This window comes from Callithrix jacchus, chromosome 11 (genome assembly GCF_049354715.1).
Source record: "Callithrix jacchus isolate 240 chromosome 11, calJac240_pri, whole genome shotgun sequence".
Lineage (NCBI taxonomy): Eukaryota > Metazoa > Chordata > Mammalia > Primates > Cebidae > Callithrix > Callithrix jacchus.
In genome coordinates this window covers 85,959,477-86,031,565 of record NC_133512.1, presented here as the reverse complement: position 1 = coordinate 86,031,565, position 72,089 = coordinate 85,959,477, and positions in this window count along the sequence as shown.

Sequence of the window (72,089 nt, the reverse complement as noted above, 5' to 3'; positions counted from 1 at the left end):
TTTTTTTTCTGAGGTTGGCATTATTATTTATATTCCTTTTGCTTAGGCTAATAATAGCTGTGGTAATGGCACTTCAGGTCCTATGTGGCTGTGCACTGAGGTCCTTTTGGAAAATAAAAACTATGATAAAAAATTGCTTAATATACCAACAAAGCAAGTTTTTTAACATTGAAAGGAAGAATAAATTAAAACTATTTTCTTGGAATTTTAGTAGTAAGACTATTCTAATAACACTAAACAGGTAAATTGTAGCTTTCCATTCTGAAAATAATCAATTTAAGCAGATTTCTGTAGTAAATTTAAATCTAATCTGCATTATTAAATAAAAAGTGATAGTGCTCTACTTTGTTTTACCTGCATTTGAGAACAAGTCCCTTTTATCTAATGGAAGAGAACAAAAAGAACAGACATAGTATTTTAAAAACAGCACCCTAAGGATTTTTAAAAACCAGAAAATTGAAATAACTTTGTGAAGATGGCATAATATCACTTTTGGAATTTTTAAAAAGCTTCTTTCATTAAAAATCACCCCAAACTACATTCTTTATAAAAGAATCACTTTACTCATTTTTATTAGTTTAGCTTTAATGTCAGTACTCAGGTTTATAAGTGCAGTATTAGAAAAACAATGAATTAATAATAGATGTCATATGATGCTTTTATATCTCATATTATGTTTGATTCCTCATTGCTTTTCTCAGTTGCTTTAATTCCTAATCACTCTCCCCCAAACAGAGAGCATCTGCCAATTTCATTATATGGGAACTTAATAATACTTAATTAAAATACAAAGCTCTAGTTGCTATCTACTATTTAATTGAATGTGATTTAAATAAAACAATAATGGAAAGTATCAGATAGTTCATATATATTTATGTCTGAAAAAGGATAATATCTTGACTATTTTTTTCAGAGAAGGTATAGGTTTTATAATTTTATCTATATTACAAAAAGAAACTTTATACAATATTACTCAATTTTCTTTCCTTCTAGCACTTAAAACTACATCTTATTGCAGCCTTTTAAATATCAACTTTTCTTTTGGACATTCGAAGCAATGCATTACATTTTTCTATATAATAAATTTACTATGTTTGTAATGATTTTAAAATATTCCTCTGTAGTGCCTAATAAGAGTAAACATACTTTTACTAGTGATTTTTAGATCACTTTATTATGATATGATTAACATACAGAAACCTGTACATATTTAATGTATACAACTTGATGAGTTTGGAGATGAGTATACATCTGTGAAACCATCACCACAATCTATTCCATAAATATAAGCACCACCTCTAAAAGTTTTCTCCTGCCATCTTTATGTATTACTACTGTTAAGTTTCAGGGCAACAGGAACATGTAACATAAGATCTACTCTGAGCAAATTTTTAGATAGACAATACAGTATTTTTAAACTATAGGTACTATGCTAATATATCTCTAGCACTTGTTTATCCAACATAAGTGAAAGTTTGTAACCTTTGACTAATACCTCCCCATCTTTGCCCCAGCCCCTGACAACCACCGTTCTACTCACTGCTTCTATGAGTTTGACTATTTTAATTCCTCAGTTAAGCTGTATCATGGAGTGTTTATCCTTCCGTGTCTGACATATTTCATTTAGCATAATGTCCTCCAGGTTTATCCATGTTTTTAGTGGCAGGATTTCCTTTTTTTTTTAAATGCTGAATAACATATATATTCCACGTTTTCTTCATTGATATATATGTTGAATGAATATGGAGGTGAATTTAATGTCTTGGCTGTGATAAATATTGTTTCAATGAAATAAAGATGCAGTTATCTTTCTAAGATTCAAATTTCAATTACTTTGGATATATACTCAGAAGTAGGATTGACAAATCATATGGTAGTTCTATTTTTAATTTTTAAAGTTACTTTCATACTGGCTACATTAGCTGAAATTCCCAACAGTGTACAGAGCTTCCAGTTTCCCTTACTCTACATCCTTGCCAACACATCTATCTATCTATCTATCTATCTATCTATCTATCTATCTATCTATCTATCTAATAGCCAACCAATAAGTGTGAGGTGGTATCTTACTGTGTTACCCTAAGGACTTTTTGCTTGAAAATTTTGTTGAAAAGTGTAAGTGTACGATAAACTGTTAATATTGTTAGAATTCATGATTATGAAATAGCTACTAGTTACTCTACAAATGTGAAGAAAAATAACAATAATCATGACAGGAGAATTCGGATGCTATGAATTGTTTCATTTCTCTTTTTCTTTAAATCTAATAATAATTTTTGTGAAAAGAATAAGAAATATGGATCATGGTGGAAAAAAAAAACCTTGAAACAGTGCACTGTACTCAAAAGTAAAAACGTATATTGTAAGAAAACAAGTTGGAAAGCAATCTTCAGTGTATATATTTTCATTTGTTCAAATATTTGCTTCAAATCATTTAAAAAATAATGTATTATAAACTCACTTGAAGTCACTTTTGTGCCTCTTCCTTATTTCCCTCGATTTCTCTCCACTAACAAGAAGTTGCTGTTCAGTTTAGTTGTCCACGGTTTTATAGTTTTATAACATATTCATAAGGCAAAAATCCAGAAACAGCTTAGTGTGAATTTTTGATATTGCTTAAATGTATATACATATAATTCTAGTTCATTTAACTTGTATATGGTTATTTGTTGTTGTTGCTGTGGTTATTTTTTGGAAGACAGAGTCTTGCTCTCTTGCCTGGGCTGAAGTACAATGACGTGATCTGGGCTCACAGCAACCTCTGCCTCCTGGATTCAAGCAATCCTCCAGCCTCAGCCTCATAAGTAGCTGTGGTTACAGGTATGCACTCTGCTAATTTTTGTAGTTTTAGTAGAAATGGGCTTTCACTATGCTGGCCAGGTTGGTCTTGAACTCCTGACTTTAAGTGATCCACCCGCCTTGGCCTCCCAAAGTGCTGGAATTACAGGCGTGAGCCACTATCCCTGATCCCTATTTAGCTTACATGGTATTTTTTCTTTTTTTTTTTTAATTAGGTAAGCCAAGGTGAGAATGGGAGGAGAAGCTGAGGATGGGTGGTAACTATCTGGCAGGAAGAAAGCAGTATTTTATCAGACATTGTTTAGAATTGCCAACTTTTTGTTGGTTTTATTGTTAAGTTTTCTACAGACAATTCTCCACCTTTTTGTTTGCACCTAGGCAAACACTCCCACCATCTCTCCTCCACTTTCCTCCTTGTTATGCTATTATAGAGTATAAAGATTCTATCGCTTTTATTTTCTACTCTTTTTGTATTTATGTGAGTCAGTGCTACTCAAAGTATATGGTCTGCAAACTAGATCTGGTCAGTAATGAGATAATAAGCTTGTACCACAATGCATATCAATCTATTGTTTCCTTTATCCAGAAAGCCATGCTAAAAAACAAAACAAAACAGTATATGGAAATGAGGTAGTTTACACCAGAGTATGTATGTGCAATGAGGTAATTAATTTGCTTTCTGAAGCGAGCCCCTTATATCACAAGAGATTGGTAACAAACTGTTCACAGAGCAATACTATTCAATTTTTTAATAGCAATGCTATGGGATGGTTGCAATTTTTCTTACTTATTACTCATAATTCACAAAGTATCCTTAATGTCCTTCCAGGTTCATGAGCAAAAGAGTTTTTCTGCACTTGTTCTTAGAGGTAGAATTGCTGGGAATTGGGCTATGTGCATATTCAGCTTTCCCACCTATCAGCTTTAAATTGCTCTCTGGAGTGATGACATCAGCATACCCTATGACAGCGTTGCTACAGGTTTTGATTTTCTCGAAACCCTTACCAATAGAAATGTCAGGTTTTTTTTTTGTAATTGAATTGAAATAGAATCTTTTCTCTTTGCATGTTTTTGTATTTGTTTTTTGCTTATTCATTTGGAGGATTAATATATTTTGGTTGTTCTTTTATGTAAGATTATTTCACGTTAAACTTATACCCAGTTAACTTGCTGAATTATCTAACTAGTAGAGTTTAGAATTTACAAGTAGATTCACATGGATTGTATAAGCAACTATATTATCTACAAATTACAACATTTGTGACTTTCATCTCCAGTTTTTTCCCCTCTACTTTACCTATCATACTGCATTGGCTCAAATCATCAATATAATGTATCTTCCTATTAAGTTTGAGACTGCTTCTATTTTTTCATTTTTAACTATGATGTTAGCTGCAGTTTATGTATATCTTTACAGCAGCCATGAAAATGTACTTTGAAGACTTAGCATTATAGGAAATGCACAGTAATTGACCCAAGGCCCAGTGGCCATACTCTGAAACTTATTGCTGTGTTTGCCCTGCCATGCTTTCAACAGATTGCTTCTAGCCAGTGACTGAGCATGGCAGGGACCTAGGTTAGGCCCATTCTTAGAATACATGGTACTCCACTGATGGCTGACTTTGGCTTAAGGACTCCCTGACAAACTTGCTGAATTTTCCTTAAACTGCTTAACAGTCTCAGATGCTTCCACACAACCTACTTTCCTTTACATAGGGTCTGACTTGCTGCCTCTTGGCCTGACAGCTCTCCCAGCTCCCGGCTCCCTTTCCTTGTTCTCTCATACATGCATTTAATAAAATACTTGTACATTCAATCCTGTGTTGACACCTGTTTTCTTCTCTGAGGAGCTACACTAATGTAACCTTTATCTAATGAAGAAAATTTCCTTTCATTCCTACATCTGTAGGAATTTTTAACACTCATTTCCTTCTCATAGTTGAATTCAATGTTTTGGCTCATGTCATTATTACTTCTCTTTGGAGGAGTAAAATGTCAAGTGAAGTTTTATTTGATTCTCCCTACATCTCATTTGCCCTCTCTCAGATCCTCATTTTTTCCACCTATTCTTAAAATTGCTTGTTTGAGGTTGAAGAGACTAATTCATGCTGATCGATTATCCAGCATACTCCCCCCACCTTTCCATCTAGGAAGAAGGGTGAGACAACTTTCCTGTTTTTAGAGGTTTTCTATTTTTTCCTGTTAATGGTAAGTGCTTTCTTCTGGACTCCTACCCATGCCCTATAGTCTGTTTTCCGTAAAGTTGTTTGTAGGGTATCAACAAAAATGTTCAAGATAATAGTAACTCATTGTTTTCTGTCATAGCTAGCCTCTGGGGTGGAGAAATGGTACCTGCCTGTGTTATTTGATATCTTCTTTTTCTCTATCCCTGGGTAGTACATGTCACTATTTATGGTATACACTTGTGACCCTATGTTATTATAAATGATTTTCTTTCATCTGTTTACCCATTTTCTTTGTTTCTCTTGTTTATTTGTAGAAAAAGAAACTTCTGTAGTCTTTCTTCTACAATCCTGAAGTTAATGAAGTTACTTCAGTGCCATTTTAACATGCAATAGAAATGAAAACAGGGAAACTATATTGGCTCTAAATGGATAATAAACTTTGAAGTCAATTTTTTTACCTGATTGAAAGCTCTCATTTGTTGTATCAGAGATACTATTCAAGTCAATGCATTTAATTACAAAATTTGTGAATGGCACTTGGTTCCAGAAGCAGAATTCTGATGTGCATACTTGCCAACTGTTAGAAAACTTACTGCAGTGCAAATGATTTTCAAAATATTACATTGAAATGTGTTTAGAAAAGGATAGAGAATTCCCTAAAGACCTTAATGCCAGTCAGTACTTCAATAATCCCATAGTATGAGTGAGTGAAATTCATTAGAGTGACTATAGGCCTCGATTAGATGTCTAATGTCCAGAATTATTAGGTCAGGATGTCACAGATTGGGAGTATTGGTTCAGAATCCATGGTCTGGCTCTGGCCCTCACATTGAGCAGAAAATAAGGGATAAATTCCCAGCCTAACATAAACACAGTTCACCTGATAGAGAAATTGAATAAGGTGACTGACATCGTAAACTCCTCTGTACCAAGCACAAAGCAGCGAATATAAAATATAATAATTTTTATATTTACTTAGCAAATCAAAAATATAAAAGGGAAATTCATGAGTGTCAAAAATAAGCACTTCAAAGTAAAATTAATGAAGAGTTTAACTGAATGTTCTATGAGAATATTTAAATTAGATACATGCTTTGTACTAGGAGAAAATTTTAGTTCCTATGTTAGGGATAGTAATTTATATTTCTCAAAAAAACTCAGTTCTATATTTAATATGATTAGATTTTTGTGTTTTCTCTTATATGTTAATGCAATTACTATTTACATTTATTACTAAATATGTAATTATGAAACACTGTTAGCCCATTCTTACACTGCTATAAAGAATTGCCTGAGACTGGGTAGTTTGTTTTAAAAAACAGATTTATTTGACTTACATTCCTACAGGCTGGGAGGCCTCAGAAAACTTATATCATGGCAGAAGGGAAAGCAGACACATTTTACATGGCAGCAGACAACCGAGAAGAAATCATATGTAGGGGTAACTATCAAACACTTATAAAACCATCAGATCTCATGAGAACTCACTCACTATAATGAGAACAGCATGAGGGAAACTGCCGCCATGATCCAATAACTTCCCACCAGGTCTCACTGTCAATATGTGGGGATTATGGGGATTACAATTTGAGATAAGATTTTGGCTGCAGATACAGAGCCAAACCATGTCAAACACTTTCCATGTCCCAAGTACTATGCCATTATGCTCTTAAAATACAAATAAACAAGAACATAAACAGTTGGGAAGTTAATACACTGACTAAAGGAGGGCCAATAAGCAAACATAGATAAAAACCACAGTGGTCTCATAGAAGCTGGTAAAGAATAGTGTAAGTAAAGGACTGGAGAGAAGGAGCATCCATCGCTATCTCATAAAGTCAGGAAAATCTTAAAATGAAATGATGCTTGAGCTCAGTCTTTAAAAAAGCAAATATTATGGGAGATTACTGCTTCAGCAAGTAAGAGAAATAATTCTAGGCAATCTGCACATAGGCATAATGATGTGAGGGCCTGCATCATCTTCTGGGACTTGCAGATAGCCTGATGAAGCAGAGGGTGGGAAGCAGTCAGAAGTGTGCTAAGATGTAAGCAAATGCAAACCAGAGTACCCCATCTGCATTTCCACTAAAAGAAGATGGCATTTTGTCCACCAGAACAGTCCCATTCAAAGTGTGATCTGTAAACTGAGGTCAATCTGCAAATTCTTACTGGTCCTCAGTGAGATAGAAAACATAAGCATTTAGAAACTTTTATTGAAGTTTAGTATTACCAGAAAATCCAAGTGTATGACTTTGCATTTTATAAAAGTATACATCTGAAAGAGACTAGAAATTAGAAAACAAGCAACAACATTAGAAACTAAATGTTTAAGGTGATGAATGTTCCAATTACCCTTATTTGACAATAACATATTATGTGAAAATATCCAATAGACATACACCCTGATACCATCTATTACATGTTAATAAAAATTAAAACTGTGCCAACCAAAAGGGGGAAAGCCCCTATAAAACCATGACATCTTGTGAGAACTCACTCACTATCACAAGAAGAGCATGAGCAGCATGAGGATAACTGCTCCCATGATTAAATTACCTCTCACTGGGTTTCTTCTATGACATGTAGATATTCTAGGAACTATGATTCAAGATGAGATTTGGGTGGGAACATAGTCAAACCACAACTGCTAACATCATGAGTGAGTGATGATCAACTCAAAATATAATACAACAAAGCAAGCAGAGTTAGTACTTGTAAGCTGTAGAGGACTTTAAATTGTATTAAAATTCTGAGTGAAATAAAAGAATTAGCAGAGGTCACTGAATTAATTTTTAGTAAAAAATATAACTTCAGCTGTTGAAATGAATAACAGAATGGAGTTGGGTGAAAGCAAATTGGCTTATTGGTTGAATGAGGAAAGAAGTGTTCTCATACTACAGCATAAGAATATACATATGCTATATTCAAAAAATTCTCATGCAGAATGGGTTGAGAATTTTTAAAATTATTTCAGTAGGAGTTTGAGAGAGAAAGAATAGATACAATGAAGAGAAAGCAAGAAGAATTTCCTAAAAGTGAAGAAAGATATAAGTTTTGAGATTGATGGGGTCTATTAAGGACTCAGTAGAAATAAATTTCAAAAGAAAACCTTGACAAAAACAAACACAGTGAGTTTAAATAAAGTAAAAAATAATAAAGGAAAAACCTTAGACCTTCTTCAATGTGAGAGAAGAGGAAAAAATATCCGTATTACCTACAAATATATGAGAATCAAAGTGCCATCAGACTTCTCATCAGCAATGCTTAAGAAGAATGGTTAGGATAAGTTGAGGGTGAACATTTTAACTAGTGTCATAAACCCAGCCAAATGACTATTCAATGAGATTGAAATTCAGACATCTTCAGAAATACAGAGAATTTATAAGTTTACCACTACAGAGTTCTCAGAGAATACTGACGGAAATGAAATATGGTTGTAGGGAGTAGAATAGGGATGTGAATAGTATTAACGGACAAAGTAATAAATAAAACTTAAGTTTACATAAGTAATGATTAAAATTAGATGATATTTTTATGGGAATGTGAAAAGAAATTAACTCATGTACATAAGAAAATTTAGTAGCTTATAACAATGGTCTGTCAATCAGTGGAATAAAGAATATGTTACATAATAAATGGTATAGTTCACCCACATGGAAATATGCACACAGCAAAATTCCTAATATAGCCTCTATGAAACTGACAAACACCTTTAAAAAAATAACTTCTGGGGAGAACTCAAGATGGTGCTGTGAGAACAACCCAGGATTGGAGCTCTCCTTGAATCCGTGGAGAGGTGAGTCGGAGCTGCATTTCCAGACTGATCTTTCTTGCCCACAGAACGGGGAAATTCCCAAGTATAAAGGAGACGTGGGATGCCAGGCAGTACCTCTGCCTGGCGAAGCTGGCAGCCAGGGTGGCGGCGGCCAGCCCTACCCAGTGCTCCCCACAGGGCGTGCTTGTCCGGGTGCCCTGTTGAACCGGCAACCTGAGACTTGAGAGGGCTGGACTTAAGACTGAAGGAGACTTGGACAGTGGGCCAGCCCAGGGGATTGCAGGGACAGAGTGTTTGGGCTAGCGCAGTGGGACGAACAAAACCGCTATTTCAAACGATCCCCGTGCAGACGGTCCGAGACGCTCTGTGGGGGAGGGGCGTCCACCATTACTGAGGCAACCCGCCCCAACTGAGATACACGCCCACTGCTGACGCAGCCAGCCATTGCCACGGCAACCCATCCCTACTGAGATACACGCCCACTGCTGATGCAGCCTGCCGTTGCCGAGGCAACCCCCTACAACAGAGAGACTCTGCCGCAGGGCATGGCGGAAACCACAGCAGAACAGCAGAGCCTGCAGCAACAGGGCGAACCACACAACAACAGGGCAGAGCCTCGGCAGGCAAACAGTGGCTAGTCTGCCTCCTAGCTGGGCAGGACACCTCAACAAACATCCAAAAATAAAGCCTGAACCCCCCAACACAGAGAATTTGAGAAAAAAAAGGTTTTTTTAATGAGTTCTGTTGCAGCAGAATCAAACATAGCAGCCTAACAGCCCTGAATGAACAATAGAGCTCACAGCTCAGCAATTGAGCTCCTATAAAGTACAGACTGTCTCCTCAAGCAGCTCCCTGACCCCTCTATATCCAAAAGACTGACATTTGGCAGGCATCATCCTGGGACAAAGATAGAGGAAAAAGAAACTGGCAGCATCCCTCTCTGTGACACAGCTGCTAGAGGTGCACCCCAGACAAGCAGGGCCTGGAGTGGACCTCAGCAGTCGTACAGTGAAGGGGCTAGACTGGTAGAAGGAAAACCAAGTAACAGAAATACTTCATCATCAACAATCTGGGTGTCCACTCAGAGACCCAATCGAAAAGTCAGCAACTACACAGACGACAAGCAGATAAATCCACAAAGATGGAAAGAAACCAGTGAAAAAAGGAGAAAAACACCCGAAACCAGAACACCTCACCTCCTAGAAAGGACCAAAACTCCTCACCAGCAAGGGAACAAAGCTGGATGGAGAAGGACTGTGACGAAATGACGGAATTAGATTTCAGATGGTGGATAATGAGAAACTTTTGTGAGCTAAAAGAACATATATTAAATCAATGCAAAGAAACTAAGGAACTTGAAAAAAGATATGAGGAAATGATAACAAGAATGGATAACTTAGAGAGGAATATGAATGAATTAAAGGAGATGAAAATCACAATACGAAAACTTCGCAAAGCATGCACAAGTTTCAATAGCTGAATTGACCAAGCAGAAGAAAGAATATCTGAAGTCGAAGACCAACTGAATGAAATAAAACGAGAAACCAAGATTAGAGAAAAAAGCACAAAAAGGAATGAACAAAGTCTCCAAGAAATGTGGGACTATGTGAAAAGACCTAACCTACGTTTGATAGGTGTACCAGAAGAGGACGAAGAGAATGAATCCAAGCTGGAAAATACTCTTTAGGACATCATCCAGGAAAATTTCCCCCACCTAGCAAGACAGGCCAACACTCAAATGCAGGAAAAACAGAGAACACAACAATGATATTCCACAAGAAGAGCAACCCCAAGGCACATAATCGTCAGATTCAACAAGGTTGAAATAAAGGAGAGAATACTAAGGGCAGCCAGAGAAAAAGGTCGGGTCACCCACAAAAGGAAGCCCATCAGACTCACAGCAGATCTCTCAGCAGAAACACTAAAAGCCAGAAGAGAGTGGGGGCCAATATTTAACATTCTTAAAGAAAAGAACTTTCAACCCAGAATTTCATATCCAGCCAAATTGAGCTTCATAAGTGAAGGAAAAATAAAACCCTTTGAGAACAAGCAAGTACTCAGAGATTTTGTCACCACCAGGCCTGCTTTACAAGAGCTCCTAAAAGAGGCACTACACATAGAAAGGAACAACCAGTACCAGCCATTGCAAAATCACACTAAATGCTAAAGAGCATCAACATAATGAAGAATCTACATCAACTAACAGGCAAAACAGCCACTTAGCATCAAAATAGCAGTATCAAATTCATGCATAACAATATTAACCCTAAATATGAAAGGACTAAATGCACCAATCAAAAGACACAGACTGGCAAATTGGATAAAAATCCAAAACCCATCAGTGTGCTGTATCCAGGAAACCCATCTCACATGCAAGGATACACAAAGGCTCAAAATAAAGGGATGGAGGAAGATTCACCAAGCAAATGGAGAGCAAAAAAAAGCAGGAGTTGCAATTCTCATCTCTGATAAAATAGACTTTAAAGCAACAAAGATCAAAAGAGACAAAGAAGGCCATTACATTATGGTAAAAGGATCGATACAACAAGAAGAGCTAACGATCCTGAACATATATGGACCCAATGCAGGAGCACCCAGATACATAAGGCAAGTTCTTAATGACTTACAAAGAGACTTAGACTCCCACACAATAATAGTGGGAGACTTTAACACTCCACTGTCAATATTAGACAGATTAACCAGACAGAAAATCAACAAGGATATCCAGGGCTTGAACTCAGACCTGGAGCAAGCAAACCTGATAGACATTTACAGAACTCTCCACCCCAAATCCACAGAATACACATTCTTCTCAGCACCACATCACACCTACTCTAAAATTGACCACATAATTGGAAGTAAAGCACTGCTCAACTAATGCAAAACAACTGAAATGATAAAAAACAGCCTCTCAGACCATAGTGCAATCAAGTAACAACTCAGAATACAGAAACCAACCCAGAACCGCACAGCTTCATGGAAACTGAACAACTGGCTCTTGATTGTTGACTGGGTAAACAATGAAATGAAGACAGAAATAAAGAAGTTCTTCAAAACCAATGAGAACGAAGACACAACATGCCAGAATCTCTGGGACACATTTAAAGCAGTCTCTAGAGGAAAGTATATAGCAATAAGTGCCCATATGAGGAGAATGGAGAGATCCAAAATTGACACCCTATCATCAAAATTGAAAGAGATAGAAGAGCAAGATCAAAAAAACTCAAAACCCAGCAGAAGACAAGAAATAACTAAGATCAGAGCTGAACGGAAGGAGATTGAGACATGAAAAACCCTTCAAAAAATCAATAAATCCAAGAGCTGGTTTTTTGAAAAGATCAACAAAATAGACAGACCACTAGCCAGATTGATTAAAAAGAAAAGAGAGAACAACCAAATAGATGCAATAAAAAATGATAACAGGGAAATCACCACAGATTCCACAGAAATTCAAACCATCATCAGAGAATATTACAAACAACTCTATGCACATAAACTAGTAAACCTGGAAGAAATGGATAAATTCCTGGACTCCTGTGTCCTCCCAAGCCTAAACCAGGAGGAAGCTGAAACTATGAATAGACCAATAACAAGGTCAGAAGTTGAGGCAGCAATTAAGAGCCTACCATTCAAAAAAAGCCCAGGTCCAGATGGATTCACAGCCAAATTCTACCAGACACACAAAGAGGAGCTGGTACCATTCCTTCTAAAACTATTTCAAATAATCCAAAAAGAGGGAAGCCTTCCCAAATCATTTTATGAGATCAACATCATTCTGATACCAAAACCCGGCAGAGACCCAACAAGAAAAGAAAACTTCAGGCCAATATCCATGATGAACATAGATGCAAAAATCTTCAATAAAATATTGGCAAGCCGATTGCAACAGCAAATCAAAAAACTTATTCATCATGATCAAGTAGGATTCATCCCGGGGATGCAAGGCTGGTTCAACATACGCAAGTCTATAAACGTAATTCACCCCATAAACAGAACCAAAAACAAAAACCACATGATTATCTCCATTGACGCAGAGAAGGCATTTGACAAAATTCAACAGCCCTTTATGCTAAAAACCCTCAATAAACTCAGTATTGATGGAACGTATCTCAAAGTAATAAAAGCTATTTACGACAAACCAACAGCCAATATCATACTGAATGGGCAAAAACTGGAAGGATTCCCTTTGAAATCTGGCACTAGACAAGGATGCCCTCTTTCACCACTCCTATTCAATATAGTACTGGAAGTTCAAGCCAGAGCAATCAGGCAAGAAAAAGAAATAAAGGGTATTCAAATAGGAAAGGTGAAAGCCAAATTGTCTCTATTTGCAGATGACATGATAGTATACCTAGAAGACCCCATCGCCTCAGCCCAAAAACTCCTGAAACTGATAAGCAACTTCAGCAAAGTCTCAGGACATAAAATCAATGTGCAAAAATCACAAGCATTCCTCTACACCAACAACAGACTTAATGAAAGCCAAATCAAGAACGAAATACCATTCACAATTGCTACAAAAAGAATAAAATACCTAGGAATACAACTCACAAGGAACGTAAGGGACCTCTTCAAGGAGAGCTACAAACAACTGCTCAATGAAATCAGAGAGGACACAAACAGATGGAGAAACATTCCATGTTCATGGTTAGGAAGAATTAATATCGTGAAAATGGCTATACTGCCCAAAGTAATTTACAGAATCAACGCTATCCCCATCAAGCTACCATTGACTTTCTTCACAGAACTGGAAAAAACCACCATGAACTTCATATGGAACCAAAAGAGAGCCCGCATAGCCAAGTCAATTCTAAGCAAAAAGAACACAGCGGGGGGCATCATACTACTGGATTTCAAACTATACTACAAGGCTACAGTAATCAAAACAGCATGGTACTGGTACCAAAACAGAGATATAGACCAATGGAACAAAACAGAGGCACCGGAGGCAACACAACATATCTACAACTATACAATCTTTGATTAACCTGACAAAAACAAGCAATGGGGGAAGGATTCCCTGTTTAACAAATGGTGTTGGGAAAACTGGCTAGCCATGTGCAGAAAGAAGAAACTGGACCCCTTCCTGACACCTTACACTAAAATTAACTCCAGATGGATTAAAGACTTAAACATAAGACCTGGCACCATAAAAACCGTAGAAGGAAATCTAGGCAAAACTATCCAGGACATAGGAGTAGGCAAGGACTTCATGAACAAAACACCAAAAGCATTGGCAACAAAAGCCAAAATAGACAAATGGGACCTAATGAAACTCCACAGCTTCTGCACGGCAAAAGAAACAGTCACTAGAGTGAATCGGCAACCAACAGAATGGGAAAAAATTTTTGCAGTTTACCCATCTGACAAAGGGCTGATATCCAGAATTTACAAAGAACTCAAACAGATTTACAGGAAAAAAACAAACAAGCCCATTCAAAAGTGGGCAAAGGATATGAACAGACACTTTACAAAAGAAGACATATATGAGGCCAACAATCATATGAAAAAATGCTCTTCATCACTGGTCATCAGAGAGATGCAAATCAAAACCACATTGAGATACCATCTCACGCCAGTTAGAATGGCGATCATTAAAAAATCTGGAGACAACAGATGCTGGAGAGGATGTGGAGAAAAAGGAACACTTTTACACTGTTGGTGGGAGTGTAAATTAGTTCAACCATTGTGGAAGACAGTGTGGCGATTCCTCAAGGCCTTAGAAATAGAAATTCCATTTGACCCAGCAATCCCATTACTGGGTATATATCCAAAAGACTATAAATCGTTCTACTATAAGGACACATGTACACGAATGTTCGTTGCAGCACTGTTTACAATAGCAAAGACCTGGAATCAACCCAAATGCCCATTGATAATAGACTGGATTGGAAAAATGTGGCACATATACACCATGGAATATTATGCAGCAATCAGAAATGATGAGTTTGTGTCGTTTGTAGGGACATGGATGAATCTGGAGAACATCATCCTCAGCAAACTGACACAAGAACAGAAAATGAAACACCACATATTCTCACTCATTGGCGGGTGATGAAAAATGAGAACACATGGACACAGAAAGGGGAGTACTAAACACTGGGGTCTATTGGGGGGAAAAGGGGAGGGCCAGTGGAAGGGGGCGGTGGGGAGGGATAGCCTGGGGAGAAATGCCAAATGTGGGTGAAGGGGAAAAGGAAAGCAAAGCACACTGCCATGTGTGTACCTACGCAACTGTCTTGCATGCTCTGCTCATGTACCCCAAAACCTAAAATCCAATAAAAAATTAAAAAAAAATAACTTCTTAGGTAATAATACAGAAAACTATGTTTTGAATTTGAAACAAGTCTATGCACAAAAGCTTAATTAAAATATGTACACATGTAACTATATATTTAAATAAAAATATCATACAAGTAATAGACTATCCAAATTATTTGAACTAAATAGAATAAAGCAATTAACATTCAAATTATATAAATAACTACTAGTAAGAAAAACGACAACAAAAGTTAAGAGTAAAGATGAGAACAGAGTATTATCAGCAGAGGGACTATGTCTAATTGATAAATATTGTTTAACCTCACTTGTAACCAGGAAAATAGAAAATTAAAAGCACCAACTGATCTTTTTTGAATGTAAGATTGGTGAAAAACAAAAAGTGTGCTAATTTAAACTATCAGTAAAGAGTACAAGAAACGAGAATTTTGAAATAATATACCGGATGTATGAATTAGAAAGCCATTTTAGATGGCACTATATAGATACCGATATTTGATTTCAACTGTTGACATATTCTCTAGAGAAACACACACATGCGTGTCTGTCCAAGAGAACAAACAGGGACATTTATTGTTTGATGATATAGTAAATGTTTTACATTTGAACTTGTTTATTTTGACTGACTCACAGTATTTAACAGTTCCAAGGAGCATAAAGATAAGCTTAGAATTCAGGTAGTGAATAGAGAACCCCATATTTCCAGATGGCAGCCTGATTTTTTTATTTTCTAGTATAGTCTTATAAACCCAAAAAAAGCTAGGTAGCTATACTATTAAACTGGGAAAGCAGAAGTATGTTTTATCCCCAGCTATATTAACCTTGACAAATCTTATAATCATATATATAATAAAAAAGCAATATATATATTGCTTTTTATAATTCATTTAGTGCCAAATCTTATATTTAAAAAATTTAAAAATCTTATATGTACCCATAATTAAACTTTCTATCAGTAACCTCCTTCAATTGAGGCATTTCGTCTTTAACTGTAATTTTAAATTAATAGAAACTCTCTCTTATGAAACACTTTATGTAAAAAAAGGAAACTCGAAGCAGTTTCTGATAAGAATATCTGCTTTTGAAAGACTATGTAAATCTACTATATCTATCTGCCTTCTCTGAAAATTTCATAGTATTTCTCTAAAATATATTTCTTCTTTATTGATTTATCTTTATAATCCCATCCCATTTGTTTTTAGTTTAGCTGCTTGATATATTCCATCTGCACAAGACTCTCAGTTATAATGGAAAGATGCAAAAGGAAAATAAATATCAGCTACAATATTGCAGATATCTGAAATAGCCATAAAGCTTGAGAAGTAGAAAATAAAATAATTTGTGGGTAAAGCAGTATATTTTTATATCATTGGAATGATGCAAAATAGTCACATTTGGTGGAATATAAACAGGAAAATACTTTCATCAGTAAGTTTTGTCAGTCAATGTAATACTACCAAATTGGCATTAAAATTATTCATTGTTTATTTCTTCATTTATTCAACAACTTTTTGCTAAATCTGTATCACAAACAAAATGCCATAACAATCATAGCAGATTTATTTCTTTAGCATGAGTGAGGGAAATAAGAAAAAGGGCTATGATTTTATTCAATGTTAATTCATGCAACAAAATATTTTTGAGGATCTATTATATACCAGTTACCAAAATGTGAGTACAGCAGGGAATAAAACAAACAATTTTATCCTCATGCTGGTTATATTCTCATGCATCAAGAAATGGAAAAATTGTTATAGTAAGTTAAAATGTTTGAATTTATGTTTCTCACATGACTACCACTGAAATAATATAATTAATGTACTGTATTTAGTGCGAAATCTTATAATAATCATATGTATGATTAAAAAGCAATATATAATACACACACACACACACACACAAGCACACATTGCTTTTTTCCCCTCAGTATTTTGTCTTCTTAGGGGCAAGGCAGTTACTTGCTCCCTGGACTACTGAAATAGCTGGTACATATAAGGAATTCAATAAGTTTTGTGAAACTAGTATTCAATCACTACGCACCTCCATTTCTTTAATTATAGTTATGTAGATATATCTAGTAATAATAGTTATGTCAATATCTACATAACTATGATAGTAATGATAGTTATGTCAACGTTTACATGGTTGTGAAGAATAACGTATATTATATTGGAAAATCTTTACATGATGTCAGGCTTAAGAGGCTCAATCTTTTAGCCAAATTTTAAAATATTTTTAAAGAATTATTACAAATGAAACCTCTGTGATGATGAATCCTAAGCAAGAGAAAAATATGCTATTAGCATACCTTTTCAATTTTCCCTTACATGTGTTTCAGAGAGGGAAAAGGGCTATATCCCCTTCCCCAGGGTTTTTTTTTTTAATCTAAATGTAGTTTTACTCCTGATGGTCAAATTTCAGGGTTCATGTTTCCTTCCTTTCATGAGTATATATATTTGTATAATTTTACAACAATGTTTGTATAATACACAGAGATTGTTAATTCTAATAATCATGCCAGATATATTTTTTCTTTAATTAAAAAAATGCTCTACTATACAGTGAAATTCTTTAGCAATTCTCTTCTTTTTGAAAACAAATCTCATTGCAGAGGGGGAAAAAACATGTTATACTCAGAATTCATACATGATAAGAAATTCATTCCACAAGTGGAGTAAGACCTTTAAAAGACCTTTATCTACCTCACAGAATAAATTTGATATGCCTTACAGACCATTATGCGAACTCTCCCTCACTCTGCATGCAGATAGAACCATCTCTTGAAAGTGCTAACACTATAATTTCTATTCAGGTGAAGAAATTGTAATAAAAAACAGTTTATTATGCTACATTTGTATATGATTACATATTAGATGGCAGAAAGTTAACATTTATTTTTCTTCTACTAATAATCATTTTTTCAACAACTAATAAATCTAAGAATCTTGAAAACCTGTTTAAACTAGAAGATCCATTCTGTAGAGCAGTATGCCCTGCTGGTGGTGCTGCTGAAACGGATCAGGCGCTAAGCTAAGTATTTACATGCTCCTATACAGAAACCTACAGAGGTTTCCTATGTATACGTTTTGTAGTATAAGAATTGATTATTTACTAACTTAATACTTGAATATATATCTTATTTAAAATGCTATTGAATTTCAATTTGTTCATTTTCCTACTCAATTATGTCTTTCTAACAAGGTAAATATTTTCAAGGCCTTAATAAATAAGGAACAAATGTAAGATAAATAAATACATGTAGAACTTATCTTTTGCCTATTAAAATGAACTTGACAAGAGTTATGAGGTTCTTGAATTTGGTGAAATTAGATTTCTAATTAAGTAAAACAGCTCTTTCTGTGATGGAATCTACAAAATCAATTTGTTAAATCATTATATTTTAAAGCTAAAAAGGGATAGGAACCATCTTTGTAATACACTGATTTTTAGAGATGAGGAAACTGATACAGTTAAATAACACACCTGATATTTCACATAGTCAGGGGAAGTCTTGAAATTTAGAAACTAGATGACCTTCCCCTAATTGAAATGGTCTTTACCTGATCAAATTGTCTTATCTTTAATTAAAAGCAACATCTAGCTGGTTAGAAAACATTTATGTGTCAAATATCCAAGAGAATCATGTATCCAAAAAGCTGTTAAATTGAGAAAAGTTACATAAGCTCACAGTCATAGGAAATGTTATATTACATTGTGTGTGCATTAATATCAATGAGAATTCAATACCAAGATCAAATGTACAATATGCTGTCAAATGTTTAATAATTCTTCAGTGTCTAATTAAGTCTAAGAAAGCTGCACTTATGAGTCATTGTAATTTCATATTAAGTACAATATAATGAACTGGTATAAATAGGATAACATTGAAGAGTCAATGACTTAAGCTGATTGTCTGAAAGCAGGTTTCAGGCTACCACAACCTTTTAATATCAACTTAGGCTTCTATAGAAGGCAGAAAGAAAAAGGAAATGCTACACTTGGTGCTGCATGAAGTGGAGCTGGATATTCATGGGTTTTAAGTGATCAATATCTTTATCACATCTGTGTAAATGTTGTGGGCAAGTACAATTAAAGAGCAAATCCCTGGATCAGCTAGCTAAGCTAAATTTCAGCTCTAGAAGCAGATGATTTCACTGGAGGGCACTTGTTAGGGAACATAGGAAAAGACTACAGGGGATAGATGTTTTAAAGCCAATGTATAGGTTAATAATGGGGACTCTGGAATCATAACACCTAGGTTCAAAACTTTGTTACATTGCCCAGTTGTACGATGTCATAGAAGTCACTTGCCTTCTCTGGGCACCAGTTTTTCCGTCTGTGAAAGGTCATATTTTCTTCACAAGGTTATTACAACTTAAAAAATAAAATACACATTTAAAAAAAAAAGTCCTAGAAGAGTGTCTACCTCTTCAGATACTGAAAAGGAAGCTTTATTAACATTTCCTTTCTAAGGAAGACAGCCATCTACCGGCATTCCACCTGGGTAAGTTCTGGGAATCATCATCATAGAACACTTCCTGGAAAAGGATTAGGCTTGTTTGGGTTAATCAGCCCCAAAATGTCATCTTCTGAATAGCTTTTATAGAAACTTGTTGTAAATTTAATTTTTTGTGTAGACCTGTGCACCCAAACTACAAAGCTATAGATTAGAATCTACAGATTATAGATTATTTCCTAAAATGCCTCCTATGCTTTAAAACATAATTAGGCTCATAATTACCAAGTGCAAATATATCTACCTCCTTGAAGAAACCACACTGCAGTGAAAAATGAAAGCTAAGAGGAAACCAGTTTTCATAAAAATTCTGATATTTTATAATTTTGTCGACAATACAACATGAATAAATTTTCCATTTAATGCAGAGTATAAACACCTACTCAGGAGAGAGGGAGTGTTATTGTTGTTGTTAGTTGTTTCTAAGTTGGCAGAATGTTGCAGACCCAATCTCTAGGCACAGCTTGGATCCCTCTTCTATCTTGTCATAACTTAGTAATGGTGATGAACAAGATACTGGTAAGTCCATGAAAATTCCACATTAATCTTCACATCACATTTCAGTTATTATCCCTTATATTTACAAAATAATGCTTTATGTTTTCTAATGTTAAAATAAGAATGTTCTTACCATCATCCCTATTCTACTGATTGCCTAATTCATGTGTTTAAGCTGACTGACTGCAAAAGATGAATGGATGAAACTTGATTTCTCTTCCATAGGCATCTTTTTCAGAGGTGTTGCTCAAAGGCATTTCCAGACAGAAAAGGACCATTCTTTGGTTGAAGATATTTCAGTACCTGGGATACCGTTTGGAATAGTGAAGTTTTCAAACAAGCTTCTAAGTCTCCTAAGATCTTTTCAATGCAACATCCCCAAACTAAAACAGAGTTTTCACTAAGCAAGGTGGTTTACTGACATTTATGCAACTGGGACACTAATATCTTAACTGAATTTCTAAGGTAGAGTAGAGCCCTTTCCTTTCAGGTACAGTTACATATTAGAACAACATCCAGACTTTACATGTAACTCAACTTGGCAGTGGGAGACAACATAGTAGATAAGACTGACCAAAATTTGTACATTTTACCATCCAATAAATTATATATGTAATATATATAGACACACACACATTAGTGTGACACATCTAATATGCACACATATGTACACATTATATACACATACATACAAACTAGACAAATCATTTTGTTTCTGATATGGTATAAATTCTTCTCCTTTCAAATTCACTTAATCCTCACTACTATCATCGTGTTCTTGTTCCATATCTATCAAGAAGTATATTTTTTCACAGTTCTGAATATTTGTAAATTATCTCAGTCTTTTTGGTTGCCATCATTCATAGTTTATTCCCGGTACCCACACTTTTATCAGTTAATTTCTGTGGTGGTTTATTATTTCCCATATATGCTGCAGAATGTCTGTCTGCTGTCTTAATCTAATGCTTCAGGAGTGGTGTTTCCTTTTTTCTTTAGTCTTGGTGCACTGTTTTATGTCTGTATTTCATCTCTCATCCACAGTGTTCTATCTACCATACTGAGGCATGGGGAGGATTATTTTGTACTCTCTTGGGCTGAAAAGTAACTTTCTTTTTGAGGTCTAAGTTGAAAACTGATTCCTCCTTTATGCAGCACCATGACACTCTTATGTGATGCTGTTAAATACTCTCCCTGGTTGCTGTAGCTCAGAGGACAGCCTTTTGACCATTTCATGCCTACTATTGGGTGGAACAGACGTTTACAGACATTGCCCCATTTTATCCCCACAAGAGGTACACACAGCAAGAAGCACATTGAGCTAGATTAAATCAATTGCCTGAGGTCACGTATCTAGTAAATTGTAGAACCAGGACTCAAACAAAGGTCTTTTGACTTTAAATCCCTTGGTCTTTCCATTATACCATATTGCCCTCTATTGAGTTAGTAATTCATCACAATACATACATTGTAATAGAAATAAAATGGGGCTGAATAATTGTTTATATGTTTTACTTTTGAAAGACAAGATGGTTTATTTCCTTTAATGCTGATTAAAAATCAACTGAATTTCATAAATTATAAACATTTGGCTGGTTAGCTTTTTCTGATCAAGTCCTTAATATAGCAGAATAAAATATTTGCATAATTTAAATATTTCTATCTTGAACAAATGGAATTATTCAGACTACATAGCAAGGCAATAGTGTGAAGGTGGGGTTGAAATTTAATGTTTTAAAAATTCTTAAACTATGGATTTAAAAAATTACACTCAAAGCAGTAGCATTATAAATTCATAATTTACAGTTTAGTAAATGTTTAAAACTTATTTTATCAAACTGAAATGTTCTCCTATTCTCTTCCTTGCAAATAAAGTATATAATAATGTCCTCTAAATAAAATGTTACTTATTAGGAGAATGGCTACTATTTAAATCAAAAATTATTTTTATGCTTAACAGAAAAGTCCATTGCTGCTGAAAAGACAAAAGAAAGCTGAATTTTACTCCAAATTAATGTTTGCATTTTTGTTACAGTTGGTATTTGTATTGAAGCAATATGCATGATCAAGTAGTGAACCCCTGAGAGATTATTTTGCTTTTTAAATGACTGACTATAATCAGTCTATGAAAGGCAGAATTCCTATAAATCTCTTCCTCTATAAAGCCATATTCTTCTCCCCCTTCTGTATCTCCTCCCTCCCTTGCTCTCTATTAGCGTACATCTTTTCTTTCCTTCCTTCCTTCCCTTCCTTCCTACTTGCTTTCTTTCCTTCCTCCTTCCCTTTTTCCTTACTTCCTTCTTTCCTTTTTTCACCAAAAGTAGCATTCAGTAGGATCTGTCACTATCTAGCTTTATGCAATCTTCCACCCTAATTCACCATGCACACTAGTGAGAACCTGTATTTCTAGAAATCACAAGTGATGCATTACCTCAGTGGGCTATGCAATCACTTTAACATTCTGGTAAGAAAGTGTTTAAATGTTTGCATGGCGGCTGAGCCTAACAAGTTCAATGTCGATGCTGCTCTTCACCACACAATGTACAGCCAAAAGCTCTTTGCCGAGTGTCCACCTATGAAAGCCAGTAGGATATATTATGGGAAACATGCTTTCAGAGAGAATTTTCCTTTAGGTGTAATATGGTAAAGGCTTTGTGTTATTTCCAATTAGAAACACCATAAGAAAGTACATTTCTCGTTACATTTTCAATTTGCTCAGGTATGTGAATGTGCCAAATGAATAGCTAAATGTAAAGGAAAGGCTCAGAGTTAAGAATGGCCAGCAAAGCAGCTGAGTAAGAATTCCTTTCATTTCTTTTGGTTGATAAGATCTTTCAAAATACATGGATCCGGTTTCATATGCAGAAAAATACCACATCTTTGAAATATCATGTTGATACCTCTGATGAAACCATTTCAAGTCATCAGGAAATCCTATAGTGTATTCTCTATTCACATTATATTCAGAATTTCAAGTTTGAATGAGGATTAGGAAGAACTATTATTCCCATTTTTCCCCGTTTTGCTCTGTATAATTTCTATTTGGGCATTCTTCATAGTTACATTTTATGAAGAAGGATAATCATTTTCTAATCCCATTGTGTCTATTCTTCTTTCTGCTGTATGTAAATCATTATTTACACCAATAGTGCTTGTAAAACTCTTCTATTTGAGAGTTTAGCTAATAGTTTAAATTTACTCTTTTTTGGTAAAAATTATTGCCTCTGTTTTCTCTGATAGGCTATTTCAACAAGCAGAACCTGGGAATCATCCCTCCCTTATTCATATCCTGATTATATCACACTGGGCAGTGATTCCCTGTAGCCTTTGCCTCATGTTCAAGTATTTTCCAATGGCACAAATCAAGTAGTGTGACAAATTGCAGATAACTCTGTCTTCAGATTTGTCATTGCTGTCCCAAACTTGGAACATCCTGACAATGAGATAGTGTTCCTAGCCTCCTGCTGGCTGACAATTACATGTGATTTTCTTGGCTATTTGTTGCCAGGAAGTTGTGCTCTGATGAAGAATAAGATATACTGATTGCAAGTAGACCAATTGTTTTGTTAGACATAAAAATGGTCATATTGATCTTTAAGACAGATGCATATATTAGCCATTATATTAATCACCCACTTAAAAAATAAAACAAAAAAAGACATATTTTGCTTCTTACATTGCAATGACAGAATTCCTTCATCTGAGATCCCAGAGCATTATTCAGACATTATCTGACTTATTCTTGTAATATTCTCTCAAGGTCAAGGAGAGATATTGCCAACTCTATTTTATAAGTGAAGGGTTCTTGGCAAGAAGGAGGTTTGGCAAACACAGAGAGAATTATGCCAGGTCCTGCTTGACATATAATTGGGAATGTTTCTATGTAGAAAACTTTATTTTATCACAACACCTCTCATCAGAAATGTCTGCAGGTTTTAGTGCCTGTATAAATAGAGCCATTATTCCACATTAAATAAACAAACAAATCTTTGCCTATTATGTGCAAGACTCTGTACTAAATCATTTTAGGGGATTTTATTTCCAAGCTTAGATAGGCTAGGATTTTGCTTTCATTTCATAGTTAAGTATTTTTTATAGTTTTGTTTTTCTTTCCTTTGGGCTTATTTATTGTATTCCATTATTAAACAAAAATGTTATTTTAAAGAAGATATACTTTAATTTTCATATTTTCATGAAGCTGTTTATATCTTGTTTACAAATTTATAAAAATTGAAAATTAGTACTGAATACGGACATTCAAGGAGAGCATAAATTATGAGGCAATGTTCTCCTGTACGCTTTTAAAAAAGAATTTCATATTGAATTGGGGACCAAAAAGACCTGTAAAGATAGTACAGAGAACGTTTGCTTGCCTTCCCATTCCCTTCTCCTAGCTTCCCTTAATGGTAACATCTTACATAACTATGGTGCATTTACCAAATTATCATAGGTACAGCACTATTAACTACATTTGTAGACTTCATTCGAATTTCACCAGATTTTTCATTCCAGGATTGTATCCATGATGCTGCATTGCATTTGTCACATCTCCTGCTTGCCTATAATTTTTGACACTTTGTTTTTTATGACTTTGATGATTTTGAAGTATTGCTTTAACCTAAAAATAATATAGTTTATGTCTTTGGTCTAACTGATACAATTGCAGTTATTTATATTAAAAATATTTTTTGTTTATCTCTTTCCCTTTCTCATTAATTCTCATACCCATCTGACTGTTTGGTTTCCTTTCATTATAGTAAATGTACAAAAAAAAATGTAAAGATAAAGGAATTGGCAAAATTACACTAATTATAAAATTTTCGTACTAGGAGGGGCTGTAGCTTCCAAGATCCCCTTTAAAAGAGAAGATGGAGTCAAGAGAAAGTCAGTTGCCCATGTTGCCATGGCTGCATAGTGGCAGAGGAGGGCTAACCAGGACAGCAACTACATTAACGTGTGTCACTTTATAGCTGACAAATTGCCCATGTGGGCATGACTTCCTTTGGTTTTTACAAAAATTCCTTGTTCTCGGAACATACGAGGCAGGCATCTACCTGAGAAATTTAATTCTGTTGCATCATTCTTGAACATTCGTCCCACAGATATCTTCTTGACTAATTATCTCACTACTTTCAAGTATTTGGCCTAATTTCAACTTCTCCTTGACACTTAGCTTGATGACCTACTTATTTGTCATTCTGCAAGCACCTACCCTCAACAGTTGTAACGCCTCTTTCCCTGGTTGAATTTTTATAATTTAAGGATATTTTTACCTAATGCTTCTCTTATTTAGTAAGCTTATTTTTGTGTTGCCTATTTACCTTTCTAGTTAAGCTCTGAGAGGACAGAGTTTTTTGTTCGTGCATTGATGAATTTGAGGCAACTAGTATAATATCACATATGTAGTAGACACTCAATAAATGTTTGTTATGTAAATAACTAGAGATACAAACCAAGATTATTCTTGGTTATATTACACCTTAGGTCCAGAGAATGTAAAGCTTTGCCCACCATCACACTGCTGGCAATGATACATTTTGGAAGGGAACCATTTTATCTGTAAAAATACAGAACACAGACTGGTCAGTCTTTCTGCAGAACCTAAGAACAATCAACAAGTGTGAAAAAGTTGGTCTCAGGAAGGACATCCTGGAACATAAACTTATTATTTTCTTTCCAAAATCCATAAACAATGATTCTACCTTTCATATTTGGATGCCGATATGTCAGTATCAATACACTGCTTTCTTCTGTGTACTTACATATCCTCTCTAAAGAGAAAGCACATGTTTAAATACACATACACACAATCATATACTTTCAAAGGTCATTTAAGTGTCCATATTTCATAAACATGTGTAAAGTGAAAAAAATCATAGAAGAAGAATATTAGCAATTGTTTCTAGAATAGCTAGAATTCATGAGAACACATTAAGCATTTTACTTACATTATCTAATTTAATGTGCCTGTCATGAACATAGTAAGATAAATACCTTGTTGCTTACAGAGAGTAAATAGATCATCCAAGTTCACCCATGAAGTGACACAGCCAAAATCCAATCATTAGTCTGAGTAACAGGGTGAGAAGCCCTACATAAGAGGATCTATCTGTTATGGCCTTTGCTTCTCTCTTCTATACCTGCTTGTTTATCATTCAAAGAAATCAAAGCAATAACAATTCCAATGGTACTTTCTGTACAGCATTTGAACTTTAATGGGCATCTCACCTATACTAATAATTGTCTTTTTTAAAAAAATATACTTTCAACTTTTATTTTAGACACAGGGAGTATACATGCAGGTTTGTTACATGGGTATAGTGCATAATGCAGAGCTTTGGGGTACTACTGATCACGTTGCCAAGGTAGTGAGTATAGCACCAATTAGTTTTTCATCTCTTGACCTTCTCTCTCCCTTCCCTCTCTAATAGTCCCCAGCATCTATTATTGCCATTTTTATGTCCATGAATACCCAATGTTTAGCTCCCACTTATATGTGAGAATATGAGTATTTTTCTACTCCTGCATTAATTCATTTAGAATAATGACTTTCAGCTCCGTCCATGTTGCTGTGAAGGACCTGATTGTGTTCATTTTCATGGCAGTGTAGTACTCCATGGTATCTATGTACCACATTTGCTTAATCCAGTTTACCATTGATGGTTGATTCCATGTCTTTGATATTATAAATAATGCTGCCATAAACATAGAGTGCATGTATCTTTTTGGGACAATAAATTATTTTCCTTTGAATGTATAGCCAATAATAGGTTTCTGGGCTGGTTGGTAGTTGTAAGTTTTTTGAGAAACCTGCAAACTGCTTTCCACAGTGACTGAACTAATTTACATTCTAACCAACAATGTATAAGCAGTTCCCTTTTCTCTGCAGCCTCACCAGTATCTGTTGTTTTTTGATTTTTTTAATAATAGCTGACTGGTGTGAGGTGTATCTCATTGTGGTCTTGATTTGCATTTCTCTTATGATTAATGATGCTGAGCAGTTCTTCATATGTTAGTTGGCTGCTTGTGTATCTTCTTTCGAGAAGTATCTTATGACTTTTGTTCACCCTTTAATGAGGTTATTTTTGCTTATTAAGTTCCTTATAGATTCTGGATATTAGATCTTTGTTGGATGCATGGCTTGTGAATACTTTCTCTCATTCTGTAGGTTGTTTACTTTGTTGATCAATTTTTCCTTTTTTTGCAATTGCCTCTGAGGACGTGGTCATAAATTCTTTCCTAAGGCCAATGTCTAGAAAGGAATTTCCTAGATTTCCTTCTGAAATTCTTATATTCTGAGGTCTTACATTTAAATCTTTAATCCATCTTGAGTTAATTTTTGGATATGGTGAAATATAGGGGTCCAGTTTCATTCTTCTGCATATGGGCAGCCAGTTATCCCAGCACCACTTAAGGTGTCCTTTCCCCATTGCTTATTTTTGTCAGCCTGTTGAAGATTAGATGGCTGTAAGTGTGGGCTTTATTTCTAGGTTTTCTATTCTGTTCTATTGGACTATGTGTCCTTTTTTGTACCAGCACTGTAATATTTTGGTTACTATAGCCTTATAGCATAGTTTAAAGGCATGTAATGTGATACCCCTGGCTTTGTTCTTTTTGCTCAGGATTGCTTTGGCTATTTGAGCTCTTTGTGGTTCTATATGGATTTAAGAATAGTTTTTCTACTTCTGTGAAAAATTACATAGGTAGTTTGATAGGATTAGCTTAATATACACACAATGGAATATTATTCACTATTTAACAACAAGAGAACTCTGTCATTTGCCACAGCCTGGACAATCCTGGAGGATATTATGTTAAGTGAAATAAGCCAGGCACAAAAGAACAAACACCACAAGATCTCACTTATGTGGAATCTCTAAGAGGCAAAATCATAAGGTAGAGAGCAGAAATAGGGGCTACCAAAAGCTTGGACATGAAGTGGGATTAGAATATTTTGGTCAAAGGGTAGAAAATTGCAGTTAGAAAGAAGACTTTAGTTCAAGTATTTCATTGTACAACATAGTGTCTATAGTTAATTGCAATGTAATACATGTTTGAAAATTGCCAAAAGTATATTTTATGTGTTCTCATCACAAAAATATAAGGAAATAAAATGAGGCATATGATAATTAGCTTAATTTGGCCATTCCACAATGCATATATTTATTTCAAAACATCACATTGCACACAGTAAATACATATAATTTTTATTTGTCAATGAAAAAATTATAATCCTAGACAGGAATAATTTTTATTTGGTCTTTATCCAACTCATATGCCTTTTATTTCTTTTTTCAAAATTATACTTTAAGTTCTGGGGTACATGTGCAGATCATGCAGGATTGTTACACAGGTATACACACGCCATGGTGTGTGTATATATATGCTCCATCCATTCCCTCATCATCTACATTTAGTATTTCTCTTAATATAGTCCTTCCCAATACCTCCACCCTCAGCTATCCCTCCCCTAGCCCTGCCACCCCCAACAGGCCCCGGTGTGTGATGTTCCCCTCCCTGTGTCCAGACAGCACACATATTATCAGAATTTACATTTAAAAAAATCAGAAAAGAGGTTATGAATTGATCATCCCTTTATTCAGCAAACTTTTTTTCAGTATCTATTAATAGTAGATGCTGTGACCATTTAAGCCCAAACTATTTTTCGGGAAGTGTCCTAGGTGCTCTTTAGCAGGAAACAAAAGATAAAGCTTCTATTCTTTCAGAGAAAGTGTAAAGAAAGACAATAAACAGCTTTAAAAAAGTTAAATTCAAGTATTAGTAGATGCTAAGAAGACAATAACACTAGTTAATGGGTTAGAGAATGGTTAGGAGACTCTATGGGTCAAGGACAGCCCCTCCAAGTGTCTTCCCTGTATAACTTCTCAGTGTGTGATAAGGCTTATGGTTCAGTTGTCCTGAGGCTTAATTCAGCATAAACAACTTACCTCACAGAATTCATTTTCTCTCATTACAATTTAAGTTCACTCAAGTTCTGCTTCTTCTTTACTTGTTTGTACAAATATTATTGAGAGAATAAAGTCAGTTCTAATTCAAGTAATTCGATATCTACTACTCAAAAAAAAAGGTATTTCTTATACCAGTATATCATTTTCTGAATGTTATATATTTTGACTTTTTGCCCAGATTCAGGAAAGACAAAAACTTTCAGAGGTTTTCCTAATATAACAGTTCATACCCTCCTTGAGCAGGAGGATGTCTAGATAGGTCCCAATGGACTACTCTAGGCTTATTTGAATTTCTGTATTCTGACCTAGTTCTTGCCTAGACTCCCTCAGTAGACCTGGCTATTATAGCACCCAGCATTTGTTTTCTAAACCTTATTGAATTAAAAAGAGAGAGACTCTAAGGGACAAGCGGAACTAGAGTGAATGGCAAGGTCATGATACCAGACTGAGTTATGACATTTAGATTATTTGTGTGAGGCTGAACTCTTAGCCAACCTCTGAGGGACTAAGGTACTTATCTGAAACACTTGTCTATAATCTATTATTGCCTTTGAAGAAAGTAATAGGAAAACTTCAGAATAAATGTGTTTTTAATCATGGATGAGGAAGTCAGGTGATCAATGAATGGGAAAAAGACTAGCATCAGAGATATATACAGCTGACCCTGAAAAATACAAGTTTGAATGGCACAGATCTGCTTATACGTGGATTTTTTTCTGACTCTGCCACCTCTGAGACAAAAAAAAAAATTCAACCTCTCTTCCTCCTCCTCAGCCTACTCAATGTGTAGATGGAGAGAATGAAGACCTCTATGATGCTCCTCTTCCACTTAATGAATAGTAAATATATTTTCTCTTCTTTATGATTTTCTTTATAACATTATATTGTCTTTGGTTCACTTTATTTTAAGAATATAGTATATAATACATGGAATATGTGTTAGTTGACTGTTATTGATAAGGCTTCTGGTCAATGATAGCTTATTAATAGTTAAATTTGGGGGGAGCCACAGTTACACTCATGTATTCACCTGTGCAGGGGTGGCATCCTTAATCTTCACATTGTTCAATGGCCTACTCAAATTTCAATAATCTCTATATATGTAAAAGAATTTATAATTAGTGACCCTCCATTAATAACAAGATGGAATGTAAGAAACAAGAACAAAGTAAATAATAATGAATATACTTTTTGGCTGCTTTATATCCTATAAATATACTAGATATTCTTCATATCAATTTCAGATTATGCAGAACACTTATTTAGCACCAACCATATGATAGGCTCTATGGTTAAGTGCTGGAGATACAAAAATAAATAGGACATGATAATTGAACAATACAGTTCTGGTGGTAGAAATATGTATAAACATAAAATGTCACTACAATGTGGTAGACAGTACCATAGAAAAATATACACAGGGTGCTCTAGAAGCAAATAATGTAGGAGGTTACAGAAAATTTTCTGGGCAAAATGATGTCTGAGCTAATTATTTCAGACCCTATCTTATTTCCCCTCCTCTGTCTTTTCCAGTTCCTCATAACTGGATACATAGATGTCCTTCTTTATTTCAGTTATCCATTAGTTATTTGTATTATATTAACTATGTTCAGGACCATATAAACTGTTCTAGATTATTCCATGACATGCTTTAACACTGATGCTGTTGAGTATAAATTCTGTCATTCTCCATTTTGACTATACAAGCAAGGAGTCAGTAGCTCCTCTTCTTTCCCAAGTATTGGGATAAAGTGTCCACATTTCAAATCCAGAATTCTTGTAGTAAAATGCCTCTATGTGGACAACTGGAATTCAGAACCCTCCTGGTTTATTATAAGAGCCCTTGGTATAGCCCGTTTGTAGAAAGCATATGGTAAATAGGGGAAGAGAATAAGATATAAATTTAGGCAAATATGGGGATACAGTACAGCTTTACAATCTAAGTGTAATTCTTTGATCCAGAGATCATTTGTTGAGAACTCAGTAAATGCCAGCCACTTTGCCAGGCACTGGGGAAATTATTGGAAATAAGACAAAGTCTTTTGGCATCTAGGGTACAATTTTCTAGAAGTGGGACAATAAAAAATAAAACAAAGAAAACAATAGTATATTAGTTTTCTAGGACTGACAAAACAAAGTAGCATAGCCTGGGTGGCTTAAACAAAGGAACTTTATTTCTTCACAGTTCTAAAAGCTAGAAGTTCCAGATCAAGATATCAGCAGAGTTGGTTTCTTCTGAGGGCCTTTCTCCTTCGCTTATAATGGCCATCTTCTCTTGTCTTCACATGGTCTTTCCTCTCTCTGTGTGTGTCTGTGTTCTAATCTCTTCATTATTAATCCAGACCTCCTGATATAACCTCATTTACCTTAATTACCTCTTTAAAAACTCTATCTCCAAACACATCCACATTTGGAATTTGATATGGTTTGACTGTGTCCCCACCCAAATCTCATCTTGAATCCCATGTGTTACAGTAGGTACTCTGTAGGAGGTAACTGAATCATGGAGACAGGTATTTCCTGTCCTGTTCTTAGGATAGTGAATAAGTCTCACAAGATCTGATGGTTTTAAAAAGGGGAGTTACCCTGCACAAGCTCTCTTCTTTTGTCTGCTGCCATGTGAGACATTCCTTTCACCTTCTGCCATGATTGTGAAAGCCACGTGGAACTATAAGTCCATTAAACCTCTTTCTTTTGTAAATTGCCCAGTCTCAGGTACATCATTATCAGAAACATGAAAGTAAACTAATACAGAAGTATTATGGGTTAGGACTTCAACAAATGAATTTGGTGGGGGCGGGGGTTACAATTCAGCCCATAAAGATCTAGATATAGCTCTGAAGGTAGTATTCAGAGTGCTATTGTAAAGGAATGAAGTGGGCTGGTGAGCTCATTCAAATAGCATAGTCTGCTTGGTGCAGTGGCACATACCTGTAATCCCCACACTTTTGGAGGCTGAGGTGGGAGGATTTCTTGAGGCCAGTAGTTCGAGACCAGCCTGGGCAACATAGTGAGACACCCTGTCTCTACAAATAATACTACAAATAGCCAGGCACAGTTGGGCATGCTTATAGTCCCAGCTACTCAGGAGGCTGAGGTAGGAGGATGCTATGAGCTTGAGAGGTCAAGACTACAGTGAGCCATGATTGCACCACTGCATTCCAGTCTGAGTGACTAAGTGAGACTCTGTCTCAAACCTCCCCTGCCAAAAAAAGAACAAATAGCATAGCCAAGTGAGGCCTGTTCAAGGAGATAAATATTGAGGTAACACCTGAAAGACAGGAACGAATCCATTTTAGTACTATCCAAGAGAAGGGTATGCCAGGCAGAGGAAACTTTAAAGCCCATGAGAGAGCACTTCATGTATTTGGAAAGCTGAAAGTGGCAGTCAGACTGTTCAGAACTTGGTGATCCAGGAGAATTCTATGAACATATGGTCTATAATTTAGACACGTTTCTAAATTTTTCTGTTTGAATTTCCATAGCTATCAAATACAGATAGTGGAACTAACCATAGAAAATTATTGAAATAGTTAAATTACACAACAACAAACAGTTATAGCATCTACTAGATGCTCCATTAAAACAAACTTTAAAAAGAAGCAACAGCATTTTCTTTTCTTTCACACATCATCTATTACATTTGAAATTACACTCCAGGACATTCATTACTGTAACTAACTCTGATCTAACTGCGGCAAAATGGAGGAAGTGTATTCACACGTTTTCTAGCACCTGACCAGCCTCAATCATTTTACAGCTGCCATCAAAAACTGACAGGCCTATGATCACTGCTCTAAAATACCTTCATTAAAAATATCCTTATCAAATGTACTGTCAAAAAATCAGTATTTGATTTGCTGTGTAGTTAACCTCCAATTAGTTTTGGAAAAGAAAGTACATTATAATCACTTTTCAACTATTAAAACAATTTCAAATTTGGTAAATTTTTACTTGCAATTATATAAAACAATGGCAAGTGTCTTTTTAGATAATTGTATCTAATCAATTGTAATGTAATCTATTTTAAATTCACTAAGAGATATTTCAAAATACCAAATATGCTACTCACTCACTTATACCACATGTATTAAGAAGTAAAATACAAGGTATAAAATTTTCTGCAAATTGAAACTTTATTAACGAGGGTGATAAATTAATAATGTTTTAGAATATGTAATTTTTGTTTCAAAAAAGAGGGTAGACAGGTTAAACCGAATTCAGATTTTTTTCTTACTATGATACCTTAAATTACCCTTCATTCCATTCAATTATGACTCTTTTTTTAATTCTAGTAATGCATTAGTTTTCTGAAGCAGCCTTCAACTGAACATTCTACACTAGTCTCAATTGTCAGTATTGCTGCAAGGCTGTTCAAATAAGAGTGAGAAGATAAAATGTGTTTTGGACTTGCCATGCAGCCATAAAATATCTGCAATGTTGTACATGTTTATTTTATGGTTCTCCAGAAAACATTTCTACAGAGTCATAACTTTTGAAGTTACTTCTCCCTTTTCTTTCTCTATACAAAATGGTCTTCCAAATTCCAAAAAAAAAAATGTTACTTTAAATAACTATGCTGAAGGTATCATTATATTTATAAATCACAGTGACTCATACAAAACAGGTCTTCAATAAATCAGTTTGATTAATGAATAAGTCCCAGAATGCCCTACAGTCTGATTTGCAGTGTTAAATTTTAAGCACAATTTTGCAAGTGATTTTGGGTTACTTGCAAATGAAAAAATTCTAGAGATTCAAAAATAAGGTAAGGCAGGCAATTATAATTTAATTAATGATTTGAGGTGCTGGGTACTTCAAAATATTTTTTATTTTACATTTGACTTAATTTACATTTTATTCTGTGAAAGTTTTATCCCTAGGACATGTACATTCCTCATCCAGGGTTTCTTGCGTTTTTGATCTTTCATTATTAGGATCTAGGTTAAGCTTGTCTAGGCCACAGATGGCAAATTAGGTTTTATCTTGACTGCTCCAAATAGGCACTAAGATTAGGAGGGTTCTAGGGCTATGTCCAAGCTCATTAGGATTATTACTTTTCATGTTGTCTGCTATGGAGGATGGTGGGAGAAAGTGTTGATATGGCATTTTCCCTCTGAATTTAGAGAACATTTTATAGTAGATAATATTTTTCATATTCTATAGTTGTATTATCTATTGATAGTACTCATTCCTTATCCCCTGTACTCTTATATTCATACTCTATTTTTCAAATTATATTTGTAAGAATAAATAATATTTTCATTAGTAATACCAATAACAACAAATAATTCTCATCTTAAACATATGTTTTACACCAGGCACTGAGGTAGATGCTTTATGCACATTTTTATAATACCCACTAAAATGACTATGTAGTAGGAATTATTCCTAATGTACAGAAAAAGCTCAGATTGTTGAATAATTTCAGGGCTAATAACTTTACAGTTCAGAATTCAACTCCATGTCTTCCTGATACCAAAGTCTGTGGTAACTACATTTACTGAGAGATTTTACATGGCATTGTCAACTACATTTACCAAGAGATTTTAAATAGCATTGTGCCTCAGGGCATATGATTACCAGCATAGATCAAAGCTATCAGTGGAGAAGTCAATACCAATGATGGAATCTCACTTATCTTCCAGTAAATAGACAAGTTACGTGTCGTCCATTTCTTGATATTCCTCCAGATTGAAGCCAATCCATATAGAATATCAGCATTTGGGTTAATAGCATCAAAGGGCTTTAGCACCTGAAAAGACTTTAGGGATTATCCATTCTTTTTAGCAGCCTCACTTTTTGGAGGAGGCAATAGAACTTGGAGAAGGATAAAGTGACTTTCCCTGGTTCATGAGGACAGTCAATGAAATAATTGGTAATCCGACTTTAAATCCTGTATTCATTCTATGACCTCAGTCTACATTTCTAAGCACATATCAAGTATATGTCAGAAATAAATCTCATGATCAGGGCAGAAGCACAAGCATTGTGTTAAAAGTATGCCATGAGTTCAAGAAAGAAAATAATAGAAAAGAAAGAAATGAAGTAAAGAGATTGAATAGCAAAAAAGAAACCTAACTGGAATATTAATAAACAAAAATATTTTAAAGTATCCACCACCTAAAATCATTATTATCCTTATTACAGAAGCTTTTATTATTTATGACAAATATATACTAATGTTTTTAAGAAAAAAATACAAATCATAATTTCTCTCCCCTAAAAATAAACGCTTGACTTGCTTCAGGTGTTTGTACTCTGTATTGCAGATATCCCAATATCCTACAAAAGTCTGTTGCAACACAATTTGAAATCACTGGATGTATTGTACAGAAATAGTCTCAAACAAAACCAGAGAGTTGTTACCTCAGCAATTACAAAATCCAAAACTGTGTCAACAACAACCCTCTTGGAGAGGGCCACTTACAGTCTTGAGATGTTATGTTTGTTCCTGAGTCATGAACTGGTTTTAGCTGCTGAAACAACATCTAAAAACTCGTGGTGCACAGTGACATTTGAGAGGCTCTAATTCTTAGGATTCAAATGTAATGACCAAATGGACATTTCTGCTAATTGTCAACAAGGAAGGCAAGTTATAGAACTGTTCTCTTGGTATTCTAGAGAAAAGAAGGCTGCAACACATCACAGAACTCCACCACAATACACCAACAGGAATGCGGACTAACAACAGGTTGGAAAACAACAACAAATAGCCTATTTTCATGTCAGGCTTAATTCCGGGTTAAAAAAGTCATAAAATAGTGTGCTGTATTGCAGCATCATCTACTCTATTTTAAACCTACTATTCACAGATGCACCACTTAATTCTTAGAAATGACAAACCACAGGACTTAGGCTTTTTATTTAAAAGAGAAAGAGTGTGTGTGTGCTATATATGTTGTGTTTGAGGGGTGGGTGTTCTGACTGGCTAATGGTAACATGCACTCATACAATTTAATTGTTACCAGGTAGGGGAGGCTGAACCAATCATAGATTCTTAGTCCTCAGATTTCTTTTTTAGTCAAAAACTATAAACAATAAGGAATTTTCACTTCTTACTCAAACATAGAATCAGGATTTTTCTCTTACAATTAACAAAACAATTACTTCCAGTTTTAGTTAAGAACAATAAATTTTAAGAGGTGAAATGTCAAGTTAGTGAGAAAAAGGCATCTCCTCAGGTGGAAAATTCTCAACATTAAGTTAATGTTCAGTGATATTTAAGTACTCATTTTCGTAAGTCTGTAGAAGTGTTTCTCACTGAGGAATCAAGAATTAAGTGAACAGAAGAATACATTTAAATTTTTGTTTTCAGAAACTCAAACCAAGCTAACATGTTTAACAATATTTATACAACACAGTAATATATGACAAACATGTTGTATTGTGATTTCTCAATTGGTCACTATTTTACAGTTTATAACATGCAAATAAACTTACACATAAGTAACCATCCAAAGAAGGCTGAAGATCAGTTTGGAAATCAGAAAATTTCTATTTTTCTATGGGGCCTCATTAATTTCAGCCCCTGAAAGGCAAAATATCTAGTTTACCCATCTTTCAGACACTTTTGAAGCTGTATATTTTCTTAAGGAATCTTAATAATAATATTCTGGTAAATTTTTAAAAATTAATGTGCTAATTATAAGTCTACAGGTAAAACATTTCCTTGCTATAAGATTCTAATTTGATGACTGAAATAACATGTGAATTCATGTAGTTTCTTAATAAGTTCAACTACAACAGAAATATTTTCCTTCCAGGCATCCAAATATGTAAAATATTTTCATTAACAGTGTATAAGAAACAATTTTATCATCTATTGAATCCTTTTCTCTCTTACTTTCTGTGCTAAATAAGAGACAGAAAAGGGTTCAGTAGATTATAAAAGGCATCCATGGACCTGACCAGTTAGCTGTTTTTCAAGCACTGTTTCTATTGTATGCAGAAATGACTCACAGACAAGTTAAATCAGTTGCAGGTAGTATAGATTTGATTCTATTTTGTTTTCTTGACCATTAGTAATGAAGAAAGTCTTGCCTTATTAACAGCTATTCAATGACATATTTAAAAGATGCAACTGTATCTTTTAGGCTTTTCCTTTTTAAAAGTAAGAATGAAGACCTTATTTCTTTGCTAGAATTCTGTATTTATCAAATGCCTTGAATGCACAATAGTATAATGTCATTGAATCATTCTCAGGACAATATATTCTGCCTTCTTTGCCATAATTAACATGGATTTCTTCTCTCAACCTTCTTCCCAATTGCTGTTCATTTATCATAATGGGACTTGAGCAAATATATAAAAACTAAGCTTCTATATGGTCCAACTAGAGTAAAAGTCTAACAGCAAACAACAGGAACTTTTTTAAAGCGTTTTGAGACATGGCTTAAAAGTGAGGAAATGGTATTGGGATTTTGCTAGCTGATAGGTAAGAAATCATTCAGCTATCACAAGTGATGTCAGAAAGATATTTCTGTGAACAGGGAACACAGTAGGATTTACTTACAGGTTGTCAGGGGCAGGGGTAGAAGCTCTTCCCTGTGGTATTCATTTCTTGAGTGCTGTTACAATTATTTGCTTCAGCCAACATGATCTGAAATGCATACAAAAAAGCATATAAGTGTTCGAATTTTCAATGAAAATCTCAATCCTAATTAACTATAAATCAGTAAAGCCGGGTAGCCTGAGGTAGGTTAAAATGAGAACTTTGTACATGAAAGGCTACATATGCCCCTAAATCTAAGAATTTCCTAGTTGCAAACCTCTGGCTCACTACATGCAACTTCCTTCACTTCAATTATCCTCCTAAGGGAAGTGAGAGCAGGTTAACCAAGCCAAATAGGAGTCTATGTTGTCAGAGAATAAGTCTTTTTTTTTTCATTCGTGTAGCAAAAGTCATAGATCTCAATGGGAGTAGACTTCTAGCCCTGTCATCTGAGAATGTGGAGTGGAAGAAAGTTAGAATTTATGCCCTCTTGATTAGCTGAATGACACCCCTGGGGCCCTAGACCTAGAAGGAGTGAAGTTCCTTTAGCACTTTTCTTTGTTCTACTCTTAAGAGACTTGCTCTAACAGTATTAGTATGCTTATATTATCTTTCCTTGTAAGACTTAAAGTTCTTTAAAGAAAATAACTATACCTTCTACATTTTTGTAGGTATATTTACAATATAGCCAATATCTGGACATTTGCAAATAGGATATGCTCAAAAATACATAATTACTTTAGAGAGAGAGAGAGAGAGAGAGAGAGAGAGAGAGAGAGAGAGAGAGAGAGAAAATTACCACTTAAGAAACAGGAGGGAAGAGCTCTCAAATATATTACCAGGATAGACTATTTCAAGCATTTATAAAGTTCCAATTCTTATTCTTTCATGTCCTAATTCCACTTTCTAATACATTCACTCGTTTTGTTTCTGTATCTGCTCATTTCAAGTCAGAGGTGAGTTGGCAGTGGCAAGTAAATAATTATGCATATATTTCAATTGCCAAATATTCCACCTAGCTATCCAAAGTTATATTTACCTCTCTTTAAATTAGAAGATAGTCATCGAGACAACTAATATAAACAGCTTCCTAAGCAGGGTGATATATACATTGAGAAAGACCACGGAAGTCAGATGGGTCCTAGTCAGACCTCAACTTTCCCAGTTCATCTGCTATTACTATTAAATTTTTTAACTGAGCCAGATGCTGTGTATGAGTATTTACCTGTCTTAGATTATTTTATTTAACCCCAAACAGTAGTTTAAATATGGTCTCATGATCCACACAATATTTATATAAAAACTGAGGAGTTAAATAAAACCACTGAGTATACTTTGACTGCACAATTTTAATAAAATCTCATGTTTTCAAAATAGAGAGCTTTTTCTGTGTGTGATGAACATCAGACATTAGTGCAGTGCTTATTTGCCCTGCTTTGAAAACCAGCTCATCGGAGAGCAGATTGACCATTTACAGTGTCTCCTTTTCTTTCTCTATGTTTGTCTCCTGTGAATTGACTGGGTTGAATATGAACCAAAACTACAGAGTAGAGACAATAATGGATAGGTCTGCAATTCTTCACTTTCTGACATCTTATTGAGAGAAAACATAGGATCAGGATTTTTTAAAATTATTTTTTTCTTTTACATTATAGTGTTCTTCATAGTTTCTGTTCATTCAATGACTGGACTCTAACATCCCATTAGTAAAGATATTTTTCTGTAAATATTTACAACAGTTCCTCCATTGCCTACTTATTCTGAGAATGAATTGGAGTATATGGTTTGGTCTCCTTAGTGGTCATAATGTCAATATCAATCATACTTAAAATATAACTGAAATATTAGGATATATTTAGCCTATGGTTAGTGTATTTATGTAGGATAATCTCAGTCATGTTTTAGTCATATTTCTTAGTAGTTATTCTCACTTATATACTCTATAAATAAAATAACATTATTTCTGAGCTTCCTTGGTGTCTTTTGGTGAAACGATAGTCCTAAGAAATTTATGTTATAGTTGGTAAAGTATCAATTTCTTTAGAATTATTTGTCTTAATTATCCTATACTACCTATTTTATCTCTTGACTATGAAATCACCTCACTTTCTTGGAGTTTAAGTTTAATTTGCTTTATAACAAAAAAAGTATTTTAATACACTATCTTAATAAAATTACCTTATAATTTGTATCCACAAAATCATTTCTAAAGGTTTTATATCAGAATGTTGTAAATTTTTCTCAGTGTCTATAGAGTAAATAAGGCTTCCTTAAGGTATCAATGGTATAACCTGTTTTAGTCTGCTTAGGCTACTGTAAGAAAATGCCATAGCCTGAGTGGCTTAAACAACAGAAATGTATTTCTCACCATTCTGGATGGTGGAAGTCCAAGAGCAGGTGCTAGTGTGACTGGGTCTGGTGAGGGCTCTTTTTCTGACTTGCAGATGTTTGCCTTCTGGCTGTGCACTCACATGGCCTTTCCTAGGTGCATGCTCAAGGCAAGAGGAATCACTCTCTTTCTTTTTCTCTTCTAGTAAGGCCGCAAATTCCATCAGATGAGAACTCTACCCTGTGATCTCGTTTAACCTTAATTATCTCCTAAAGCCTCTAACTGCAGTCACAACATGGATTAGGGCTTTACTTTGGTTTGACTGTATGTGTCCCTCCAAAATTTCTATGTTGGAACTTAAGTTTCAGGGTGTTGAAATTAAGAGTTAGGGCCTTAGCAGTAAATCATGAGAGCAAAGCCTTCAGGAATGAGATTAGTGAACTTATAAGAGAGCATCAAAGGTCCTTTTGTTCTTCTGCTGTACACAAAAAATAGTCTAACATCTGGATTAAAAAAATGTGGTGTGTGTCTGTACACACACACACACACACACACCCTGGAATACTCTGCAGCCATAAACAGGAAAAATATCATGTCCTTTGCAGGGACATGGAGCTGGAAGCCATTATCCTCAGCAAACTAACAGAAAACAGAAGAACAAACACCACATGTTCTCACTTACAAGTGGAAGCTGAAAAATGAGAACACATGGACACAGGGAGGGGAACAACACACACTGGGGCCTGTTGGGGGTGGGGTAGGGGAGGGAGAGCATTTGGAAAAATAACTAATGCACGCTTGGCTTAATACCTAGGTGATGGGTTGACAGGTGCAGAAATCACTATGGCACACATCTACCTATGTAACAAATCAGCACATGTACCCCAGAACTTTAAAAATTAAAATTTATCATTAAAAAAATAATCTAACATAATGTTAACATGAATCTCAGACAAAGAGGAGGTGCAGGGAGACATAAAAATTTAGAGACAAGTGGGCTGAACATTATTTTCAAATTTGAGGAAATCTGTAGATTCAGAGACCTAACAAGCTCAATAAAACAAATATGTGATAAAGACCCCCACACCAAGAAAAGTAAAAAAATTAATAAATAAAAAGGCACATTAAAATCAAATTGCTGAAAACCAGTGTTCAAGAAAAAGTCCTTAGAGCAGCCAGAGAAACACAGACACATTATTTACAGAGGAGCAAAAATAAGAATGGTTGCAGACTTCTTCTCAGTAACTGTGTAAGCTAGAAAGAAATTAATGATATCTTCAAAGGGCTGAAAGACAGGGAGAGAAAGACTACCAATTCAGAATTTTACCAGTGAAAACTCTTTAAATTTGTAGGGCCAAACGTGGTGGCTCGTGCCTGTAATCCCAGTACTTCACGAGGCTGAGGTGGACAAATTGCCTGAGGTCAGGACTTCGAGACCAGCCTGGCCAACTTGGTGATAATCCCATCTCTACTAAAAATTAAAAAATTAGCCAGATGTGGTGGCACATGCCTGTAGGCGCAGCTACTCAAGAGGCTGAGGCAGGAGAATCAATTGAACCAAGGAGATGGAGGTTTCAGTGAGCCAAGATTGTGCCACTGCATACTAGCCTGGGTGACTGAACCAGATTCCATCTCGAAAAAATAAAAATAAATAAAAATAAAAATTAATTTGTTGACTTTTGGTTTCCAGTTTGGCATGTAAAGGGTTTGGTCATTGTCACTCCATCCTAATAACAACTAAAAAGAACAAACTGAAAAATCAACAACTTGTCTTAGATCCATCAGAGAAGTGGTTTCACAGAGAAACCAATGGCCCCAAAACTGGAGATGATCACAGCTTAGCTGAGCTGGTGCTCATGAGTGGATACCTCAGCAGAAACCAGTACTAGGGTAGGAAAAACCCAACCTATAATTGATAAATTGCTGGCATCTCAGTGTGGACAAGTCTGAGAGTTAAAAAGGCCAGGGAAGTCCAGTTGTAGGGGGCTCCCACATTTTTGTAAGTGTTACCTATGGGCGCTTGATCAGGTTCTTAGAGTGAATATTGGAGAAAGTTTTCTCATGCTTTCCAGCAAGAAGAGACAAAAAGTGACTGTTTTCAAATGCTCCAGAATATTCTCTTTTTAACAACACTTGCCCTCAAGAGAACATATTTTACCAGAGCCCAAACCATTGAAATTATTTTTCAGACTATAACCAACCTGGAGGAAGGAAAATTGCCAACTGTAGCTCATTCTAGCCCTTCACTGTGAGAAGAGAGGTACCCAACTTTAGCCCTTTCTTCCTTTCAAATGGGGAAAGGAAAATACCCACCCAAGGGATCCTTTCTCAGTGGTCGTGGGGGAGAGGTGATGAAAGAGAATTTATGAAGTTCACAGTCCAGAGTCAACAAGTTTACTAAAAAACTGAGATCTAATAAAAAGACTGGAGAATGCTTTCCTTCCCCACACCTTACCGCCACATTACTAAAGGCCTATTTGCTTCAGTTATTTTTAGCCAGTATATTACGTCTGGCTATCAAGAAAAAATTACAAGGCATATTAAGTGGCAAAAACTGCAATTTGAAGAGACAGGGAAAGCATCAGATCCAGACTCATATATAGCAGGGATGTTGAAATTATCAGTTCAATAACTTAAAACAATTATAGTTAACGTTTAAAGTCTCTAATGGTTAAAGTAGACAGCATGCAAAAACAGATGGACACTGTAGGCAGAGAGATAGAAAATCTAAGAATCAAACAGAAGTAATCAGAACTGATAAGAATCAAATAGACAACTCAAGGAAACATTTTAAAGTCAATTGAATTTGTAATCTGTTGCCTCTGCAAAATCTGTTTTGCCATATTAAATATAACATATCTATGTACAAGATAGCACATCATATTCACAGATTCTGAGGATTATGGTGGAATATCTTTGGGGAAGCCTGTATTTCTGCTTACAGGCTTCTGGAAATAACTACAGATAATATCATACTTAAGAGTGAAAGAATAAATGCCTTCCTGTGAATCTTGGGGTCAAGGCAGGGATACCTACTCCTCCAACTCCCATTTAACATCATACTAGAAATCCTAGCCAATGCAATAAGTTGGAAAAGAACTGAAACACCAAAAGTAATGGCAACAAAAGCCAAAATGGACAAATGGGATCTAATTAACTTAAAAGCTCAGCAAAAGAAACTGTCATTAGAGTGAACTGGCAACCAACAGAATGGATAAAAGAAATTTATAATTGACCCATCTGATGAAGGGCTAATATCCAGAATTTACAAAGAACTTAAATTTACAAGAAAAAAAAAACATCAAAAAGTGGGTGAGGGATATGAACAGACACTTTTCAAAAGAAGACATTTATGCAGCCAACAAACATATGAAAAAATGCTTATCATCACCAGTCATTAGAGAAATGCCAATCAAAAACACATTGCGATACCATCTCAAGCCAATTAGAATGGTAATCATTAAAATATCTGGAGACAACAAATGCTGGAGAGGATGAGGAGAAAGATGAATGCTTTTATACTGTGGAGGGGAGTGTAAATTAGTTCAACCACTGTGGAAGACAGTTTGGTGATTCCTCAAGGATCTAGAAATAGAATTACCATTTGACCCAGTAATCCCATTACTGGGTATATACCCAAAGGATTATAAATCGTTCTATTATAAAGATGTATGATCATTGTGACACTGTTTACAATAGCAAAGACTTAGAACCAACCCAAATGCCCATCAATGATAGACTGCACAAAGAAAATGTGGCACATATATACCATGGAATACTATGCAGCCACAAGAAAGGATGAGTTCATGTTCTTTGCAGGTACATGGATGAAGCTGGATACCATTATTCTCAGCAAACTGAGACAAGAACAGAAAACCAAACACTGCATATTTTCACTCACTAGTGGGTCTTGAACAGTGAGAACACATGGACACAGGGAGGGGAACATCACACACTGGGGACTACTGGGGGTTAGGGGAGCTAGTGGTGGGATAGCAGGGGGTGGGGGGATTGGGGAGGGATAACATTAGGAGAAATACCTAATGTACATGACAGGGGGATGGGTGCAGCAAACCACCATGGCATGTGTATACCTATATACACCAGAACTTAAAATATAATAAAAAAAAGAAAGAAAAGGCATACAGATTGGATAATGACCAAATAAAAATTATTCTACTTGCAAATGACATGGTTATCTATATAAGTGATCCCAAAAAATGTATCCCAAAAAGGTAGAATAAATTTAGCAAAGTCACTGCATAGAAGTCAACACACAAAAATAAATCATATTTCTGATTTTCACAATGAACAACTGGAAACTGAATTTTTTAAAATGCTACCATTTAAAATAGCTCCAAAATATGAAACCCTCATACATACAGGGTTTGTATGGCAAAGTACACAATGCTGACAAATTAAAGTATACCATTTAACACACCAAACTAAAAAAAGAGACATATCATGTTCATGATTTGGATATATCCATATAGTAAAGATGCTAATTCTCTCCAACTTGATCTGTGGTTTAACACAATCCCTGTCAAATTTCCAGCAGGGATTTTAAAAATAGGTACATGTACATGAATGTTCATTGCAGCACTGTTTACAATAGCAAAGACCTGGAATCAACCCAAATGCCCACTGATAATAGACTGGATTGGAAAAATGTGGCACATATACACCATGGAATATTATGCAGCAATCAGAAATGATGAGTCTGTGTCGTTTGTAGGGACATGGATGAATCTGGAGAACATCATCCTCAGCAAACTGACACAAGAACAGAAAATGAAACACCACATATTCTCACTCATAGGCGGGTGATGAAAAATGAGAACACATGGACACAGAAAGGGGAGTACTAAACACTGGGGTCTACTGGGGGGAAAAGGGGAGGGCCAGTGGGAGGGGGAGGTGGGGAGGGATAGCCTGGGGAGATATGCCAAACGTGGGTGAAGGGGAAAAGGAAAGCAAAGCACACTGCCATGTGTGTACCTACGCAACTGTCTTGCATGCTCTGCTCATGTACCCCAAAACCTAAAATCCAATAAAAAATTAAAAAAAAAATAGGTATAGACAAGTTGATCCTCAAATTTATTTCAAAGAAAAAAGAACTAAGCCCAAAATATTGTGAATAGCTGGAAGAATAAAGTTGAAAGACTCACAATATCTAATTTAAAGACTTACCGTACAGCAACAGAAATTAAGACTGTGTGGTATTGCCAAGGGGATGCAACAGATTAGTGAATTCAGAATTAGCCCCATCTAATGCATTCAATTGAAATTTTCCCTTACATTTTCTTGTATTTCTAATATTTCTTTCGGTAAATTATTTTGAAATTGTTTTGTAAAAAAATTGTTATATACAAAATATATTAGTACAGTATTATAAACATATAAATGCTCAGAATAACATTCATATGCTACCCTAAAGGCATAATTAAATGTTTTATTTAGAACTAATTGCAGATACACATTTAGTTGTAAGGACAGAGAGATCCTGTATACCTTTTACCCAATTTTCCAGTGATAACATCCTCAGATCTATAGTACGATATCACAACCAGTATATTGACATTGATAGAATCAAGATATACTCATTTTATCTTAGAGTCCAAGAAACCCTCTTGTTGCCATTTGTAGCCATACTCTTCTTCCTCCCACTCTTCCCACTTGAAACTGATATTGCTCTCCATTTCTATAATTTTGTGAATTTAATAATGTTACATGGAATACTATACAGCCCCTTGTGAATGGATTTTATTTTCACTCAACATTCCATGGTTTAGGTACACCACAGTTTCTTTAACCACGCATAATTTAGATGATGAACATTGTGAAGCAGGTTCACTGTGTACTGGTTACCAACTTGTCTGAGTCTGGTGAGATAAGATACCCACAGAGGCAATAGGTTACATGAAATGAATGTATTATTACATAGCAGCAAGGGAAAACAGAAGCCTAGGCTTCATGTGAGCTGGTCCCCCAAGGCTCACAAGGCTGCCCAGCAGGATGGAGTCTGTGCCCCACTCTTCCCACTTGAAACTGATATTGTTCCTCAATTATCCTCAATTCACAGTTATCCTTGTGAATTACAAGCAAAAAAAGAAGGACTGGATCAGTCCAAGGCCACCAGAAGTGCGGTACTGCAGACATCTGGGCGGTTTCCAGTTTTTGTGCACCGCAAATAAAACTGCTATGAAACATTTGGGGGCAGGTTTTTGTGTGAACATAACTTCTTTTTATTTCTTACTGGATCATGCTTCATTTTATAAGATCCTAACAAACTCTTTTCCAAAATGACTGTACTATTTTATATTCCCACCAGCAATGTAGGAGTGATCCAGTTTCTTTACAATCTTCCTAGCATTTGTCATGTTACTATATTTTAGCCATTCTGATAATTTAGTAAAATATCTCATTATGGTTTTAATTTGCATTTCCCTAATGGCTAATGGTATTTGATATCTTTTCATGTGCTTATTTGTGTTTATCTCCTTCAGTGAAATGTTCCTTTATGTCTTTTTTCCCATGTTATAATTGGATTGTTTGCTTTTTTACTGTCGAGTTTTCAGAGTTCTTTATATATTCTGGACACCAGTCTTTTGTCAGATATGTAACTTGGAAATATTTCCTTGCATTTCTATACCTGTATAGACAGTTGACCCTTGAATAATGGCAGGTTTAAACTGAACAGGCTTAAGGGCAGATTTGTTTTCAGTAAAAATTACACTGAGTGTTTCTGCCTCTCATGGCTTTCCGTCCATCTCCTCTACTTCTGTCTCTGTCACTCCTGAGACAGCAAGACCAACCCTTCCTCTTTCACCTTCTCAGCCTGCTCAAGGTGAAGATGACAAGGATGAAGACATTTATGATGATCCACTTCCATTTAGTGAGTAGAAAATATTTTCTCTTATGATTTTCTTAGTAATTTTTTCTCTAGCTTACTCTACTATAGGAATACAGTATATAATGCATATACAAAATACGTATTAATCAACTTTGTTATTGGTTAGACTTATGGTCAACAGTAGGCCATTACTAAAGTTTTAAGGGTGTCAAAATTTATATACAAATTTTCTACTGCACAGCTGCTTGATGCCCCAACCCATGTTGTTCAAAAGTCAATTATACATATAAACATGTATATACATGTGTATCTATACACATGCATATACATTTAAAATTTTATGCATATTTATGTGTGTGCATATGTGCATACATTCATGCTGTGTTTTACAAGACAATAATAAACTCTTTTCCAAAATGACTGTACTATTTTACATTCCCACAAACAAGGTATGAGTGATCCAGTGATTCATCCATCCATCCATATATATATACATATATATGAATGTATGTATATACATATGTGTATATATATATATATATACAATGTATATACACATTGTATGAATCATATTCATATATATGGTTACATCATAAAATAGTCCGTGTACATTTACAGATGTATTTTGTCCCCAGAATCTTAAGAACAAATTTTACCATAAAACTTTTATACTATTTTATAAAATCTGGTAACATTCTCAGCTGTTATTCTTAGCCTCATTCTTCTTATTCAGGTATTATTCTCAATCAAAAACCCTTGGATGACCACAGCTTAGGGAGAAGCTAAGAGACATTCTCTTTTTTTTCTCTTTGCTTTAACCTTTTAAGTCCAGGGCAGATACATGAGCAGGATGTACAGGATACATAAGTAAATGTGTTTCATGGGGGGGTTATTGTACAGTTTATTCCATCACCCAGGTATTAAGCCTAGTATCCATGAGTTATTTTTCCTGATCCTCTCCTTTCTCCCATCTCCATCCTCTGATAGGCCCCAGTATGTGTTGTTCCCCTCTATGTGTCCATGTGTTCTCATCATTTGGCTCCCACTAATAAGCAAGAACATACCGTATTTGGTTTTCTGTTCCTGCGTTAGTTTGCTAAGAATAATGGCCTCCAGCTTCATCCATGATCTCATTTTGTTTATGGCTACATAGTATTTCATGGCATATTTGTACCACATTTTCTTTATCAAGTGTTTTACTGATGGGCATTTAGACTTGGAGTACAGTCTGTCACTGATTCCCTGTCTTTGCTATTGTGAATAGTGCTGTGGTGAACATATGCATGCATGTTCATATATATCATAGAATGATTTATATTCCTTTGGGCATATACACAGGAAAAAAAGAACATTTTATTCTATTACTTTCATTTGGTAATAGTTTGCAAGTACAAGAACACGGAAAGTTGGAGCTGAGACGTAATTTGAGAGACTGTTAAAGTGCTTTAACAAACAGAATAGAGTCACTTTGTAATTAGTAGTTTTACATCTAGTGCAAAATCTTCCATTAAGGTGGTACTTGAAAAGATTTGTTGGGCTTTCACTCTTAAGTAGTGTACCACTTTGTCATACCTATGCTATTCATTTGTATTATTATAATGTACTTTTTAATAATACAAAATAATGTAGGCTTATGTTCTCTGATCAATTTCAGTCATAATATATATTTTTAAAAAGGTCTTAGTATTACTTATTTTGGGAGCATCTCCTGACCTAAGAAAGATACAAGGAGATCATAATAGCTGTTACTCATTGACAATTGATCAAATACCAGTCACTGCTCCAAATGCTTTAAACATTTTTATTTAACCCTCTTAACACTCCCACAAGTAGGTCCAAATATGACCACCATTTTACAAATTAAGAAGTGAAAGTTTAAAAAGATTAAGTATTTCTCTAGGTTCATTATTTTAGCAAATGACAGAGCTGGAATTTCTTGAATTTGAACCCAAGAAGAAGACTCTATGCTTACATTTTTATCACCACTACACTATAATGTGGAGACATATGAGGATAGGAGTGGTGAATGGGATCTTACAGCCCTTCTCTAAAATTAAATAGCAGAAAATATTGCTAGAGATGTCCTTCAGAGATCTAAGAAGGCTAAATTGGGCTAACATTTTTTCTCAGGGTGTTTTAGATGTGATCTAAACTAAAGGCAAGATGAAGTCTGAAAATTTCTTCCAGATCTATAATTCAGTATCTTGGCTCTCAGCTATTTTGACCTGAGGGAAATTTTGGAAATAAATATCTCCTCACACCTTGGCCCCCAGAAACTACATTTTTAAAATTTAACCTTGGTATTCAATTCTCTCATCATTTATATTTCTAAAAAGCCAGGCTATTTCTCAAGGTCAATTCAGTGAAAAGAACACTAGAGAGAAACACAGCACCTTCTGATTTTTCTCCAGTAGCCATTCCCTTTCCCTCAGTGCTAAAACCTCCTACCTGGAGACTACCTGGTCAAACTACATTTCTCTGTCTCCTTTTCAGTTAAGTGTGGCAATATGACTAACTTCTTGCCAAAATAATGTAAGCTGAAGTGAACTTTGTGATTGAAGTCTCATCTTTCCATAGGAAGGTACTTACTTTCCATGTCCATTGTTTTTTGTTTGGTTTTGTACCATTTTCTACTAGTGGGAAAAATGGAACTCAGTAGAACAGCTGACTTGGATCCAGGTATCTCAGAATCTTATACTGAGAACGGCATGGTTCATCCATCTGCCCTGGATCAAGTTCCTCTCTACAGCTAAATGAGAAAAAAAAATGTCCTTCTATGTTATTTAAATTGGGTACTTTATCTTTTTTACAATGTAGCACATATCCTAATGCGAAAATTGGCATCTAAAAGTGGAGTGTTGCCATAATAAACCGCAAAATGTGTTACCGGCTTTGCCTTCAGATGGTAGGTGGCAAGGGGATCTATATTACTGACTGGAAAGCTGGTGGTTCTTGTCATACTGGGGCAAAATCTAACAAAACAGTAATCTATGATAATTTTAGAGGTAGAACACATCTTTATTAGAATTGAAGCTCTAGGGTATGTGGCAAGAAAAAATTAAAAATGTCTGTGCATTTTTAGCAGATTCTTTCTCTTTTTAGTAAGTTACTAGGAAAGACATAGACTTAGTCAATCAATAGCCAGATTGAAGCAGAGATGAAGGGAACAAAGCCTTTCTAATGGAGCATTCTCTATCCCATTAATCATAATAGGCACTGATCTTATTATATGAACAGATGATATTTTCTTGCAGGGATTTTTTTGTGGTTTTTGGTGTTTTTTTTTGTTTGTTTTAATCATAAAATCAGAGTAAGGGGTCAATAAGAAGCCTGCAGCAATGGTCTTTCGAAGTCACAGTTTTATCTGAATTAGAAATAGGCCATTTTGGTTTGAGAGAGAAGACTGGTTGAAGGTTTCATTTTTGCTTCCTCTTATCACTTGCCAGCTTTGTGGGTAATTTAATTGTCAAAGAGTACATTGCTAGAGAAAAGGGAAAATATCAAATTAGCTTAACAAAAGAAATTTATCTTATACAATAATTCCATGTTAAAATTGTAACCAAAGCAAACATCTAACATTACAAAAAAATAAAACAAAAACCCTGTATTGTCTGTGAGTTCAGGAATTTTGGAACCTTAAAAAGTTAAAAAAAAAAAAGCCAAATTTCAAATGTATCCAAAGCTCAAACAGCAGAAGAAAGCATGGTGGCTGAGAACCTTTCTAGAGATTGCCATATTAAATCTCCTTCATAAGAAAATTGGAGCAACCCAGCATCTGAGGTCAGTATAATATTGTCCTCTCATTCGAACTAATGTTACAGATGTTCTCAAGGGAGATGCCATTAAATTGAGATGGATGGGGAATATTCTGAGCCTAGAAACTTGTATATAAATGAAAGTCTGAAGTCATAAAATCTATAACCAGAGAAGATTCTTTCACTTTGGTTTCTTCACACGGAGCTGAAAGGAAGCAACGTGATGAAAAGGAAACATTGCTCACCATGGTCTAGCCTGTAAAAGCCTGTGGCTACAGAGCCTCTAAATCAACCTTTGTTTCCCAAAGTCTGTGCCAGCAGTATAAGACTGCAAGGACATGTTCTTCAATTCCATCCTCATTTGTGGCCACAGAGTATATTTTACAAAAGGACAAAGACAGAATTACAAAGAACACTAAACAAAGGAATCATTTTCATAACCCATAGCAAACAGTGGACTAAGGAAAGAACTTTCACAGCACGATGTCTTCAGAATTCAGTCAGCAGAATTTGATGACTTGTGTGTTTTTCCTTCTTCCCTCTTGAGTTTGTAGTTACATTATTCCTAATGCACCATTACATATTGTTTGAGCATGTGGAAGGTACGTGCCTTTTAGTTTATAAGTTGCAGGACAATAGGTAGCTACTTCCTGCACTGGGGAGTGCTGTCTTTCACCCAGATATGCAGACTTTTTGTTGGTTTTGACTCTGGATTCTCTCCTGTGGGAAAGGAATGAGAATATTTTATGTATATAATACATGCACATATTGAGATGTGGATGGTCAGAGGGAAGCACCCTAGAATTGCCTGCTAATTATCTTCAATATGCATTCAACTCTCCTACTTAATTAATAGAATCTTCACTGCTAGAACTTGAGTGATCAGGTAGAGACTACATTTCCCAGCCAGTCTTGAATGTAGGTGAAACCATGTGACTAAAATCTGGCCAACAGAACATGAGTAGATGAGCAAATGTGATATACCTACCATCTGGTCACACCCATTAAATGGAAGTTACTCCACCTGTCTGCATGTAGAGGATGAAGTCAAGTAGATTTTGAACAGGTGGAGCTTTGTTGTAAGAAAGGCTCTCTTGCAGTAGTTTAGCATGTAGCCTAAACATTAGGAACTTACGGCCACATGACTTGTGGGCAAACCATAAACCTTACTGAGCCTGAGTTTCTTTATCTCCTAAAACACATACCTTTTCTTTCAACTCTTCTGATTTTATGTGTGATTCCTATATGAGAAATATATTTTAAGAACTCTGAAAACATTTTATTGTATGCAAATTTAATTTTTAATGAATTACAGTTCATATACTATAAAAATGATATAGAAACACAAATTGAAACAATAAGTATTTCTCACATTAAGCTATTCTTTTCCTGAGAAACAATCATCCAATTTTCAGTGTCATTTATTATGAATTATTCAAGTGAAAAAAAAACTATTGTATACCAAGATATCCATAAAAATATTGTTCATTTCTTTTTAAGAGGAAAAATTAAAAAACTCTATAATGGAAGGGTAACTAATTTCAAAAGGGTGTGCCATCTTAATATTATAAAAATAGGTGCTGCTTGATATATATATATATATATATATATATAATTTTTTTCCTTTTGCCTTCCAGATCTACCTTGTTCTTTGCCACTGGAGGCTGACCTGCTTAGAGTTTATCAGCAGGTTATTTTTTCCTCTGGTCATGGCAATGAGAAACACTGGCAGAATATCAGAAAGAAGGAGAGTATGGCATTGGTATTTATTCTCCCAAGTGCCTCTTTGCATAATCACTCAAAATCCATATGGGCTCCTCAGTCCAAAGTGATGATTTCTGTCACCCACCCTCTACAGAGAACACTCTCCATATCTGGTTGAATAACCGTTCTCATATCTGGCCTCTTTGTCCTTGAATTGAGAGCAGCATCCTATTACTAGCCCTGGGATCCCTGGCATCCTGTACCAGGATCTCTATACCTTTGGTTTTCTTATGCCTAGCCCACAACTTTATAAATTGTCCCTTTATTAAACTGTTCTTAAATTATCTAATTTGAATGTGCCATCTATTTTCTCCTGGTCCCTGCCTTGTACACAGGCAGAAAATAAAATTTCACATTCTGTGATCATTATATAATATGATATATAAGGTTAAAGATCAAATGAAAGACAGAAACCAATGGAATACCATGTTATGGTGATTAGCTTAAAGGTGAACATATTTTCCTCCTAAATTACATTTATTGTCAGGTGAGTTTATTAGTTAAAAAATTATAAAATTGTTGCTAGGATATTTTGTCAGGTGGATTTCTTTAGCATTGCTTTACTAACTAGATAAGAATGAGTCATTAACATACTGAATTTATTGAATTTATGTAAATCACCCTAATCAACTGCTTTCTCTTTTTCTGCTCCTAGGCCACAGAGAATTGCTGAAGAAAGTTTTGGAAACAGGCTGACTTGATTTTACCCAGACTTCTTCATTTCAAGCAAAGGAAGCAGATTCTGGCTGCTTCACCAGAGAAGAGGCTTAGTAGGTAGATACTAGGAGCTCACAGGTTTGTTGGGAAAAGAACAAGATTTCAGAACAAAGTTCAAAACCTAGCTTCCAGGAGCATGATTCGAATGACCGAACTAGCCTCATATAAAGACTTTTCATCATAAATGTCACTGAGCACTAGATTCTACAGTTTGCCTTGCAGGAGCCAAATATTTGACCTTGATCCAAACTCGACTACTGCCTGGATCTTGCTCCTTATGATTTTCCCACAACCAGCACTGGTCGGTAAAACCTAATGGCTGTGGCACCAATCTTGCTGCAAGGTGGACTCTGAGTGCTTGTCTATCTTCATGTGGCTCCCTTCCAAACCAAAATCTCGCTCCAGCTCCTGTGACTGGTGGGACTTTTGAAATATTAGCAATATTTTCTACATGGAAAATAGGACAGATACTTACTTCTGGTAAATAATAAGACAGGTTTCAAAATACCTGATGGAGGTGAAGAAGTGACCAGGAAGTTAGTATAATACAGTGGTTTTAAAAAGTGTAAGGAGGTGAGCTAATTATATGTCATTTACTTCAAAGGAAAGATTTGAAAATGGAGGAGAAATGCCAACAGCATCCTATCTTTGTAACATGTTGGATAGGAGCTAAAAAGTAGTCAACATTTTGAGATGCAGTACAAGAGAGGAAATGGCCTTAAGGAAAGATCAGAGTTCAGTGGAGCCCAAAAAGTGATGGGAAGTACAGAAAAACAAGTTACATAAATAATTTGTGGGCCATAGAAGAATTTGTTTTTGACAGGGCAGAGATTGTTAAAAAAATAATTGAATTATATTAAATAGAAATATATAAAGTATCCTCATGACTTTTTTCTATGATTGTCCAATAAAATATTCTAATATTTTTAAATGTTTAAAGCTGACTTTTGAGACAATGTCATGGAATAATGCCTAAAGTTGCTCTCCAAAGCAAAGAGAAAAATAACAGAATTTTCTTTTCATTGTTGTTAAAGAGTATGTCTCAAAATTTTAGCATTCAGTGGTTTTGTTTCTTTGTAAAAATTATAACATCTTCATTTTAATGAATTTATTAAAACTTGATAAAAAAGAACAAAATTCAACACAATATACATTTTAGAAATATATGTCTTTTTATCGGTAAACAACTATTTTAACATTGGCCCAAAAAAGCTCATAGAAGATTTTAGGGAAACACCAATATGACTTTCGAGGAATGAATTGGCACTCTTTGGGTTCCACACGTGCAATTATCGGAGTTCCCTGACTCCAAGTATTTATTCAAATCTGTCAGCTAAATCATAGATCCAAATGCAAAAACGTAACATTTAGGATCATTATGTGGATTTGTGACACTCCCTGAAGGACTTTGGGTCCATAAAGCAATGAATGGATTATAAGAAGACATAAATACGATATTTTCATCTATGACAGGTGCAATCTTACTCCAATGCTATTTATATTATATAAAAGAAAACTGAAGCTATTTTCCTCAAATTGAAAGGAGCCACCCTTAGGGCTGAATAAGTAAATAGCTCACTATTAATTTCCAATTTCTATGAATTCATCTTTGAAAATGTCGTGTTTTTGAGTTTTTTCCAAATGGTCAATGCTTTATTTATTGTTACACATATTTATTTATTTTACAAGTATTTAACAATGAAGCCAAGAAGAAAATGTGAGATGGAATTGTGATATTAACACAATAATTTGTTTTTCTTTTTTTGCTATGATCCTGAATCATGCAAAACTTACCCAACTTTGAATTTAATGATGAATTGGGCACCCAGACTAGCCTCCTATAAATCCTGCTTTCAGTCTTTTAACATCGTTTGCATCCTCATCCTTACTTCCTTTTAGAGAGGTCGGATGTATGGCATTCTGGAAAAATCGTGGGTCTTGAATTTAGAGGAGGAGTGCTCCAGTATTTACTTCAACTAACTTCTGTTTTTATAAACTTGCAGAACTAAAATTAACCATGAGATTCCTTAAGTTTCTCCAGCTTCAGAAGGTTCTTCTTTTGTCCAGTCAAAAGGTGATCTGCTTTTTTCTTTTAATTGTTTTAGCCTTAAAATTTTGGCAAAGGATCATGAAATCGTCAGTTAAAAAGCAGGAGTTTAGCCATTATATAAATGCCATTTTTACACTGTATTAAACTTGGGCCACTGAAGAAACTGCTGAGTTAGTTTTCTGTCTTGAAGACTTAGCTGTTTTCTTGTCCAAAATAGAAAGAAGAAGGATATTCTAATTACTTAGGATAACTATGGCTTAGATGATAACTTTTGCTTTATATGTAACTAAGAGATTTTTATAAGAATATAGCTTTCAATATTATGGTAATGAATGGCAAAATACTAATTAGGTAAGATTAGAGAACAATTTAATGTTCTTATTTCAAAAATCAGAACCAGTCAGAATTATGATGTCTTAATATGTGAAATTGTTTGGCTTCAAATACATTATCCAGTGACAGGTGGCAGTTATGTTCTGAATCTCTTAAATGTTAGTTAAAAAAATTAAAAGGTACTTAATTAAATAATGTAATACTAAAATATAACTATTTATTTAATCTCATCTGCCCTGCTCCCACCCCAACTTATTTAACTTCAAAACTGTGTTCTGAAAAAAAAACTACCAGGATTGTCCACAAGGGAAAAAATAATCCTCAATTCAATTCAATTCAGCAAATAGTTATTGAATCTCTTTCCATGTTATTGAACTTACGTTCTTTAATTTCTCCTATCTTATTGAAAAAGAAAAATCATAACACATACAAATAGAAAATATTTTCATTTCAGTTTGCTGCAAAAGTGTTTGTGGTTTTTGAGATTATTTTTGCATCAACCTAATAAATTGGGTAAAACAAATTTTACTTTATTTTTAAAAATCAAGTCAATTTTCAAAAATAAATTTCCTGTGATCATTTTTTGGTTGTTAATTTTAGCCAATAAAATGGTCAGTGTGAAATATTTTTGTTGTCATCACTTTGCAGTAATGAAAACATTTTGGATTGTTCACCTGTATTGAATGTTTGCATTCACATGATTTTATAAATTGTTGATTGTGTTTCTAAGTTTTCTTTAATACATGCAAAATAATGTTGTAAGTAAAATGAATGGCTGCCTTTACCTTATACTCAGGTATCCATTTTTTTTTTAAACAATTCCAACTCTCATTTTAGATACAAGAGGTATAGGTGCAGTTTTGTTACATGGGTATATTGCACCGAGGTGGTAAGTACAGTAACCAATAGGTAATTTTTCATCCCAGGGTCCCCTTTCTGCCCTCTCTAGGAGTCCCCAGTGTCTATCGCTGTCAACTTTATGTCCATGTGTGCTCACTGTTTAGCTCCCATTTATAAGTGAGAGCATATGGTATTTGATTTTGTTATTTTGTTAATTCACTTAGGATTATGGCCTTAATGGCCTCCAGCTCCAACCATGTTGCTGTGAAGGACATGATTTCATTCTTTTTATGGATGGATAGTATTGTATGATACATCCAGTATATTTCCTTTATCCAGTCCACCATTGATGGGCACATAGGCTTTGTCCATGTCTTTGCTATTGTGAAGTGTTGGCAATAAACACGTAAGTGCATGTGTTTTATTGATATAATGACCTATGGTAATTCTGTTATATACATAGTAATGGGATTCCTGGTTCAAATGGTAGCTCAGTTTTAAGTTCTTTGAGAAAACTCAAAGCTGCTTTCCACAGTGGCTGAACTAATTTACATTCTCACCAAGAGTACATAAACATTCCCATTTCTCCACAGTCTTGCCAGCATCTGCTGTTTTTTGACTTTTTAATAACAGCTATTCTGACTGGTGTGAGATGGTGTCTTATTTTGGTTTTTACTTGCATTTCTCTGATGATTAGTAATGATAATTTGTTGGTCACCTGTATGTCTTCTTTTGAGAAGTGTCTGTTCATGTCCTTTGTCCATTTTTTAATAGGGTTATTTGGTTTTTGCTTGTTGATTCCTTTAAGTTTCTTATATAATCTGGGTATTAGATCTCTCTAGGATGCTTAGTTACTGAATATTTTCTCACATTCGCTGTTTCTGTTTATTGATGGTTTCTTTTGCTGTGCAGAAGCTCCTTAGTTTAATTAGGTCCCACTTGTCAATTTTTGTTTTTGTTGAAATTGCTCTTGTGGACTTAGCCAAAATTTACTTGCCAAGGCTGCAGTCAAGACAGGCATTTCCTAGGTTCTCTTCTAGGATTATTATAACTTGAGGTCTTAATCCATTTTGAGCTAATTTTTGTATATGGTGAAAGGTAGGGGTCCAGTTTTATTCTTCTGTATATTGGTAGCCAGTTAATCCAGCACCGTTTATTGAATAGGGAGTCCTTTCCCTGTTGCTTATTTTTGTTGACTTGAAGATCATACGGCTTTAGGTATGGAGCTTTATTTCTGGGTTCTCTGTTCTTTTCCATGGGTCTACATATCTGTTTTTGTACCATAATACTTTGATTACTATAGCATAGTTTGAAGTCAGGTAATGTGATGCCTCTGGCTTTGTTATTTTTGCTTAGGATTGCCTTGCTATTCAGGCTCTATTTTGGTTTCTGGTTCTATACAAATTTTAGAATGGCTTTTTTGCAATTCTTTAAAGAATTATATTGGCAATTTGATAGGAATAGCTTTGAATCTGCAAATTGCTTTGGGTAATATGACCATTTTAATGATACTGATTCTTCCAATCCATGAGCACGGAATGTTTTTCCATTTAGTTGTATCATCTCTGATTTCTTTCAGAAGTGTTTTGTAGTTCTCCTTGTAGAGATTTTTCACATCCTTGGTTAGTTATATTCCTAGGTATTTTATTTTCTTTGTGGCTGTTGTAAATGAAATTGTGTTGATTTGACTTTCAGCCCAGACATTACTGGTGTATAAAAATGCTACTAATTTCTGTATACTGATTTCCTACTCTGAAAGCTTACTAAAATCATTTATCAGGTCTAATAGTCTGGAGTCTTTAGTGCTTTCAAGGCATAGAATCATATTATCAGCAAAAAGAGGTAGTTTGGCTTCTTAAATTCCTATTTGGATACCTTTTATATCTTTCCTTTGCCCGATAGCTCTGGCAAGTACTTCCTCCATTTCTTTTTTATAAAAACAAGTTATTACTTTGTGAAAAAAAAAATATATATATATATTTTTTTGAGATAGAGTTTCACTCTCCTTACCCAGTCTGGAGTGCAATGGTGCAATCTCGGCTCACCACAACCTCTGCCTCCTGGGTTCAGGCAATTCTCCTGCCTCAGCCTCCTGAGCAGCTGGGATTACAGGCATGCGCCACTGTGCCCAACTAATTTTTTGTATTTTTAGCAGAGACAGAGTTTCACCATGTTGACCAGGATGGTCTTGGTCTCTTGATCTCGTGATCCACCCGCCTCGGCCTCCCAAAGGGCTGGGATTACAGGCGTGAGCCCCCACGCCTGGCCATATGAATCTATATTTTCAAGCTTTTGTACCAGTATTTGTACCAATTTCAACTTTAATTCATAAACAAACCTTTAAGTTACGTATTTTTGAATGGTTTGCTTGTTTGTCATCATGTAAAATCTTCAATGTAATTCCAATGTTATTACAACTTTTAAAAATCCTCCTGAATCTGATAAAATTTGTTAAGAAAAAAAACTGTAGTCCAATACTGATGAACATTTTAATTTATTGGCTATAATGGATTAAAATATTATTATTTCAATGAACTTTGTAACATGGTAAAAAGAATAGCAGCTTATCAATATATCTGAATTTCATTTTTATCTTCTGAAAAATATAAGAATGCTAAATCTTCTTATGGGACAGAAATGATCTATATGGTATAGAAAGTTACTACACTATGAAAATATTGATTTTTTTTCAAGATTATTTCTGATTTTCTATTTCATAATTTTTACGTTATCCTAAATTTTCACATTTTACACACACACAAATCCCTCACAACTCTCAAATTAAGTATATCTTTATTTATTTTTTATTAAACATAAGTTCTGGGATCCATGTGCAGAATGTGCAATCTGTTACATAGATATACTTGAGCCATGGTGGTTTGCTGCACCCATCAATCCATCATCTACATTAAGTATTTCTCCTAATGCTATCCATCCCCTTGACAGGCCCCAATGTGTGATGTTCCCCTCCCTGTGTATATGCATTCTCTTTGTTCAACTCCCATATGAGTGAAAACATGCAGTGTTTGATTTCTGTTCCTGTGTCAGTTAGTTGAGAATGATGGTTTCCAACTTCATCCATGTCCCTGCAAAGGACATGAACTCATTCTTTGTTACAGCTGCATAGCATTCCATGCTGTACATGTGCTACATTTTCTTTATCCAGTCTATCTTGATGGGTATTTGGGTTGGTTCCAGGTCTTTGCTATTTTATACAGTGTTGCAATAAACATACGTGTGCACACATCTTTATAGAAAGATTTATAATCCTTTGGGTATATATCCAGCAATGTGATTGCTGGGTCAAATGGTATTTCTAGTTCTGGATCCTTAAGGAATTGCCACACTGTGTTTAAGAAATCAGCAAGGCTGCTTTAGGCTAACTGGAGGTTATACGTTTGCAATAAATCACAATGATTTAACTAATTTACATTCGACCAACAGTATAAAAACATTCCTATCATATTAGGTACAACTTTAAATACTACCTCTTGTTTTCTGCTATCCTTATCAGAATCACCTTTCACTAAGAATGGCTGGCACCATGAACTACTTTCCATTGAAATGCACATGTGAATGTAAATGTGTACACATTTGTATACAACCATTGTTTACAGAGCATGAAGTCTTATTATTTCTAGGAGTAAAATGTAGTTTACAACCTTAAAATTTCCCAAAGGCACAGATTTCTCAAAGCGACTCCTTTGGGATAAAGTTCTGTAGCTCTAGAGAGTTGATATAACTGCTGTTATTATTTGGAGTGTTCTATAAGGTCCAGAAAACTGAAAATCAACATGAAATGTATTGGGAGCAGAGAAAAGAAAAACTCACTGAAAGGAAACAGAAATATGACAGCAATATGAATCTGCTGGAAACAGACAGGGCTATTCAGATGGGTGCAGAACATTGAAAGACATGAATATTATCATAGGACAGGAGACAACTGAGAGGATGGAGAACAGTGTTTGCAAAACACACATTCATCTGTTTAATAAATCCATAGATATCTTTTTTTCATTGATCACATCTGTATATTCCTACTCCATCCCTTCTATTTAGATACCCCATTTCCTATGTCACATGAAAAGTGCATCTTTCTGTCACTACACTTTCTTTACTGCTAGTTCTCTCTGTGTATGCAGTGGGTTCAAGGACTGTAGTCCAATACAGATGAATATTTTAATTTATTGGCTATAACAGATTAAAATATTATTATTTCAATGAACTTTGTAACATGGTAAAAAGAGTAGCAGCTTATCAATATATCTGAATTTCATTTTTATCTTCTGAAAAATATAACTTAGAATGCTAAATCTTCTTATGGGACAGAAATGACCCTGGTGATGATGCCTTCAGTGAATAAGGAAGCCTGTCTCTGGAGCCGTGATGCTTCTCACAGAGTCTCTAAGACCTCACTAATATGCCTGAAGATCCTTTAAATAGTGTCATGTTTTCCAAATTGTATTGCAGCTGCCTTGAAATAGAAACAGAATAGTGTCAACAAGCCTTCACTTGTGGTGATAATGTGCAATCGTAGATATGAGATTCAGTTCTCAGCATTTGATCTTTTTTGAGAGGCACTTCTGCAACATCACACGTTTAAATGTTTCTATTGATTTTCATGTCTAGATTTATTGTGAACATATAACCTCCAGTTAGCCTAAAGCAGCCTTTCTGATTTCTTAAACAAAACAACCAGTTAGAAAAACTTAACAACAGCACTCTAAATGCCATGAGTAAGCTGTGAAAAAAAACCAAACAAACATATTTATGGTACACATTTTATATTGAAAATTGTCAACAGTTCACTTTTCTGAATGTATTATTATAATAAGTGACCTTTTCTGGATCTTTTAAACTTACGTTAATTTGAAATCTCTCTTTTATACATATATACATACACGAAGATCATTTTAAGATATAACAAATTATGTCATATGTGTGTGTATGTGTATATATATATATATAAAATAATCCATGTAAGAGGTTAACATAACTACCCGTGCTAGATCAATATATTTCAATTGCTAAATTACATCAAAAATGAGGCACTATTTTCTTTGGTTATTTTCAGTTCTTGAATTTGCTGGATTTATTGAAGGTAAGTATTATGGCATTTGTCTGTGTGTGTGTGTGTGTGTGTGTGTGTCTGTGTGTGTATAGATACACACACACATTTTATTATATATGTAACAGACATATATAATATATATATAACAAAGAAAATAATTTTGATAGCTCTATTACCTCCTGTATCGCAATTCCACAATATAATTTTCCATGTTTATGATTAATATTTAATTATATCTTATTTACTTAATTCTACTTCAAGCAAAAAAATTACAAAATTTGGAGAAACATTAATTTGATAATATTTCCCTCATGAAATGTACACCCATTAGATTGGTGCAAAAGTGATTATGCCTTATTTTCAATGGCAAAAAATGCAATTATTTTTGCACCTAGCTAATATTTTTTTTGAAACAGTGTTAGTCATCTTGTCTGAACTTTGTGCTATTACTGTTGCTCTCTTCCTTGTTATCTAAATATATTGACTTCATTCTTTGAAAAATCCTTCTTCTTTGTACTGCCTGTCCCTGATTTCTGCTTAGGTCTGAACAGGTTCTTACTGTTGTGAATAGATATTTTAGATCACCTAGCTCTGGGTCTGGCACACAGAGGGTACATAATAATTGGTAGTTATTTTTTTATTTTATTTCATTATTGGTAATCATCATTGAAACATTTAAAAATGTTTAGATCAGCTGGCTCTGGGTCTGGCACACAGAGGGTACATAATAATTGGTGTTATTATTTACTTCAAGGTTATCATGGCTGAAACATTCAAAAAAATTTAAATGATACTGTATTTATTTGTTGTCACCTCAATATACCAAAAAAAACTTTATAATTATTCTGTTAGCATTAGCTTTCTATCAAGTAACACACACATAACCATTGTTAGTAGTTCCCAAAGAATAATTGAGACTTCGGGTACATAAATAAGTGTGCCTTTAGGAGTAGAAAGAGGTTTTATCTCACATGCTGTGCTTTATATTAAGTCGAAACATGAATCTGTAGAATTTTCTAAATAAGAACATTTATTCAAAATATAGGTGATTTAATGCCTACATCAAAATGCAGTTTTATGTAGAATGAGAAATGAAAAATACAAAAATTTCCACTGTGTTTTGGAAATTTATTAATTTAATAGTGTAAATTATGTAAAAAGACAAATAATTAAAATTCTGTAAAATACATGAAGATCATATAAGAGGTAAAATTAAAGTGATGTAAGGGTTTAAAAGGGATTAGAACACACTCATCTATCAAGAAGAGAGGAAGCATTTTAGATGAAGAGGCTATTATATTTGACCCTCTTGAAGCTCAATAAATGTAGTGACTAATAATTTACATTCTAAGTTTTGAAAAGCAAACAAAAAAATACATTAAAATATGACACCTATTCCTATGTTTAAATTTAAATGGTCAGTTAATAAATTGAGAGAGATGCATTAGACTGTATCTTCAGTAAATATAACAGTTAAACCATAATTATCTCTGTATATAAGCAAATTATACAAATTAGTAGGATAATGTCTTTCAATTATAAATGGACAAATAACATGAAGAGAAAACTCTCAATAACAAAAACAATAAATATAAATGAGATAATCCCTGTAAGAGGTTAACATAACTACCAGTGCTAGATTAATATATTTCTGCTTCTATATTTCATAAAAAATAACGTATCATTTTCTCTGGTTATTTTCAGTTTTTACATTTGCTGGATTTGTTAAAGATGAGTATAATGGCATTCCTCTGTTATTGATAAGGAAAAAAGTTTAGGAATTTGTAAATTCACAGAAGATGTAGGAAGAGAGCAAACATTCAAATGTATTATTTATTAAATGAAAAACATAAATTCAAGTAATACTGACAAAAATAATAAATGGGCATGGTTATTTATTGTAGGTGGCAGGCAATATTGGTTAAACTCTTAGAAGATGATTTAGTAATATGGAGTAAAAGCCAGCATATTAGTTGTCTTAGCCTCATTCAGTAGTCTCACTAGCAACACTTAATTTTAGGTAATAATCCAAGAACAGGAAATGTGCTTTTTGTTATTGCACTATTTATAATTGCAAAATATTCCAAATCTAAAGATGAAAAAGGATAGGAAATTTGGAAAATGAAATCTGGATTTTGCAGGTTCTGTTGTTTGCCTCCTTGGGTCTTCCTTCCCACCTTTCTTCTAACTCTATCCTGTTAGTCAAAGGGTATGCTGACTATCAACTGTTGAGTAAGCTCTCTTAGTCCTCTAGTTTTTACTTCTGTTCAGCCAAGGCAAAGAATGGACAGGAAATTAGAGAAAAAGGAAAGTGAGGCTGGGATATTTTCCCCCAACTCCGTCCCTGCTGATGGCTGTGGTTGGCTGTGTCCCTTTACCAAGTGTCATCACTCCTGTTAGGTAACTAACTCGTGATGAAGCAGTCAAGTCACTCCAGGCTCAGGAGCTTTTCATTTCCCTTTTTCTTAAAGTCCTCTAATTGATAAGGGATCCTGAGGTTATTAACCCAAGGTAGGTACTGTAACAGCCCCTGTTTTCCCTAAAGCCCGATCACACTGTTGTAAAGAATCTCTTTATCAAGCTCTTCTCCAGTTGCCCATTTTAGTCTATCATATATGAAAAGTTTATTTCATACCAAGATTCTGCTACAGAGGAAGTTTCCCTGAATTTAAAAAAATTTAAATTTCTGTTTTGATGACTTTTTTCCAATGTTGACAATATGTGTTAAAAACTACACACACACACACACACACACACACACACACACGTTTTAAACTAATTCATTGTCCCATTACCATTACAGTTCTTTTTTTAATAATTTTTTATTGCATTTTAGGTTTTGGGGTACATGTGCAGAACGTGCAAGACAGTTGAGTAGGTACACACATGGCAGTGTGTTTTGCTTCCTTTCTTCCCTTCACCCACATTTGTCATTTTCCCCCAAGCTATCACTCCCCAGCTCCCCCCCCACTGGCCCTCCCCTTTTCCCCCCAATAGAGCCCAGTGTTTAGTACTCCCCTTTCTGTGTCCATGTGTTCTCATTTTTCATCACCCTCCTATGAGTGAGAATATGCGGTATTTCATTTTCTGTTCTTGTGTCAGTTTGCTGAGAATGATGTTCTCCAGATTCATCCATGTCCCTACAAACAACACAAACTCATCATTTCTGATTGCTGCATAATATTCCATGGTGTATATGTGCCACATTTTCCCAATCCAGTCTATCACTGATGGACATTTGGGTTGATTCCAGGTCTTTGCTATTGTAAACAGTGCTGCAATGAACATTCGTGTGCATGTGTCCTCATAGTAGAACGATTTATAGTCCTTTGGATATATACCCAGTAATGGGATTGCTGGGTCAAATGGAATTTCTATTTCTAAGGCCTTGAGGAATCGCCACACTGTCTTCCACAATGGTCGAACTAATTTACACTCCCACCAACAGTGTAAAAGTGTGCCTTTTTCTCCACAGCCTCTCCAGCATCTGTTGTCTCCAGATATTTTAATGATCGCCATTCTAACTGGCGTGAGATGGTATCTCAATGTGGTTTTGATTTGCATCTCTCTGCTGACCAGTGACGATGAGCATTTTTTCATATGATTTTTGGCCTCATATATGTCTTCTTTTGTAAAGTGTCTGTTCATATCCTTTGCCCATTTTTGAATGGGCTTGTTTGATTTTTCTCTGTAAATCTGTTTGAGTTCTTTGTAAATTCTGGATATCAGCCCTTTGTCAGATGGGTAAACTGCAAAAATTTTTTCCCATTCTGTTGGGTGCCGATTCACTCTAGTGACTGTTTCTTTTGCCATGCAGAAGCTGTGGAGTTTGATTAGGTCCCATTTGTCTATTTTGGCTTTTGTTGCCAATGCTTTTGGTGTTTTGTTCATGAAGTCCTTGCCTACTCCTATGTCCTGGATGGTTTTGCCTAGATTTTCTTCTAGGGTTTTTATGGTGCCAGGTCTTATGTTTAAGTCTTTAATCCACCTGGAGTTAATTTTAGTGTAAGGTGTCAGGAAGGGGTCCAGTTTCTGCTTTCTGCACGTGGCTAGCTAGTTTTCGCAAAACCAATTATTAAACAGGGAATCCTTTCCACATTGCTTGTTTTTGTAAGGTTTATCAAAGATTGTATGGTTGTAGATATGTTGTGTTGCCTCCGATGCCTCTGTTTTGTTCCATTGGTCTATATCTCTGTTTTCGTACCAGTACCATGCTGTTTTGATTATGGTAGCCTTGTAGTATAGTTTGAAATCCGGTAGTGTGATGCCCCCCGCTGTGTTCTTTTTGCTTAGAATTGACTTGGCTATGCGGGCTCTCTTTTGGTTCCATATGAAGTTCATGGTGGTTTTTTCCAGTTCTGTGAAGAAAGTCAATGGTAGCTTGATGGGGATAGCATTGATTCTGTAAATTACTTTGGGCAGTATAGCCATGTTCACGATATTAATTCTTCCTAACCATGAACATGGAATGTTTCTCCATCTGTTTGTGTCCTCTCTGATTTCGTTGTGCAGTGGTTTGTAGTTCTCCTTGAAGAGGTCCCTTACGTTCCTTGTGAGTTGTATTCCAAGGTATTTTATTCTTTTTGTAGCAATTGTGAATGGCAGTTCGTTCTTGATTTGGCTTTCTTTAAGTCTGTTATTGGTGTAGAGGAATGCTTGTGATTTTTGCACATTGATTTTATGTCCTGAGACTTTGCTGAAGTTGCTTATCAGTTTCAGGAGTTTTTGGGCTGAGGCGATGGGGTCTTCTAGGTATACTATCATGTCGTCTGCAAATAGAGACTATTTGGCTTCCACCTTTCCTATTTGAATACCCTTTATTTCTTTTTCTTGCCTGATTGCTCTGGCTAGAACTTCCAGTACTATATTGAATAGGAGTGGTGAAGGAGGGCATTCTTGGCTAGTGCTGGATTTCAAAAGGAATCCAGTTTTTGCCCATTAAGTATGATATTGGCTGTTGGTTTGTCGTAAATAGCTTTTATTACTTTGAGTTACGTTCCGTCGATACCGAGTTTATTGAGAGTTTTTAGCATAAAGGGCTGTTGAATTTTGTCAAATGCCTTCTCTGCATCAATTGAGATAATCATGTGGTTTTTGGTTTTGGTTCTGTTTATGTGGTGAATTACGTTTATAGACTTGTGTATGTTGAACCAGCCTTGCATCCCCGGGATGAATCCTACTTGATCATGATGGGTAAGTTTTTTGATTTGCTGTTGCAATCAGCTTGCCAATATTTTATTGAAGATTTTTGCATCTATGTTCATCATGGATATTGGCCTGAAGTTTTCTTTTCTTGTTGGGTCTCTGCTGGGTTTTGGTATCAGGATGATGTTGGTCTCATAAAATAATTTGGGAAGGATTCCCTCTTTTGGATTATTTGGAATAGTTTCAGAAGAAATGGTATTAGCTCCTCTTTGTGTGTCTGGTAGAATTCGGCTGTGAACCCATCTGGACCTGGGCTTTGAGTGGTAGGCTCTTAATTGCTGCCTCGACTTCTGACCTTGTTATTGGTCTATTCATAGTTTCAGCTTCCTCCTGGTTTAGGCTTGGGAGGACACAGGAGTCCAGGAATTTATCCATTTCTTCCAGGTTTACTAGTTTATGTGCATAGAGTTGTTTGTAATATTCTCTGATGATGGTTTGAATTTCTGTGGAGTCTATCATGATTTCCCCTTTATTATTTTTTATTGCATCTATTTGGTTGTTCTCTCTTTTCTTTTATATCAATCTGGCTACTGGTTTGTCTATTTTGTTGATCTTTTCAAAAAACCCGCTCTTGAATTTATTGATTTTTTGAAGGGTTTTTCGTGTCTCTATCTCCTTCAGTTCAGCTCTGATCTTAGTTATTTCTTGTCTTCTGCTAGGTTTTGAGTTTTTTTGATCTTGCTCCTCTAGCTCTTTCAATTTTGACAATAGGGTGTCAATTTTGGATCTCTCCGTTCTCCTCATATGGGCACTTATTGCTATATATTTTCCTCTAGAGACTGCTTTAAATGTGTCCCAGAGATTCTGGCATGTTGTGTCTTCGTTCTCATTGGTTTTGAAGAACTTCTTTATTTCTGTCTTTATTTCATTGTTTATCCAGTCAACATTCAGGAGCCAGTTGTTCAGTTTCCATGAAGCTGTGCGGTTCTGAGTTGGTTTCTGAATTCTGAGTTGTAACTTGATTGCACTATGGTCTGAGAGACTGTTTGTTATGATTTCAGTTGTTTTGCATTTGCTGAGCAGTGCTTTACTTCCAATTATGTGGTCAATTTTAGATTAGGTGTGATGTGGTGCTGAGAAGAATGTATATTCTGTGGATTTGGGGTGGAGAGTTCTGTAAATGTCTATCAGGTTTGCTTGCTCCAGGTCTGAGTTCAAGCCCTGGATATCCTTGTTGATTTTCTGTCTGGTTGATCTGTCTAATATTGACAGTGGAGAGTTAAAGTCTCCCACTATTACTGTGTGGGAGTCTAAGTCTCTTTGTAAGTCATTAAGAACTTGCCTTATGTATCTGGGTGCTCCTGCATTGGGTCCATATATGTTTAGGATCGTTAGCTCTTCTTGTTGTATTGATCCTTTTACCATTATGTAATGGCCTTCTTTGTCTCTTTTGATCTTTGTTGCTTTAAAGTCTATTTTATCAGAGATGAGAATTGCAATGCCTGCTTTTATTATTATTATTATTTTTTTTTTTGCTTTCCATTAGCTTGGTAAATCTTCCTCCATCCCTTTATTTTGAGCCTTTGTGTATCCTTGCATGTGTGATGGGTTTCCTGGATACAACACATCGATGCATTTTGGCTTTTTATCCAGTTTGCCAGTCTGTGTCTTTTGATTGGTGCATTTAGTCCATTTATATTTAGGGTTAATAATTGTTATGCATGAATTTGATACTGACATTTGGATGCTAGCTGGCTGTTTTGCCCATTAGTTGATGCAGATTCTTCATTTTGTTGATGCTCTTTAGCATTTGGTATGTTTTTGGAGTGGCTGGTACTGGTTGTTCCTTTCTATGTGTAGTGCCTCTTTCAGGAGCTCTTGTAAAGCAGGCCTGGTGGTGACAAAATCTCTGAGTACTTGCTTGTTCGCAAAGGATTTTATTTTTCCTTCACTTCCGAAACTCAGTTTGGCTCGATATAAAATTCTGGGTTGAAAGTTCTTTTCTTTAATGATGTTGAATATTGGCCCCCACTCTCTTCTGGCTTGTAGCGTTTCTGCCGAGAGATCTGCTGTGAGTCTGATGGGCTTCCCTTTGTGGGTGACCCTACCTTTTTCTCTGGCTGCCCTTAGTATTTTCTCCATTATTTCAACCCTGTTGAATCTGACGATTATGTGCCTTGGGGTTGCTCTTCTTGCGGAATATCTTTGTGGTGTTCTCTGTATTTCCTGAATTTGAGAGTTGGCCTGCCTTGCTAGGTGGGGGAAATTTTCCTGGATAATATCCTGAAGAATATTTTCCAGCTTGGATTCATTCTCTTCATCCCCTTCTGATACACCTATCAAACGTAGGTTAGGTCTCTTCACATAGTCCCACATTTCTTGGAGACTTTGTTCATTCCTTTTTGCACTTTTTTCTCTAATCTTGGTTTCTTGTTTTATTTCATTGAGTTGATCTTTGACTTCTGATATTCTTTCTTCCTCTTGGTCAATTCGGCTGTTGAAACTTCTCCATGCTTCATGAAGTTCTCGTATTGTGTTTTTCAGCTCCTTCAATTTATTCATATTCCTCTCTAAGTTCTCCATTCTTGTTATCATTTCCTTGAATCTTTTTTCAAATCTTTTTTCAAGGTTCTTGGTTTCTTTGCATTGATTTAGAACATGTTCTTTTAGCTCACAGAAGTTTCTCATTACCCACCTTCTGAAAACTAGTTCCATCATTTCATCACAGTCATTCTCCGTCCAGCTTTGTTCCCTTGCTGGTGACGAGTTTTGGTCCTTTGTAGCATGCGAGGTGTTCTGGTTTCAGGTGTTTTCCTTCTTTTTGCACTGGTTTCTTCCCATCTTTGTGAATTTATCCACCTGTCATCTGAGTAGTTGCTGACTTTTTGATTGGGTCTCTGAGTGGATGCCCTGATTGTTGATGATGAGGTCTTTCTGTTACTTGGTTTTCCTTCTACCAGTCTAGCCCTGCTGCTGTACAACTGCTGAGGTCCACTCCAGGCCCTGCTTGTCTGGGGTCCACCTGTAGCAGCTGCAGAACGGTGAGGGATGCTACCAGTTTCTTCTTCTGCTATCTTTGTCCCAGAATGTTGCCCGCCTAATGTCAGTCTGATCAGTCCTTTTTGAGGTGACTTTGGATATACAGGGGTCAGGGAGCTGCTTGAGGAGACAGTCCGTACTTTATAGGAGCTCAAGTGCTGAGCTGTGAGCTCCGTTGTTCATTCAGGGCTGTTAGGCAGGTGTGTTTAGTTCTGTTGCAGCACAACTCTTAGAACCCGTTTTTTTCCTCAGATGCTCTCTCTTGCGGGGGTTGAGGCTTTCTTTTTGAGTGTCCATGGCACTATCCTGCCCAGCTAGGAGGCAGTCTAGTCACTATTTGCCTGCCGAGGCTCCGCCCTGCTGATGTGATGTGTGCCCTGTTGCTGCAGGCTCTGCCCTACAGCCGCGGGCTCCATAGCAGGCTCTGCCCTGCTGCCACCAGCTCCACCCTGCAGCGAAGTCTCTCTGTTATGGCGTGTTGCCTTGGCAACAGCAGGCTGCATCAGCAATGGGAGTGTACCTCCATAGGGGTGGATATCCTCAGTAATGGCGAACACCCCTCCCCCATTGAGCTGCACTGTCCTGGGTTCAGCTGTGCTTGCAGTAAAACAGTGCAGCTGGAGCGTTTCAAGTTGCCATTTTGTTTGTCCCTGTGGGGGTGAAACCTGCCGAGCCTGCTCGCCTGGCTCCCTGCCTCAGAGCGCCTTTCTTTTTTTTTTTAAGTTGAACGGGTGGCTCTCTCCCAGGTGTTTCGGTCGCCCGCTGTTAGAGCACCAGGATCTGTGTGATTTCCCATGCAGCTAGCCACTGGGCTGGCTCAAACACCACTTCCCAGGAATCTCCTGGTCTGGCTTACTGTCCAAGTCCCGTTTAATCGGATGGATATGCTAATCTGCCCTCCCAAATCTCAGATTGCCAGTTTAGCAGGGCACCCAGACCTGTGTGTTTTGTGCGGATTGTTGGGGAGTGCCTGCGCTGTGGCATCGGCTGAAGCGGCCGCAACAGCCAAACTGGCTGCGCTTGGGTCCCATGTCTTTCCTACACCTAGGACTTTCCCCGTTCTGTGGGCAACAAAGATCCATCTGGAAATGCAGCTTTGACTCACCCTCTGAGCATTCACTGAGAGCTGCGATCCCAAGTTGTTCTTACTGTGCCATCATCGAGTAATGCTTAACAGGAAGATGTGTGAACTGTTGAAAAAATATCTGAGGATCTTGTTGACTGATCAACATTACAGTTCTAACTAGTTTATGTAAGAAACATTTGTAGATTGACTACCCATTTCCAGGTACAGTCTTTGAGACTTGCAATACAAGATACAGGTACACAAAGGTGTACAGGATAAAGTGGACTTTGGAGACCCAGAAGGCGGAAGGGTAGAAGGGCGTGAGGGACAAATAAAAGTATATATAAGATACACTGTACACTATTTGGCGGAGGAGTGAACTTAAATCTCAGACTTTACCACTATACAATTCATCCATGCAATCAAAAATGACTTTTACCCCAGAAGCTATTTAATTAAAAAAAAAAAAAAAGCCACGCACAGTGGCTCATACCTGTAATCCCAGCACTTTGTGAGGCCAAGGTAGGTGGAAACCTGAGCTCAGGAGTTTGAGACCAGCCTGGCCAATATGGTGAAACCCTTTCTGTACTAAAATCACACACACACACACACACACACACACACACACACACACACACAAATAAAATTAAAAAAAATTAGCTGGGCATGGTGGCTGAAGCCTGCAATGGCTGAGGCAGGAGAATTGCTTGAACCTGGGAAGTGGGGTTGCAGTGAGCTGAGATCGCACCACTGCACTCCAGCCTGGGTGACAGAGTGATACTCCATCTCAAAAAAATTAAGAAATACAAGATATCTCAAGAAACTGTACTATATAACACAGTATATCTGGTGATGAATGTAAAATATAAATCTACCCTGTTTATGATGTAGCCATGATTAGTAAAATTACTGCCAACCTATTTTCTAAACATCATTTGCCAAGGATGAGACATTTATGTTCTTTATGTTTTAATAATCTTATATTTGATACTGCTAGAAATTTTCATGCAGCTTTATATTAGCAAATTTGTTATAAGTCACTTTAAAAAAGTTATAAAAGTCTATATGAGCCTTCAAAAAGGGTATGAAAATCAAGCATATTTGAATCACCAACTTTCCAGTAAAGTTGAGATTTTGTCTTATGGCAAATGAAGCTTCAAACCCCTAGAATTTGAAATCAGACTGCAAAAACATGCCGCATAGCTTAAAGAGACTTCTGTTTTGGCTTTTTTTTTTCTGTTGACACACAGAGGAGCTTTATTTAAAAACAAAAATAGCTTTGGACAGAATTTGTCTCTACTAGTTATAGGACATAATTCAAGAAATCAGTTTATTATTGTGGCTCAGTTTGACTCTCCAGCCAAAAAATAACTATCAGACTCTTAAACAGAGTAACTGTATGACCTTTTGCAAAGTAACAAAAGTACTTAGCATATACAGTGATTTTGAAGAATAAATGAAATAGTACCTGCAAAATGATCAAAATATTACCTGGAATATCACATACATTATGAAATGTCAGCTTTTTTTTCCCCCAGCATCACTACAGTTTTAGAAGAAGAGATGTTAAATATTTCTAAATCTACTGACACAATATCAAAACCACCAACATCT